The 72,089-nt window shown below is 27.3% G+C and overlaps 4 protein-coding genes across 12 annotated transcripts; 3 read left to right on the top strand and 1 right to left on the bottom strand.

Moving 5' to 3' along the window:
- Nucleotides 1–11,922: 11,922 nt before the first annotated feature.
- On the top strand, nt 11,923–33,825 carry LOC132923965 (synaptic vesicular amine transporter). 5 transcript variants are annotated; one of them, XM_060987981.1, is made up of 14 exons: nt 11,923–12,547; nt 15,930–15,989; nt 18,010–18,106; nt 20,070–20,203; nt 22,075–22,197; nt 24,004–24,222; nt 24,927–25,010; nt 25,207–25,389; nt 29,045–29,146; nt 29,221–29,395; nt 29,469–29,520; nt 29,607–29,790; nt 31,540–31,673; nt 32,962–33,825. In XM_060987981.1, the coding sequence occupies exons 4-14, from the start codon at nt 20,083–20,085 to the stop codon at nt 33,028–33,030; spliced, it is 1,446 nt and encodes a 481-aa protein (XP_060843964.1). In that variant the 5' UTR covers nt 11,923–12,547; nt 15,930–15,989; nt 18,010–18,106; nt 20,070–20,082; the 3' UTR covers nt 33,031–33,825. The 5 variants fall into 5 exon arrangements, with proteins under 5 accessions (XP_060843964.1, XP_060843963.1, XP_060843966.1 ...); XM_060987980.1 differs by lacking the exon at nt 15,930–15,989; XM_060987984.1 differs by lacking the exon at nt 15,930–15,989 and having other exon boundaries at nt 11,924–12,547; nt 22,075–22,188.
- A 2,387-nt stretch (nt 33,826–36,212) lies between these two features.
- LOC132927012 (beta-galactoside alpha-2,6-sialyltransferase 2) lies at nt 36,213–47,699 on the top strand. 2 transcript variants are annotated; one of them, XM_060991454.1, is made up of 6 exons: nt 36,213–36,486; nt 39,199–39,486; nt 42,396–42,721; nt 43,328–43,527; nt 43,624–43,798; nt 45,586–47,699. In XM_060991454.1, the coding sequence occupies exons 2-6, from the start codon at nt 39,227–39,229 to the stop codon at nt 45,834–45,836; spliced, it is 1,212 nt and encodes a 403-aa protein (XP_060847437.1). In that variant the 5' UTR covers nt 36,213–36,486; nt 39,199–39,226; the 3' UTR covers nt 45,837–47,699. The 2 variants fall into 2 exon arrangements, with proteins under 2 accessions (XP_060847437.1, XP_060847438.1); XM_060991455.1 differs by lacking the exon at nt 36,213–36,486 and adding an exon at nt 36,565–36,674.
- Nucleotides 47,700–52,211: 4,512 nt separating this feature from the next.
- LOC132923890 (protein hu-li tai shao) lies at nt 52,212–68,659 on the top strand. 4 transcript variants are annotated; one of them, XM_060987880.1, is made up of 18 exons: nt 52,228–52,787; nt 58,913–59,040; nt 59,120–59,297; nt 59,394–59,545; nt 60,154–60,368; nt 60,435–60,594; nt 60,790–60,888; nt 60,951–61,148; nt 61,674–61,810; nt 61,880–62,006; nt 63,265–63,375; nt 63,446–63,538; nt 63,612–63,798; nt 63,878–63,988; nt 64,057–64,128; nt 65,972–66,036; nt 66,116–66,255; nt 66,377–68,659. In XM_060987880.1, exons 2-17 carry the CDS (start codon nt 58,939–58,941, stop codon nt 66,242–66,244), a joined length of 2,136 nt encoding a protein of 711 aa, XP_060843863.1. In that variant the 5' UTR covers nt 52,228–52,787; nt 58,913–58,938; the 3' UTR covers nt 66,245–66,255; nt 66,377–68,659. The 4 variants fall into 4 exon arrangements, with proteins under 4 accessions (XP_060843860.1, XP_060843863.1, XP_060843862.1 ...); XM_060987879.1 differs by having other exon boundaries at nt 52,230–52,787; nt 66,116–66,251; XM_060987877.1 differs by lacking the exons at nt 65,972–66,036; nt 66,116–66,255; nt 66,377–68,659 and adding an exon at nt 64,767–64,996 and having other exon boundaries at nt 52,212–52,787.
- Nucleotides 68,660–70,027: 1,368 nt separating this feature from the next.
- Nucleotides 70,028–71,363, bottom strand: LOC132923892 (uncharacterized). Its single transcript, XM_060987881.1, has 5 exons — nt 71,088–71,363; nt 70,806–70,950; nt 70,519–70,629; nt 70,342–70,402; nt 70,028–70,153 (listed from the first exon to the last, which is right to left on the bottom strand). The coding sequence occupies exons 2-5, from the start codon at nt 70,947–70,949 to the stop codon at nt 70,092–70,094; spliced, it is 378 nt and encodes a 125-aa protein (XP_060843864.1). The 5' UTR covers nt 70,950; nt 71,088–71,363; the 3' UTR covers nt 70,028–70,091.
- Nucleotides 71,364–72,089: the final 726 nt, after the last annotated feature.

Below are 72,089 nucleotides of genomic sequence, written 5' to 3'. Positions count from 1 at the left end.
ATGAGTTTTTTGGTATTTTCAACTTTTAATAGCCCTCAAAACTTTATTGGCAAGTTATAAAATACATCAAATAATTATCTATTGTTATTCGTTGTAATTCTTAAGTAAATGTATATAATTTTACGTAAAAATTTAGAAATAAATGTTATTCAATTTAACACAACTTGGAACACTCACATTATTATTATTTTTTTCAGTGACGAAGAAAGTTGGATAAATAAATAAATTATATGTAGATAAAAAGAGGCTAATTTAACGATATAAGTATATAAGATGTATAATTTATTGAATTTGTTTTACATACTTAAGATACTTAAGATTATTTTTTAGAGGTATTTGAATGAAAAATTAACTTATAAATTGTGTAAAAGGTTATTAAAGTTTATTTTATTGATTTTATTAATACTTATATGTATTATTTTTATATTTCATCAAAATTGTTTTTAAAATCACTATTCGTATGACCAATCATTTAATATAGATTTTTATACAAAATTATAGTAAGCAATTCAAAGTTGAATTACCACCCGCGTACAATTTTGGACAAAAAAAAACAAAAAAAAAAGTAACCAAGAGTGAAATTAAAAAAAAATAAAAATTTATGAACAACTTTTAACACTAAGATTAGCATTATAAATATAAAACCTAAAAAGTTATACAAGTTTAAAGTTGAATACTATCACGAACAGTCGGGTAAGTATTAAATATGTTAATCACAAAATTTTCACACCACATGTTGCTGTGATTGATATTTATGCCTAAATAATAAAATAATACGGACTTACCAAAATATAACTACTTAGTACATTTCAATTTGATAAATTGAAGTATAAAATGTACTGAATCACATTTTATACAACGACATCATATTTTACTACTTATAAATTATTATATACCTAAAACATTTGTGTATAAGTATTGGCTATTGTAATAATTAAACCTAAGTGTATATAGGTAGGTACAGCATTTTTTCACGTAATTTAATTTATTTATTCTTTTATATATCAATAATTGATTTTATTCTTGATCACATTTTTTATTATTATGAAAGCATTACGTTGTTCAATCTAATTGCTTTCGTTTTTTCGATCTGATTGAATATGCGGGTTTTGAGGACTATTGTTATCCGTATAAATTGCAGTTTTTTTTATGCTGCTAATTTGTTTGAAGTGTAAAATTAATTTTTACACCTTTTGAAATAAATGATTTTATTTTTATGGTTTATATTAATAATAATAAATATTATTGTTGTCTTGAGCATTTAAAAGAATTATAATAGTTCACATAATTATTCAATTATATGTATATTGATAAATATTCATTTTTAACTGATTATAACGCGATTTTCGTAAAATCATAAATAAAGTAGATCTTTAGATTATTTTCTCAATTTAATTTGTTGTGTTATACAGGCATTTAAAATTTACTATAAATAAAGAAAAAATGGTTTAAGCCGAAATGTGATGTTTTTGAAATATCATATAATAGAAATTAATTTCATTCAAAAATAAAACTCCAACAATATTAAAAATCTGTACCGTTCTAGATCTTGATTCTGCTATTTTCTGAACTATTAACACTAATAAAACTTGGATTTGTTGACGATTTCAAAAATGTGCATGTGTATCTGTGTATTATATACTTATAGTTAGGTATAATTTTTTACAACTATTTTTGAACATATTATAATTAAATAAAAGAGTTGAAAAGTTATAGAGCCATCCACATTTATTTTACAATTGTGTAATTTGTGATACATTTAAAAAAAAATGTAATGGTTATCGATTATGGACATTCGTTTGATGAGTGAATAAAGTTAACGATCTAGAAATCTATCGCATCAGAATAATGGTTTAATATAATTGATTTTATTATTACTCTGACATGTTTTTATCATCATTTCTCTGTAGTCGTTAATACGAAAAATACACCGGGCATAACCATGGTTACTACACTAATGCATGTCCGACTATTACTACAGTGTATATATAACTATAGTTACTACAAAAATTCGAGTATAACAGTGTACCACAGAGTATATATTATATATATATATATATATATTATTGGTAGGTATTATTTTTTGTTTTATATAATAATAGGGGACGATTGTTGTCTTCGAAACTAAAAAAAAAATAATGATCTTTTTCCATCCATTCGTTTTATTATTTTTCTTTATCGGTATATTATGTCGTTCACATTCGCAGTTCTAATATTATATTTCTCGATTCTTATTCTTAATATATTATATATACCAACGTATGACCTAAAAAATGTATCGTTGGGCACAAATTGTTTTTAAATTCATCAATTCAATTATTTCGTTCTAGACATTTGTAATTACGCATATTGAGAAGATAAATTAGATATATATTACTCAAAGTCTTAATGATATGTTTATTTAGCTTTAACTAAATTCAATTTGGACACTGGGGACAGACCTTGTAGATACTCAATAAGAAAATTAACGACGTTTATGATAAATACGCCTATACGGCCATGTACAGAGTTGACAGTTATAAATTATATGCGACTATACAATTAGAGTGTTGATACTGTTCAGTAAAGTTACAGTATAAAATTATATATGTACTGCAGTATCTGTTTAATTTAAGTTTAGACGCTTCAAAACTTGTTATTTCCTAAAAGATTATCAGTAAATACATTATGTATAAATATTACAAATTAAAAACAATTGTATTAATATTTTTAACATTCGTCCGTTCCGAAATTAGAATTATGTATGTAATCTATTATATGAATTCTATTTAATGGCAGAGTATAAATATTCTTATGCATAAATTACCACTGAATTACCTATATAATATTATGTGGTTGATGTTGATTCATTTCGTTCATAAATAAATACGAGTAATAATCATAATTATATTTATAAATTTCATGTTTAACAGATACACTTAAAATAGAGGCGCTTGTAATAAATATAAAATAAACTAAATAAAAAATAAAATTAAAATATATCACATACAAATATATGCCGTTATATTATATTATGTATTACTAATAAGAATAAATAGTACCTAGTTATTATTTAAAAAAAATATCTTATTCCGCCCATACGATTTCAAAACCAATTTTTGTTTTACGCCGAGTCTACGATTATCTGTACCGGCAGTCAGCAAATAAATCTATTCTAAATTATTTCGTTTTCACTTATCTTTAGCGTTAATGCAATGTTCACTTGATATGATTGGATCGTTACCAATCACCGATACTCAATTTAGGAAACGTATACCCATATTGTGTCAACTAAATATTGAGGACTGAGGTACCTATCAATGCCTGAATAGGCTTTCCGTGGCACTATATGGTTTTTGGAGGAGAGTGGTGATATCACATATTATTATTAAAACGTCACATGCAAACCAATAATATGGTTTGTAATATAGATGACATGCAAGCTTGCTTTACTGCCGGGTCGCGCACCACCGAGTTTCGCGGTCAGGTTTTTTTTTCTGTTGATTGATGGGCGTCGGCCAAACTTTTCCGACGACAATCGCCGCCGCCACGGGACCTCCGCAGCACAGCGAGTGATTAATTGCGAAAACATAATTTATATGTGTGTGCGTGTGTGCGTGTGTACTTGCCAGGACATATTATATTGTTCACCCCGCGGGTATACGTGACTTTGGACGACAAAAATGGCTCCCTTCGGACTGGCGGCGGTGTATTGTTTTTTAAGCAGACAAACGATGCAAGGATTTTGTGGGTGTATACAGGGGTAGGTATGGCGAGTATGGTTGACGGGTGAAATACCAGGACAGAATATATATGTTATTATACGGTAAGCCCACCCTGCAAATGAGAGACGACAGCCGCCAGTAGAGGAGTACATATACGTATTACGTAAATATATATATATATTTATAACAACCTGTATTATATTATACGCGGGCTACATGCAAGGTTTTCGCGATATTCTGTTTTTGACATATATTAATAAACACGCACATGTATATACATACATATATATATATATATATGTGTGTGTGTGTGTGTGTGTTAAGTGTCATATGGGTACTCGTACATTTACCTGTTTCATTTTATAAAATAACGCCCGACCATATTAATGCATAGACTATAATAATATTATATTGATGACCGTCGTCGTATTGAATGGTGACAACTGACAAGTGACAACGGTTTGCGCACAATTTGGACACTTTACCTGAAATTGAATAAACACCGTATGCAAACACATTTATAAAAAGGATATAATATAATATGCACATTTGTGCGCAATTTGAAATAATAATTATTTGAAAAATATATTAAAACTACATTTGCGTAAATTTAATACTTCAAAACATCGTCGATTGTCGATTGGTGAGTAAATTATTTTTTATATTGCTTAGACAAATATGAACTATTTTAAAAATGTTGAATACCAAGTCTGACTGCAATAAGAAACAACGTTCTAATGGTGTAGCCAGGATTATTTTCAACAGAAAGGAACGAAGGCTTACAAAACTAAAAAATCTATTATTATCGAAATATAAAAAAAAATTCTACCTATATAATATTATAGTACAAATACCAAATACCGGATTAATAATAAGAAATATACTACAAATATTGTCGCTATAGAATTTATTAAAATTACGACACTACAGTCACAACTATCTTCTTGATATAAAAATGTAATTGAAAAAAATCAAAAATTAATATTTGAAACACTCCAGTTAAGGGGGGGGGGGGTAGTCCGAACCCAGAATCCACCCTTCAGTGTATCAGTGTACTATTGCAGCATTCGAATGGAACTTTTGGCTGAACTATTATCCAAATGATAAATTACATTGGATATACTTACATAGTTACATTAGCTAAACATATATTAGACATTATATATTATGCATTGTAACCCACATAATATAATAATATTAATATTTGATATATTGTATATTACAATATTATATTAAAATTCTACTAAGATTTTCTAAACTTATCCATATCATAATATGAAAATTCAATAAATCCTAAATAAATAATAGAAGACATAGAGGCAAATGAAACTTTTTATTTCTGCCCTGAGCTTGTAAATAATATAGTTGACTTTGTACATTATACTTTGACGGCACATCATCTCCCGGAGAAAATCCATAATAAGGCTGGAGATGATCAAAACTCGTTTAGCGGCTGTATAACATTATGTTTATTGTATGTGTAATATAATACAGTGTTTCGTTAACATCACTGTGGCTCAAAAACTATTGGTTTGTACCCTGTAGATGTACTAAATTTGAAGTATTTCATTTGAAATTTTTCAATTAAAATAATGAATTTTTTTTTTCATAAAATATTTCAATAAAATTATAAGATATGTGAAAAAAATGATATTTATAATATATTTATTTATACTAACAAATTAAAATATCATATCAACATTTATAATGTCACACAACATATCACCAAAAAAGAAATATTTCACTTCCCTCAAAAAAAAAAACATTAATATTAATAATTTATTAACATTTCATGATAAATAATATTATAAAAATGTTGTTTTTTTTTAATAAATAGATTTTAAAAATTACCAAAATTTGGAAATTTATTATTTTATATTTACAAATGCATTAAATATTAAAAACTTAAGGCATTTATATTTAAATACCTTTAACCAATTTCTACATTGAATAGCCATAAAATACTCCCACAGATGATTTGATCGTAATCCCCGTGGTGAACAGTGGTAGGATTTCCTTCATATTTTAATTTATTTCTAGAGCATGATACTAAACCGAGTGGTCATGAATTGTGATTCGCATTTACATTAACTGTTCGTGAAAAATAAGGAATTTTTTTAATCAAAATATCTTTTTTTAATATGTATACATTGAATCATGGTGTTTTAATTATAAATCTATTTATCATAATTTTCTATGGATAGGATTCGTTAATTAAAATTATTTTTCTATCATATTTAAGGTGGCTAGAACATTTTTTAAAAGAAGATTTTCGCCTATTTATTATGCCTTTTGAAGCCAAATGATGACATTAATATTTGTAATTGTGTATAAATGCATAAATTTTGTCCAATTATAGACAATGTGATATGTGAACGGTTCAAACATTCTTTTACCTATATCTTTAATTTTCGCATTGATATTTTTAAAATTGTGTGCGCAAATGGTCTATTCTATTTCAGGAAAAATATCCAAAATGCTCGAAAATAATTGAAGCTAATATCGAATCGCCACGACGTGACGAAAAACGAAGATGGACTTTATCTGGTTAGTTTAATAATTGACACGCAAATTGACTTTTCCTTGGAAATACGCGTTGTAATAAAAATAACGAGCGCAAAAACTCTGCGTAAATAGGTATATATATATATATATATATTTATATATGTGTGTGTGAACTTGTTTAGTTTTGTAACGATTGCACGTCCATCAATTAAATATATATAGGTATCACTGGATAAAAGGTTAACATATAGCCAAACCACACTAAACAAAAACTCAAACAACTCAACTCTCGCCCTCCTCTATTTCGGCCTATACTAAAATCTAACACAAGTCATAAAAATAAATTACTTATAGATAAATCAATCATTAAACAATTCATTGGTCATGTGGCATTTAAATTTGGGGCCCAGGTAAATCCACAAACGTAAGTTTAATTTGAGCGTATACCAGTCAATTGAACACAGGTGTCCCATGGTACATAACACATAATGCAGCCCTCCATAATGACTTATAATTTAAAAAATAAACGAACTGGCTAAAAGCCATTACGGAAGATTTCATTTTAAATTAATCAATCATAATAACTATTTCCTTAAAAAAAAAATGTCCTCACTCACATTCCCACAAAATTGTACACGTTATTTAAAAGGAAGTTGAGCTAGAGACCATTCGTATGTTTCATGTCATAGTTCTTAATTTTCTGTCATTTATGATACATATCGTTAATTTATGTTATGTATATTTAAAAAAAAAACGAACACAATATGAGCAGTGAACACAATCATAACAAAATATATATACATTATATATATATATATATAATATACTAAATACTATATTTATTTCAACAATTAATTATGGTTCGATGAAGACAGTATTAAGTACATAATATTATAAATAATGATCATATTATATTATTCAGCTGAAAAAGAAATTTAAAAAATAATTATATAATAATATATATTTTATATTATAATATAGTGCAATGGACTTGCAGTGTAAAGTGTATATATATATATATATATATATACAAATTAATCTATAAAGCAAACTCTTATTAAATAATGAATTAATTCAAATTCTGACTTTTGGAATTATTCAGTATGTATAGATAACTATACCCACAGACAATATTATCGGGTACTTAGATTGTGTGTAAGTACTATGTAATATGTATTATTTAAGAGCAACCTGTATTGATACAAACTTACTTTTTAAATGAGAATTCCGTGTTTTTCAATATGAATTCTAAAGCAGATGACAGTTTTAAAAATGTTAATGTATAAAAATTCAAACTTCAAGGAGTATTTGAACTATTAAGCTTTATATACTTTAAGTATAAAATAGTAGTCTGCAATGACAATAGATTTAAAAATATGGATTCTAAGATAATTAATAAACTATGTAATTGAATAATTCATATAATAATCATTTTCTGTATAGATTTTATAAATAATAATTACAGGACGAAATATCATATCATTTATTGTATATGTTACCTACATTATTTACTACAAAATTGCTATTAACCTTAGCACAATAGTACATACTTAATAAGATAAATATCTCCGAAATAACTAGGTACCTATTTTGAATTTTGATACAGAAACGACAAGTTTCAAATAAATTAGCTGCTCAAAAATTAACAACAAAAATGTGGTTCTCATCTGAAAAAAAGTCTAATTTGCAACAGACGTATTATACTGAAGAATTTAAATAAATGCATTATTACAGTCAGAAAGTAATGATCGAATGATTGGTGAATCACTCTGTATATGCTGAAGCTCTAATTTATTATTGCGTGTGTCAAGTCATGATTTGTGTGCATTCGGTAAAAACAGAATGGGGTGCGACAAACAATTACTATTAATGCGTTCCTGCAGTATTGTAATAATAATAATAATAATTGACAACAGATATTTTTTACATTCGATTGTTTTACGTGTATTTTAGGTTTTTATTTTTACCAATATATTATATTATTCGGGTTTTCCTGTCATAAATATCTTTAAAGAACAAACACTATTACGATTACCATAAACGTTATACGTTTTTTCATTATGTATTTGTTGGTTATTGGTTAATTACTTATTGATACCAGATACTTAATAGCAGTGAAGTAAATACAGATTAGTATTTTAGGGGTAGGTAAAGGGAACTATTTCCCTTGATGCACTTTTCTATGATATGCTTTTATTGTTATAATCATTTTAATTTTAATTTTAAATATAAATATAATATTTATAATTATAATAAATGTATTTAACTTTCGTTGTATAATATTATATTGTTATTATGGCTCTGCGGGCTAACTTTCTAATCATTCGAAATTATAATTCTTATTACATTGAATATTAATTTATATATATTTAATTATTTCTTCTTTCTACGTCACATAATGATTCCAATTCAATGCTTATTAAATTAAGCTAATGATTATTTATTTTTATTTAAACAATCTATAATTGTTGAATTTGTTTTTCCTCTTCAATCACATAAGGATGTTACTCGTATAAAATTAATTTTATTGGCGAGAAAATTGACATTTATAAGCTGTGAGAGGACAAATAAATTAGCACTTAGTGATGGAAGAGATGATAAGGAAATTTTGAATTATTTCCTCTCTTCGTATATTCTTACTATAGTGCAATTTGAATTATTAAACTATTTACCTATATGGCTATATATTATAATATCTATATAGGTACTGTGCAGTGTCCCCGAATTTGGCAAATAAGTGAAATTGTTATATGTTAATGTATACCGATCTAGGTACCGTTAATATATTGTAATTCGAATGGAGGCGCTTACAAATGGGCTAACAACAATCCCCTTAGTAACCGAAATCAAATTGATTCAGCTAAATGGGTCGCTATAATTTATAGACTGATTGTATTAGAATAAAATTACAGGTACGATGTTGAGCCAATTTAATTCACCACTTTAATATACTTCTCCTTTTTTCATGTATATAAACATTTAAGTAGTTTAAAATGTATCTAAATACTTTGAAATTTCATTGTATATAGTAAAAATAATACGCGTATAGTAGTGAAAAGTTTCAAATCTTTTTACTAATATAATTATATTATTTTAATTATAAAAAAATCTTTAATCGTTATTTTTCTAGTCAAAATATATATAATTATTTGTTAACATTTGTACTTGACATTTCTAAACTATTACTTTTCATATTATGCATAAAATATAAATTATAAACATTATCAAGCTAATGTAGCAGTTAAACTAATTACAGTGTATCACTTTAATTTTGGTTCATATTGTTATCAAAATAAATTAAAATAACTAATATTTACCAATTACTTTTATATTATTTCAAACAAAATTTGAATGTCAATTACTCACCAAACTCCAAAGCACAAATTGCAATTATACATGGTTCAATTGGTCCATTTATTACAGAAGATAATACAAAATATTAAGAAGGTAATTTATAATGAAATATTCATAACTTATTATATTTATATTTATCGTAAAGGTTAGGTTTAACGTTAAGGTTTATTGTGTTTTCTTTTTTGTTTATTATACCTTAACTCGGTATATATGCATCAATGCATCAATACTGAAGCAATACAAATAGTTAAAAATGTTGTCATTTTTATTATTAGTGTGAGATACAATTAACTTTTTGCTAATTTTAATAAAAATTATCAAAAACTCGACCTTTCAACTGTTTTTTTTTTTTGCTTTATGAAAATGTTTTTAATTTTATGTAAATTAGTTAGAAATTGTGTTGAATTTATGTTTTATGTTTTACTGGGATTAAATATCGTTACTCAAACCGAATTATAATATACTTTGTGTTTCACGTAGAACATTATTAATTTTCAACAATCATAAATGTGGAAAAGTTGTTGTGTACTCAACTCGTTAATTTTTATTTATAAATTTAATGTCTATTTTGTTCAATAAACATGATGGATTCTTAAGATTATTCAACCTCGAATGTTTTTGAAAAAAAAGTACTAGCTAATTTGGTCGTGATTCGTGAGCAGCATATTTTTCCTGTAGTTTTCTGTAATAATCACGGCGGCTCGCAGGTGGCAGTGGCGTCGACGGTCGGCGAGTTCCTATATAGTGTTCTTACACGTCATATACAATTCGCACGATTTTCTAAACTCCTTAGCCCATATTTTATTCTCTTATAAGTCTTAATAGGAATTGTGCTAGCCAAAAACTAGAGAGAGAAAAATCGTCAACTACACTTTTTTTTTTATCACGTGTCGATGTATAATAATATAATTGGACATATTATTCTGTAAAGTATTATTTCCTACCTATATAATAAAACACATTTTACGCGATGACGCACGGTCGCGAGTGAGTGTGTGATGAATAAAAGCGTACGTTGCCGTTCGTCGTATGTATAATATAATAATATATATGGTTTGGACGTCTGCGCGTTAGATTCTCGGTTCGAATGAAATATCGAATGTGTGAAACACGAATTCGTCTCTCGCACTATTCGCAATAAATCAATTGGTCGAACGACGCTTGATTATACGCTGCAGTAGGTATATATACATGTAGTATATTATATATATTTCTCTCTTCGACATTTGCAGGAGGATTTATTTAGCGGAGTAATTTTTTTTTCTCATCGACGATCCAACAATGTAAAAAAAAAAAAACTAAAACACTCTCGAAATTTGCTATATAAAAAAAAAAAAAAAAAAATCAGAAAAAGGAAAAATAAAAATTGAAAGGAAGTCGTAAAATTAGCTGTCATGGTGCGCCAATTGCTTTTTTTTTCTTTCCACCGTAGTAGTATATATACTTGTATATGCACTCTCAGAGGGTATGGGGGTGGGGGAATACAAAGTGCTTTCGATTCAGCCCTCCCTCTATACCGCTATATAGCTGCGACCAACGGTCCAAACGCATCACACCACCTCCAGCACGGACGGCCCAGAGAATAACCGACGACGTTGACAGGGGTAGAAGGGTCGGTGGTGGGTATAAAGTGGCTTATGAAACGGTCGAATAGAAGTGAAGTGCGAGCCGCGGAGGGATAAAATATAAGGTGCGGTCGGACTACAAGTGGTGCGTGGGCGACGAAGGGATGAGACACCGCCACTGCGTAGGCTGTGATGTTTATTTTGAACGTATACGTATATATATATATATATTATACGACCGGCCGACGGACTTTTGAACGGAAGTTTTTAATTAATTGTCTATTCAACAAGTTATATGTACAGAGAACTGTGGCAGTGGCGGCGGCGGCGGCGGCGGCGGGACTTGATGAAAATGGACTATGCCGGGCGGCGGGTGTATAATATATTATAATGGCTGCAAAGGGCGCCGCCACTCGGATGTATGAGGCGGCGGTGAGGGGCAAGAGTAAGACTGCACAAGGTGGACGACGGAGACGCGCGGTCGTGAGGGTTGAAAGGAAGAAAAGTGATGTGCGCCGAGAGCCGGGCAAGGTACTCACATCATACATTATATATATATATAAATGTGGGACAGGATGAGGGATGGCATAAGGATGAGGGATTGGCGGCGGCGGCGGCGGCGACGACTATACGCACTACTACGCTGTATATATGACTGTTATATGCCGACTGTTAATGGGCGGCCGCCGCTTTCGGCCGAGCGCCACGGTCGATGGGGGGGTGAGTGCGGGATCGGCCGGCGGGGTAAAGTGTTCGGCGCGCGCGGCGTTAAGTCGTCGCTATATTATACAACGGCGTATAGTCGTCGTACACACGGTGCCACACAGCTCTCTATGCCCTCTGTGCCCTCGACGATCGTCCGGCTCGGCTGCGTTTAAGCACGAAGTCAGACGTACGCGCACGGTCCCCGGGCTCTGTGCACCCGGCGGTCGACTATATACGCCGCTGGCAGCACGGCAACACACACACACACACCCCCGCAACGCCGCGTCGCGTAGTCACTGTGCTTTCACACCGGCTTCCGCGCGCACAACGCACGCACGTTACCACACCGTGCCATTCACGCTGCACGGGCGCGCGCGCGACAGGACCCGCCGATATTATATCACATCATAACAATATTGCGCGCACACGGCGCCAGAGTCCCCAAACCGTATATCCTCCTCCTCTTTTTTCAATTTTTCAAATATTTTTTTTCTTCGCGAGGGCATAATATACTACACACCCCCTGTGTGTGTGTGTGTGTGTGTGTGTGTGTGTGTGTGTGCGTGTGTGTGTGTGTGTAGCTGCACCACCAGTCGTGCGATATAATACGCGCCGCGCCGCACACCGCCGGGCGACTCCGTCAGAGACGCACGTCGTCGCTGTCGTCGCCGTCGTCAACCGCCAACCCCCCTCAGCCGTCGCCGCCGATAAACGGTGAGTATAACACAATTACCTATTTAATAATATTATTGTTATTGTTATTATTAATATTATTGTGGTACACTAACTGCGGTACACACAATAGCCGTATGCAAATTCTGTTTTATTATTGTTTATATTATTTATTTTTACGAGTCGCCGCCGCCGCCGCCGTTGTTATTGTTGTTATTATTGCCCTGTTGCGCTCTCATCCGACGTCGCGAGGACGACACTATTTTTTATTTAATATTATTTCTGTCTCGCGGTACACTTTAATAATAATATAATATTTTATCGTCGTATATACATAATAATATATTATTACGTTATGCGTACGACGATATTATATATACTTTTTGCGTGATGACGATAATAATATTATTTTTTTTTTTTTACACGCGCTTTAGCGAATTTTATTATAATATGATGATGATGATTACCATTATTGGTGTGTGTAATAATATCAAGTTTCGTAAAATGTTTTAATTTTACGATTTCGCGTGCGAGATTATCTCTCGTAAGTGTTATATAAATAACTATAACTATAAATGGTTAATATTTTTAAGGTACATACTACCAATTATATAGTGTAGTATTGTTATAAATATATAGGTGTAAGCGATATTGCAGGTGTAGCAGGTTTTACGCGAATTCGGTCCGTACATTTTTGCCGGCTTTATATACTATTATTATTATTATTATTATTATTATTATTATATGATTGACGGGTATTATGTCGAATTACTAAAGATAAATAATTCTTTACGACGAATTATTATTGTTTTATTAAAATATGCAAACTGGTGTTTGACGTAACGTGGAATAAAAACTGTTGGTTTTGCATCACGATTTGTCACCGTCAGTCGTTCGTTTCTCTTTTACGCGCATATTTAATATCGTTGTTACTATACCGTGGTTTGAAATCCTAAAACTAAGTACGATTTAATTTTCTCGCTATTTGTAGTGCAATATTTTACAGTATTTAAAGGTCACGCTCGATGATTTATTTGGGTGCTTTTAGATATTGAGCGGAGCGATTTGTATCGGTTTTACAATGATGTGTGTGTATTGTTTTTTTTTTTTTTTTTTGTAATTTCCTATAAAAACAAAAAATGCTTCAAAATTGAAATTTGAAGTTGGTTTCTGGTAATAATAATGTATAGGTACGGAAGTCAAAATTACAAAACTAATATTTTTCAACATACTCGGGAGAAAAATAAATAGTGCCAAAAAACGGGAATATTTTATACAACAAATCTATTTTGGAAAATATCAATTTTTTTTATATTTAAAATTCAATAACCTTAGATGTTTGATATTTATTCCAAACATTTGTACAAAAAATTTCGAAAATTAAAAAAATTTTCAACATCAGATAAATTATTACTACTTTTTTTTTTATTAAAACACTGAAATTTCCAATATATTTATACTATTTTTTAGCTTTTGTACTACTGAAGGCATTACACATTCATACCATTGTACAGTACGCTGTATTGGCTTATAAATTAATACTTCTTAATTATATAATGCATGTATATTAAAATACCTAATTAATATGATTTATCTACACCTATGTAGGCTATAAACAATGTTTTTGTCAAAAATTAGTTCCACCGTAATTTCCGTAGGTACTACTAAATTAATATTTAATTATAAATAAATTAAAAAATATCCTTAGAAATAGACATTGTCTCCGCTCATAATCTTTTTTCGTATGTACCTAATGAATTATAATTGTATTTAACACCATAGTCCATTATTACAGTAACCTACTCAATGATGAGGTGTACTCGAAATTTACTATAGGTACAGCATATAATGACTATTCAGGTTTTTTAATTTTAATTTGAACACAGCTGTTTTATAATTAAACTCGTTGGGTGACTTCGTGTAATATTATATTGATACGCCTAAACTTTAAATAAACCTAGTTCAAGTATATGAACAGGTGCACGAAACGTCGGTAAAACGACCAGGTAAGTCGGTACCCACAGCGACCCGTCACTGTGCACCGAATCAGTCGGTATTTTAATAATGATAGTGTTTTAATGAATTAAGTCGGTTTCGTACATTTTGAATACACTGCGTTGTATATAATAACATATTGACGAACACTAACGATAAAATGTTTTCATAATAAATATAATATCTGTTTACTATCTATTATAGTATTGTGGACATGTTGTGTACTGCTAATTCTAATGCATATAGATGTATACACAGTAATTATATTATGTTGAGCGTGATTTTTGTCATAAATATTCCACATTTTTTTCACCATAAGTCCACGAATATGGTATAAATTAAAATTTTTTTCTTTGAATAAATATGGTAGTTTTGAATGATGCTTGCTTAGTCGACAACAATGCAATATTTTAACGATACTTAAGATTTTGATTTCAATGAAAAAAACATAAATAATATACTCGTTCATTCTTCGCCTCTAGGGGTAGCCGTTTTGGGTAGATTACTGATTAGGGCGGGGCACGAGGGCGTGTGTTTTCAATTCAATTTGAAAACGACTGTATAATCGCATTTAAGAAACTATTCCCATCGGAGTTCAACTTACCATAGCGTTTAAGCCGTTTTCGTTCAGTAAGTTATAAGTTATACTTATATAATATATAGAGATACTTTAGATACTTATAAAATAATTGTTAGTAAAGACTTTCGAGATTTGTGTAGGTACATTATAATATACATATCTAAAATATATATAGATTCTTCATTTCCAAGGAAGTAGAAATGAATAAAAAAAAGTACATTTATCATGAGTTAAGTCTTGTATACATTTTGCGTTGGATTTTGGAAGTATATTATTTTAACATATTTTTGCATTAACTCAAAATTAAGTTTCAACAGATGTAACCACGCATGTTTATTGAATGTTTGTTTTTGATAGTATTGGACAGACGTTCTTTGCATAATTACATACACGTATATATCGAAAACATTTACGGGTGCAATAAATTTGAATCGACGAAGCTGTGACAGCAACATCGATTGTACGTGTCATATAATTATTATTTGATAATTGTTCCGAGCGTCCGTGATACAAAACATTAAAAACTAACGGTTTAAAAATGTAGGTAATGCTTTTGTTAACGATGATCATAAATATAAAAAAAAAATTATTAAATGGTAATATAATAATAATATACACCTTCTGAGTATTATCTTCTGTTAATAATGGCATCGACAGTATCATTTTTTGGCTGTTTAACGATAATTAAAAAGGATATTAATTTTAATGAATTAAGTACTTACACTTTAACTCCCATTCTAAAAAGTTTTGGTAATTAAATAAAAATATAATATCGTAAGTTATTCAGTGAATATTATTGTGCCGTAAACAACTTTTATAGATATTATTAATAATTATAAACAATTTTAGGTTCCGAATGAAACTATAAATGGAATGTATATCACAGTTTTCATGTCACCTTTACAAATGGTAAACATTATTCAAATGGAACTTCAAATAAATTATTTTATAATTTTAACAGTGTGAAGAAACACTTTATATATTTTATAATAATGTAAATAACGAAAAAACTAACCTAAACTGCAGGTATGGTTTTAACTAAGCTCTGTTCAGAATCGTTTTTTAACTGCAATGGTTTTTTATTTTGTTTTTTTTTTTCATATTAATTATAATAAATAATAATGTAACTGCTACCACTCGCTTAGCTAAATGATACAAGTCAATTTTTTTTATCATTTTGCAGCGTGTACCTTACCTATCAAAATATCACATAATTGTGTAGTTTCCGTAAACATATTAAATGACCTACAAGTATCATTCTTTAAACAGTGCGTATAATTATCATGCATATAGTTATCATGCTTTCTGCACAAAGTATTATATTATCATATTAATTTAAGTGTTTTATACATTATATAGTGTATATACTCAGCAGTTACACTTTACTAATAATATTAACGCTAACTATTCAACAGAATTCTTTTTATTTTGTTTGAATGAATAACTAGGTAAAAATAATATAGTATTTTCTATTAATTCCATAAAATTGGTTAGTCATTTAAATAAATAAATGCAAGTTTTTTACATATATTATTACAGTTATTATAATGACAGATATACCTACTATATGTAGTTTTATCATGTTTTAAAAAAATATATATATATTTTTTAGATAGTTATAATTGTTTTGAATATAAACTTATTACTATGTATTTATAACTTTTTTATATTTCAATAACAATAAAATACTGATTTAAAATATTCGCTAAGGACGAAATATAATATTAATTTTGAAATTATAAAGTGACATAATATTTTATATTTATATTATGTACCTATAGAATAATTTTATTAAATCACCTATAGAAAACTATATTTTTTTTTTATTTCTCCATCATACAACATAATGTATACCAAATGTTTATTATTATACCTACTTTAAAATATCTCTCAATTTGTTAACACGGAAGTTATTCGATTCATTTATTTTCTCAAAACCAAAATATAGTTTATCTAAATCTGCTTTAATGCACCTTCTGTCCTTCATCTATAGGTTATAAAATGTATCAAACAATATATAGCAATATTTAATTTATTTTATATACATATATACTTGTTTTTTACAGCATAAATTTTAAATTTTTTTATCTTGTTTGAAACTAATTATTTATTTATGTATTTTTCTTGTTCTGTAGTTGCAAAATAAAATATTTTTGACTGTTATTACAGTAATTATACTTATATAGTTATATCCGATAATATTATGGTTTATATTGATTTTTACGTGACTCCGTTCGACCATGAAACCACTTAACTTTTATCACAAAAATCCCTTTCATCGCATTGTCCTATGATGATTAATATCACAGCTCCTTTTAAGTTTTAACAATGCTCCATAAATGTTTGAAGATAATGTTTCATTGTTTTTATTCATCTGTGTGATAATTATGACAACTCTTATTATTATATTATGTGACAAAAACAATGATACTCGTTACTTTAACTACTAGTAATAATAGGTAGTTATTAGCCAAGCTTTAGAACTATTTCATCAAATCATTTGCCTAAGCTTAAAATTGATTTTTCACGACTGTTTATAGCTAGTTAACACCAGACAATGTAACCGTGCAGATATTCATATGTATCTAAAACATATACAATTATAAATTCCGATATTGAATTAATATATTAAATCTATTTTAGAATTATATATATTTTAATCAACGTTTAAATTAACACATAGTTTATATTAATAAATATTCAACGTTATTCAGCATCATTACAGGTACGGAATTCGTTAAAACCAAAATCATTATTGTAAATAATTTCCATAATTTTTAACTAACCATAGTCCATAAGTATAATATTTTTTTACTTAATTTTGCAACATAGAACTACAATATTTCAGGAGTATGTTTGAAGAGATGTATTTATTATTTAGGTATAATATAAACTATTTAATAATTTGTTTTAATTACTGTTGTTTTAGTTTAATGCTTTTGGGCAAACGTAATCATTAAATAGTATGCAGACTACAGAATCGTCTTCTAAAAAGTGAATTATTAGACCGGACAACTTCAGTTTAGGTTTGTTAATTGATTTTATTGATAGTCATATTATAGTATTAGCATTACAGTATACCTCACACTAAAAAAAAATGAAACATCCTATACTAAGTAATAAGTAATAATAAAATGGCTTTATTAGCAACAAAACTTAAGTTAGGGGTACAATTCTTAGGCCTATCATTTTCCACAAAAAAAAAAATTTAATTCACATATTTAAAAAATAAAATAAAAATTTTAATGTCACAAAAAAATTATATTTGATAAAGCTTGTTAATTATTGAAAATGAGTGTTGTGAACAATATAATTCAATGTAGCAGGTATTATAATCATGCAATTATTAAGTTATATTCAATAATATTATTAAAACATATTTAATCATTCATCGATATAATGTTTTTTACATATTCACGAGTGCAATAAGAATATTTTATGTAAATGCTTAATATTCAAAATAGAATTTGTTACTGCAGTGGTTGTTGCAACTTTATTAGTTAAATATTACTATATGGGTATCTAACTTAATTATTTAAAAGAAAATATCTTCATTAAAATAATGTACCAAAGGTACCTACAATATAATATTAAATTATTATTTTTTTATATAGTACAAAATTGTAACATTTTATAAAAACAATGCAAATAAGTAATTAAAAATTTTTTTAAGTAAGAAGGATAGAAATTTAAGAGTTAAAACTTTAAAACGGTTCTACTATGTTTTAGATATTTCTGGTCCCAGTGGATCTTTAATCCGGGCTTGATTAATAAAAGATTTTAACATTTATTTTATTAATATTTTCTTGTATAAAAACAATGTATATCTTACCTTTACTTTCATAATTTTAATCTCAACGAAATATACGCTATTTATAAACACTTCATTATTTTAGTGTAACGAATCATAATAATATAATATATTATATAGAGCAAAGAAAAACAGTACAGACAATATTTAAATATGTATTAAGCCCGAGGGCGCTCTTATTATTGCAGTATAACAGTACTTACCTACCAATTCATGGTGTATTTTACAGGAATTTTAATAAATAAAATATCTTTAATATATTCATAAGGCCGTAAATATAATTTTATAAATAACAGTTCTTAATAAGTATTTCTAAGAACAATAATTTTAAATAATAGGTACCTATACTGACAAACATGTATTGCCGAGAACGAAATTCATTTATAATTTATTGGTATTATTTTATCTATTTATTAAGTTTTTAATTTATTTTTCAATGTTGTTGCATTTTACTAGATGCGGTGAGCATATTTAAAACTATAAATGGTCATTACATTGATAAGTTTCTATCACAAGAAAAATAAATGTATAAAAAGCATTTTTTAACTTACTTTATTTTATATATTACCTATACAATCTATAAATAAAAAAATAAACATATTTGCAGTTATAATATATTATATGATTTTATATACACGAAAAACACATTTTAAATTAAATAGAATCTAAATTATACATGAATAATTTATAACAATGGTTACTATTGTCGAAATATTATTTTTGTAAGTACCTGTTAACTCGAGTTTATTTTATTCTAATTGCTTGTTCCGAGTCTGAAAATGTACCTTTCATCTTTGATTCTAAAGCGTTGGTTCTTAAATCTATTGTGTTTAGTTTCGTTTCAAATGTATTGTTAGGGTTTCAAACCGATGTAAAGCTTTATTATATATGTCTACTGACTGTGTTATTTTAACATTTAAGTTACTCAAATAGTTGAAATAGCACAATAGGAATGTATAAGATATTTTTAAATTAATGATATTATTCATCTTGTTTTAAATTCCATTATTGCTAATTATAAATTTAATATTACAGCCGATGTTATTATTATAAGCCTTTTATGAAGTGTGAGATGTACATTCAAATGTCCCTTATGCTATATACTATATTATTTAATATAAGTACATGTATTTTTATAGCGTACTGTTAGCGAAAAATTAAAATTCATCAATTTATAGATTTAGGTGCTATATGGTCTTGGTGAGAGGAATGTTTGAAGAATGGCTCAAACGATGTCGCGAATCCCGCCAACTCGTAGTGGTGATCGTAGCTATAGCTTTACTCCTGGACAATATGCTTCTTACTACTGTGGGTAAGTAATTCAATTGGTAAGATTCGTTATGTCCTAACTTTAATAATATTATAATGCTATAATGGTACAATATAATAATCAAGCACGTAGCAAAGCCATTATCTCCGAGACACTGAAACGACCATACTTTTTTTGTAGACAGACCTGCAGTTATTTTTTTAATGAAAACCGTAAAGTATTTTTGCGAAACTGTTTTACATGAATTTACGTATACAGCTATGATATGCGAATAAATAAATGTATTTGGTGCAATATTTGAATTTTATTTTTTTTTGCTAAAGTAATAGTCCAATGAGTCTCACTATCTCAGTGAGATTGGGTTCTTATAATGCATAAGATTTACGTAAATTATAATAAGTTTACCTTTATGCTATAAATATTAAACAAATATTATTTGTTAAGTACCTGATAATAATAATTATGTTCGAGCTATCAAAATATATTAATAAAATATATTGTTTAACTGTTTGCTAATGGCAAAATGCCAAAATATGTAATGGTAGATATTTTATTGAATTTACCTAATTCGAAAACGTATTATAATTAAAATTGTTGATTATTATTTATAATTATTCATCTCTATTGTACTATAATAAATAATAATTTTGTTAATCCTATACAATTATTATTGAACCAACGGTTAAAGTATTACAGGTATTGTCATATATCATATATGTATAGTCAATATATCACAATACCTGTATCCTAGTTTTTAATTCTTAATACTTTAACCGTTCTTGTTCTTTTTTGTATAAAATATCTGAATGAAATGTAATATTATCATTTATTGTTTTATAAAAGATTTTAGCCATATTTTATCAATCAAAATATATAGATTTAACGTCGTACAATATCACAATATTAAATTTAATTAATATTCTAATTAGAAAATATTTTTAATCGGTTATTAACCTTAAATGACATGACATACTCTGCATTAACCGTATATTATAAAATAGATTAACTATATCATATTTTAACTAACTAGTTATTAATATAAGAGTATCTACCAACCATATAGTTTACAGCAATGTTTCCAGTTCCCTTATAAGTAATATAAATTAATAATAGTATATTAACTAATAAGAAAATGTTGCTAATCGAAAATCTAACCACTCAATACTTATTAGTAGGGATTGGGATTTGTATGTAAATACATATTTTTACTAAAACATGATAAATTAAGTATTGCAAATGAAAAATTCATTTCACGTGATTTTCAGTAAGATAAAACATATTTTATTTTACATGTTTTTATATATTTCGTTATAAATACATATTTTAACATTATTTGTAAAATTTCTGGTTTTTTTTTACATATTTCGTAAATTTTGACAATTTTGGTGGTTTATATTTATATTTTGATAATAGTACTCGTAAAAATTGTAAGTGTATGCATATGGGAAATAAGTATTAGTTAAATATTAATAACTTGATTATAGTTTATCTTATTTGTTTCTGTTCGATAACCATACATATGATCTTAGATTATACTTTATATTCAACAATTATTAGACAAAATATGTTTACGAATTTTCAACAGTGTCAGTACTTAAGTTCGCATGATTGTGAAAATATCTTAATATCTTATATTTTTTAAATTAAATTGATTAGAAACTAAAAACAATTAATTGGATATTATTCAAAAATTATTTAGAATTTTATTTTAATTTTAAATTTTTCTTATTACATATTTTCTATTTTATGCTACATATTTTGGCCATTTTAACTACATATCTATGTACATATTTTTGGTATTTTATTACATATTAATCCCAGCCCTACTTATTAGTGTAAATAGGCCGAAGGTCCTTTACTGATAGTCCGATTCCTACTATAATCGCATTTCAATAATTAATCATTTTTTTTAGTCCCAATAATACCGGAATTTCTTTACGACATCCAGCACCCCGATCAACCACTAACTGCTACCATTTCATCAGTCCCGCCAAATGAATATCCAGTGCCACATGGAGCTATGACAGGTAATTCAAGTACGTTAGATTTTATTACCATATTTAATGTATAAATTGTTGCCGTTGTTCCCATACAATATGTAGTTACGCTAGCGTGTCGCGTTTGTACACGAATGAAAATAATAACGTGTACATTAATATACATTATACACTGATACACTTATATAGACATATAGAATTATATATATATACTATTACAGTATCACAATATTATACAATTTATGTAAGTATATTATGTCAATATATTGTAATGTAGGGTTTCTAACTAAGATTCACTACATCAACAAATTGATTGAAAGCAAGAGAACTTTAAATATATTACAACGATGTTTACACCATTGACATGCAGAGGCAAAATAATTAACATTTAACGCACGCGGATCACTCTGCGAAACTGTTTGCATTCCATGCACGTGTATAATGATCAATCATAATAACAATATCTGAAGCTGAGGATAATAATTATCGAGTTGTAAATTCGATATTAAATTAGTTTAAACCAAGTGACATACATGATACATAATACCTATGCTTATATGCAATTAATTTAATTTTACCTAAAATTCAACGTGTTTTCTTTTTTACATTAATAATAAAAATCACTTATCGACTAACAATTTGCAAATAAAAGATATTTTATTCTACCGAACATCGTTTTCTCGATACGATTGTAGGTAATATTTTCATACTTTATCTTAATAATGTGTAAACAATTTTTAATTGTTACCTTCAACGAATATGTAGTTCATCGTTAAATTTAATAGCGATCTATATATAAATATATTGGCCACAGGTGGCACACTTTATATTTTACTATTGTGGCGGGCGCACAAATAATAGTATAAGAAAAATAATGAGACATAAATAAATTTGGACGAGTTCACCGGCATACAAAAAGAAAATTTGTAATTATTGGTCTATAAACTATTATAAATTATGTTTTGGTGAGTCATTATTATTCGTGGTTCCCTTTGAACTACTTTTCATATTCAATACACATTCTAAATAATATTTTACGTCACTTCGGGAAAAGAATAAAAAAAATAATACATTAGATAATTAGGTAAATAAACAATAATTAATCAACTAACACGTTGTCGACATTTTTTGGAATGTTTCTTATTTAAAATTTACAACAATGCAACAGCTGATTATTAGTGTTTAATTATGCTTCCATTATTTAATTATAGTCGATATTTTATTACACTATCAAGAATTTAATTAAAAGATATAATAGCTACCGCTACCGCTATAATATATTTATTTTTAACAACACTCTTATAGTCTTATTAAACGTACATATTATCTTACTTATAATTTAAATGTAATATATAAAATTATGTACCTAACCTGGGCGGGGAAGAAAATACGAACTACCGAAGAAATGTCGACAAAATATTTCATCGATTCCCAAAATAAGTTCTAAAATAATTTTTATATCACTAAGCTGATTAGTGAGTTATTAAACATAATTTTACAGGGCATCATTACGTTTAAAATGTTCACTTTCATAAAGCATGTAATATTGATATGAAAAAGGTATCTACCTATTTGTATTATTTATTCGGGTATTTATTATCATATATTCTTAAAAAATACAATGACAATAATTTGTACTGTAGGTATTAATATTTTATAATATTTTTATCTATAAAAAGTGTCGAAGTAAAAAATAAATCAAACACAAAAGTACAATTCTATGATTTTTTTTTATATAATATATAAACAATATACTCTCGATAATTGTTCCAATGAATCTATATAAAGCCAAAACACGTGTGTGTGTGTGTATATAATTGTTGTTGTCTTATAATCAAACCTTAGCGAACGGGACAGTGCCGACCTGGGAACAACGAGAAGCGACTCTCAAAAAGGAAAGGCACGACGATCTGGTTCACGAAACGGTTGCAGTCGGTATGATGTTCGCATCCAAAGCAGTCGTGCAGCTAATGGTTAACCCCATTGTCGGACCTCTCACCCACAGAATTGGCTATAGCATACCGATGTTCACTGGATTTTTCATCATGTTCATATCGACCATAAGTAAATACCCCCATTTAGGGTCAGGTCGCGTTTGAGATTGTGTCTGACACATACCCATAGGCGCAAATAAGGAATTCAATCAACTTGAGCCCTATAATTTTTGTATAGAAAACCGGCGTAGATAGATAGCTTGCCCCCCATACCCAATCAATAAATTAAAAATAATTTTACAATTTTACAATAAACCTTTTGGAAGATGAGAACATATAATATAACTATAGCTTGTTATTGATTAATAAATTAGTAACTATTAATTAAAATATATATTATTAATTTCCCTATAAATTTAAGATTAAAAATAAAAATGACATCAATATTAATGTATTTTTGAATATTAAGTATCCCTAAACCAGTATTAAATCGCGGTTACAACGTTATTGTTTACACATAGTCTTCATTTTAAATTTTGGCATAGCAGATAAAAATAATTCGTTTACATACCATTTATTATTTACAACTAATAATTTGCACGTGGTAGAATTTATGTTACCAATTATTATGAGAACTATGAACATGTTTTAAACAATTTTTTTTTTAATAATTCGTGAACAATAACTGCTGGACATAGTGGAAATACATATAATAATATATTGGTTAGGCTAGCACCCAGTACCAACTCTCTGTCTTATTTGCGCCTATGCATAAATATATATTTAATATTTATATGATATAATACAGGTTTATTCTGTACTTACTTTTTTTAGTATTTGCTTTCGGACGGAGTTACGGGGTACTGTTTTTGGCTAGAGCGTTGCAAGGGATCGGATCGTCTTGTTCGACTGTTTCTGGTAAATTAATATCCGTGTACAGTGTACACATAACACACACAACGAAATAATATAATATTATTGTGCCAACAAAAAAAAAAATTTCTTGCTAATGATTTTTGTTTGACAGTTTTTACCCACCTACACTAAAACGCCCATTTACATGTTATAACAACATCTCTTATTTCTATTTTTTTATTTTTTTATTTTTTTGTAGGAATGGGAATGTTAGCTGAACGGTACCCTGACGATAAAGAACGAGGAAACGCAATGGGTATTGCACTGGGTGGATTGGCCTTGGGCGTGTTAATCGGTCCACCGTTTGGCGGAATTATGTACGAGTTTGTGGGGAAAACCGCTCCGTTTTTAATACTCTCGGCCTTGGCACTAGGAGACGGATGTACGAAAAATTGAATAATAAGTTTTAAAAAAAAATTAAAATTAAAATCATGTCTAAGGGTGATGATTTGCGGTTTATGATCTTAAACTATAAAGGTATCCGAGTAAGTAATTAAACCAAATAACACTTTGCATACGTTTGGTCGTAAATACATCACAGTTGGATTGAGCATTGTATGAGACCGCTGGAGACAGTATACCTAGTATAGGTGACTATTATAAGTATAGATTATAGTTAATAATAATTGTATTAATCATTTAATAAATGATGATTCTTTAATAGGTTAATATACCTATAATTTAATATTTAATGTTTCTTAATAAAATGCGTGGATGAAGTCGAGTATTGCCTACATCTATAATCAATACCAATTTAGTCTTATGAAAGTACGTGGCCTATTCAAACAAAAAAAATATGACAACATACAATATTACTTTATCAATTGTTATGAACTCAAAAATATAATTGTATCAGGAATCAGGATAAGGTAACACAACGTTTTATATTTAAACCAGATTATATTAAATATGATAATAATATTTAAAATGTTATTTTCAATTCGCCCTTCTATGGCTGGTTTTGAGATAAACGAGGAACTATGTGTTTTAAAATTATATGGATGGTATATTCCAGACATTTTTTTGGGACAGTAAAAGTGGTCCAAATTTATTATACGCAAAATCTTATTAATCGATTAGAAAGTGAATACCTACAGGCTACAAATGGTATTTTAGAGAAGTATTCAATAAACAATGAACCGCGAAAAAAGTGAAATGTCAAAGCATCTTTTTTTTAACAAAACGTTTGCTAATAGCGCTTAATACGAATCTCAATTGGACGCCACGGGGATTTTCGTGTGACACTAATACGCTATATTTTATATAATATTATATCTGAATAATATTATTTATTAATTGTATATCGTTATTTTTTTTTTCATATTTTCAAGATGGATGAATAGGTTTTTGAAATTCGATTCGATTTCAGTTTTTGGTACCACTAACCACAGTTTTCGGCTAAACCGATCTCCGTTCAGAATCGTTATTTGAGTAAAATAATACGTTTTCGCTATCCGCTATACAGCTGAAAATAATAATATTATGACTTTCACCGAGGTGAGTCAAGCGAGACGAGTGCCACATATCCAGTGTCTGTATAGGTACCTAGTATATTTTATCCCAGCTGTAACAACTTTTTTGTTGCCCTTAATTAGCATTTAAAAATATAACTGCAGGCGTCGCTCAAGTCAACCACCTAACTCGTATATGCCATAACCAGACATCGGTTAATTGATTTCTGCCATTTTCATTTTAATCGCATTTAATAAAAGCGCATAGCTCCGTGTATTTTCGTGTCATTGAGTTCCAACACATTTTTTACAACTCGCTGTAACGCAATAAATAATAACATGATCGAAGATGTACAATTTAAAAATGCCACATAGAGTATATTATGTTATAGTATTTTGTATTGTTAGCAGTGGTTAATATTTCATGTAATATTTATGTATAAACACGCCTTTACTAACCGAAAATCTCAAAAAAAACAAATTGGTCACGTACTTTATATACACCTGTTTATGAAATATGAACATTGAACACCCATATGTCTATTGTTTGTAGTAAGTTGCATACTGGGCCATAAACAAACATAATTAAAGTATTATGTATAATTATCTATAGATTATACATCTAGGTCAATATAATTTATCTACATGTTATACCAGCAAACAATAATATGTATAACGAATTTGTTACCAACACGGTTGTACATTATTTTATTAATAATTAATAAAGTTAATTGATATGCCTACCATATAATACCCATTTTATATAGTCAATGAAAATTTGTAAACGTGATTAACGCGATTATTTAAAAAATAAATATAGACGGGACTGTAGAATAATTAATAACTAATATTGATCTTAAAACGCATTTTATTTTTTTATTTTTGGAAAATCTAATTAATAATATGAAGAGGGCCAAATTATTTAAATTGAATTCCTCTATTTGTGCATTTTGAAAACATAATTGGTTTATCTTTCTTTTGAATAAACATTAATTACAAGTTATACTGAACAGATATATTTTTATTGAATAAATATTTATACAGAGATATTTGAAAATAAAATTAAGTCTAATAATAATATTTGTGTACGTCTCTTTCTATATAATTATAATACTAATACAAGAGTGCTGTTTGATGGGTGGCATATTGGGCGTATTTCGAGGACCCTATATTCCCCGAATTATAATATTTCCCCAGTGTACAATATTATAATTAATATAATATCATCAAATATTCAAATTATTATATTTTTGCGTGAATTCTTAAAAGCTTGGTATTTATTATAAAAATGGGCTAGCGTGGAAATAATTTTCTTGCTTTAAATTTTATCTACCATATTTAAAATCTAAAAAGATGTTGCTCTACGAAAATCTACAAAACGCTTATAATACGATTTTCACGAAATGTATTGTTATTGTACAGAAAAAATTAAATTAAAACACTTCTCAAATAGTCAACCAACAACAAAAATTATCATTGGAATCAAAAATTTCAGATACAAAATATATCCTAAATTTAAAATAACAATTAATTAATTTAATGATATACATACATACTTATGACTGATCTTATGGGTTTATATAGGTCTACTTAATATAGTAGGTATATTATTCAAAAATTATAAAAAAATCTAATTTTATAATATTCATATACACTATTAGACACCAATTATTATTACTGGCTTTAATATTTATTTTATTTATATAGTAGATACTAGATAGTATTATAGATTATATAGTTATTACTTTATAACTGCATGTATACAATTATAATATATTATACATTGGTACATTATTATTTGAACAACAAAACCAATCAAGATGTTTAATTATTTGTATCAAAGGATTATATTGAAAACTTAAATAGACTAAATAGATGTACTTAATATTTCACCGTTTGTGTAGGTATATCAAACATAGATTTCACGTAATAGCACTTAATTAACTTCACAACTGATGTATATTATAATTATATGTATATATATACATATATTTGTCTTGTTTTGTAGTTAATACTCTAAATCAAAATCACTATTTGTCTTAAGAAATATAATACCTACATTTTGATCTTCTACAAATAAATCAATATTTCTAAGCAATTAATTTTATTCGATGTCAAATAAAGATTAATAGTGCACTTCAATATAAATTTTAAATACTCACTAAAAAAAAATTATCAATAGGCAGTATTAAATAATATTAATTTTTATTTAATAAAAAATGACGTCAATATTGTCTTATGAAACTAATAAAATTTTGCTTAGAAATATTTTTTTTATTGTTTTTATTTAGATTTTTTATTTAATGGTACAATAGATATTTACATACCTAACAAAAATTTGTAATTTGGTATATCTAAATATAATTTAGAATATATATATAGGTACCTACTGTCTTTATTGGTCTTATATAATACTGGTTTGTATTCCATATTTGCACAATATTTATTTCATTATAATTATTTTTTTAAATTTCGTCTAGACATTGTATTTAATTGTTTAATAAAAATTGTTCCAAAAACTTATAAAATATATTATGAATCAAAAATTTAATTAAATACTCAAACGTCTTATTAATGGTTCTATAGTGCTGCAACTACTGCTTTTACAACCAGGAGTAGTCACAACTGATGCAGATCCTCCTTCCTTAAAATCTTTAGTCATGGATCCCTATATAATAATTGCTGCAGGTAATATTTAAAAACTTTTAGTCATTAAAAAAAAAAAATTGTTTTTCTTCACAATTGCTTTTATTTTTTGTAAGGCGCTATTACTTTTGCTAATACGGGAATCGCAATGCTTGAACCTTCTTTACCTATATGGATGATGGATACTATGGGTGCCGGAAGATGGAAACAAGGAGTAACATTTTTACCAGCGAGTATTTCTTATTTGATCGGAACGAATTTGTTTGGACCTCTCGGACACCGTATGGGAAGGTATTTATGGTGACGATGCGAGTTGATTGCGATAAATTAACCGTGACGATGTCTGTAATGACTGTATTTACAGATGGTTAGCTGCAATGATTGGATTAATCGTGATTGGGATTTGTTTGATGATAGTAAGATACAATTTAGAATCTCTAAAAAAAAATATTTTGTACGTATATATTTATTCTGAAACGGAATACATTATTATTCCGAACAGATACCAACGGCTAGAGACATAAATCACTTGATTGTACCGAACGCTGGTCTTGGTTTTGCTATTGGTATGGTGGATTCGTCAATGATGCCTGAGCTTGGCTATTTGGTTGATATACGTCATACAGCTGTATATGGTAGTGTTTATGCGATTGGGGACGTGGCGTTTTGTTTGGGCTATACAATCGGTAAGTATCGCAAAATAATTCAATCGCCTAGTTAAATAGGATTCATATTTTTAAGATTGTATGGCCAAATTACATTTGCATACATTATTATTGTATCGCCCTACGATTATCGACATACATTCCCCCTCCATACCCGTATATTATTTATAGAGCACTTCTTTGTCAACCTCATTCCAACATATTTTTAAAACTCGTATTACACCGAATATAATTTTTAAGGACTTTATTTTGCTAACCCTATACACTCGTCGTAATATATGAAATATATTAGTTTTAAGTTATTATTTTAACTGTTGAAACTAATTGTAAATAACAAAGTTTAAATAAATAAAAAAAAAGTTATTATTCTTATTTATCTATATCATATTAGTACCAAAAAATAATTAAAAAATTTCAAACGAGTTTATTTAAAACAGTGAGAGTTTTTCATAAATATCAATTATGAAAAACGTGTTTAAATTTAAAAAGGGCAAACACGTAATATAATCCTGTTGAAATACAATTTTGTATTTATAAATTATCTGTTTTATTACATGATAAATATTATAGATAGCTAGGTACCTACTTCCTAGTTCTTTAGTAAACAATCAGACTACAATTTCTCATAACATATTTCTTGGTAATATACCAATAAATAATAATCAATATACGGATGTAGACATCTAACAGGTTACCTGTTTTGAGATTACAACGTCAATACCATTTATGATTTTTTTTTTTATATATATATATAAACATTAAACATACATTAACAAATTTATTATAACGGTACCCACGCGATGTAGAATAAACATATTGTCGTCATAAAATATTTGAACTATATTTAATAACTTATAAATAATCTACAAAATACTATGTTAATAGAAAAAGAAAAATAATATTATATACAAAGTAAAACTAATATGACATTTTTTTTTAGTTTAACATTATTTAAACATAATATTAATATATATCTACTCATTTCGACTGGTTTTCAAATCATATCACATTTTTTGTTGTTATGATTATGTATACGTGTACTTATTTAATATTATGTAGAACTGTTTAAATTATTTTAAAAAATTTTTATTAATTTTTAAAATAAAATGTGTAAAGACAAATAAATAAAACGGGTGTCTTCCAGTGCTTGGTATAAAATATTAAATATTTTTCTGCAGGCATCCTATAAACACGAGTTTTTATAATTTTTTTTATAAGAATTTCCGTCTCTATAGAACACCGTAATTTACTGGGATTAAAACGGACATAATCGGCTGCCAGCCCTTGTTCATTGTTATGTCTTAATTCTTCTCCCTATTGTCCTTGTTCGTCGCTCCTCAGTTTTCAAACACAGCACATCCTTTGAATCCTCACGTTGTCTCAATAACTATGACCTCGATGTTTTCCTTCAATTATAATTTAGCGTTGGTGTTGACCAGATCTTACAGTATTCTTGATTCAATTTCTTCCGCATTGCAGATCATTACTACCTACAGCTAGTTTATTTAAGCTAGTAGTATGGTTTTTTTTTGTGTTCTAAAAATATAAAACTATTACCCACTATTTTTTCACAACTCTGTCTCAAATGTATTTTAATTTGATATATCTTGATAAAAATAAAACGCCTACGAGTAACAAGTTATATTATATATTATGTACTTGAATAAGATATATTTGTGTTTGTTTATTAATTATTATTAAGTTAAATGACAATATTTAAATTTGAAAAGTTTGTTCATGAGAATTGAAAATTCAATCTATTTTCACTAGGACCGGCTTTAAGCGGAACATTGGTGAACACAATTGGATTTGAATGGATGTTATTTGGAACGGCTATGTTGAATTTCTTGTATGCACCACTTCTCTACTTCCTGCGCAGCCCACCGACAAAAGAAGAAAAAAAAGTAAAGTGTTCTGAAATATTAGATGGTTAAATGAGCGAATAATATTCAATTTTTAGTTGTCAAAGAAAAAATATACATACTATGATTTTATGATAAACATATTCGTGCCAACTGTCAATGCTCTCATCGCAATAGGCTATTTCAAAAAATATATTTATGTACACAATATATTTTTAAGTAGATAAAACTTCAGAGAATATTGATTAAAAATGTATAATTATTTTTTATAGATATTGTTTAGTTTCTAAGTTATAAAAAATATGAAAGAAATAAATTTTATTTTCAACATAACTCTGTATACGAAAATAGAACTGATGAAATACAAAAGTACCTAATAACAATAATTGTTGAAAGTATTCGAAAAATATTAATATTGTAAAACATTTTATATACTTTGATAACACTTCTCCACATAACAAGACAAAATATTCGTAATTTGGAGATTTTTTAACGTGTAATATAAAATTTTTTATTTCAGAATTTATTATTGCTATGGAATTATTTCGAAATGAATAATAAATTATATTGTTATAGGTGTCATAATAGTAATATAATTTATAAAAGAGTAAAAAATCAATTTTTTTTTTAAATTATTTTTATTTAGTAATTATAAATACAAAAAAAATTTTTTTTTTCTAATAATCTTGGGTAAGTCAAACATTTTTTTATAAAACTTTATTAAAAATACTAAAAACAATAATATTATATCTTTAAAAACGCTTTTGACTAACAATATAACATATTATCTGTATGGCTTATTTGGGTTACCTACTAATTTTTCGACACTATTAGACATTTTTTTATAAATTAAGGTGTTTGAATGCTTTCAAGTAACAAAACACCGTTAGATACTCAATCATAAAAAAACTATCAATATCTTCTATTGGATATTTAGTAACTTTTACGTGTGCATTTTTGAATAGAAATATTATAAATGTAATATTTAAATTAGAATTTTTGTTAATACTTATATTAGACATTTAGACACCATTAATATACTTTATACCTAAATAGTATGTTATTATTACCTTTTATTTTTCAAAATACTAACACTCTAATATTTTTAAATATTTTAAATTATAATCATTTATGTTTAAACTTTAACAAAAAAAAAAAATCAAATATAAGAAAAATAATCATATTTTTAACACTAATATTACTTTTTAGGCGGCTTTCTTTTTTTTTCTTTTTTTACTATTAACCACATTTATATTTAACATGCCGCAGTCAGCAATAATATAGATACACGACGATTTACTAATTGCATGTTTCTTTCTATATTTTTCAGTCGTTGGTCACTGGAGAAAAATCATCGGTGCGTTATATAACCTATCAAAACGAAGCGGAAGAAGAATAACGTGCATTATTAGCTTCGTGATATATAACTAACGCTTGATAAATTACGCTTTTTCATTTTTTTTTCTCGGCAAACATACTTTAATTGAGATCATGGTGACGTTGTCAGCACGTCACCATAACAAATATTATACAATACAGAAACTATAATAAACAGTTAATTGTTATATAATAACTTATAATATAAAACACTTTAGATCGAACATTTACATTTCGGTGGTCTAATTCGAAAAGATATTAATCACAAAGTAATCACATTATACCTAGGCATATATAGCGGCTTTATTTATTTGATATTTATATATTATTATACCTATATTCATAATCGAAATGGGCCACCGATACAACTACGAGACCGTAACTGATCTTGTCCGTACTTGTATGCAAAAATACAGAAATACCAAAACAAATCATATGCAAAAACTTAACTACGTATAATCATATTACCTATTATCAACAATAATAACTAAAATAACCGACACGTGTATATTATTATCGCATTATACATCCGATGACGAAACATTCAAACACACAATATACAATCGACTTTGCAACTTATTGAACGTGGTTTAAAATACAATATATGAATATTTTCTTATACCTATATATTATTATATTATACTTAAATTATATTATTAAATCGTATTATTATGCATACGCATTTTATTGCTCATCATTTACATCATCATTGAGCATCAGAACATTTTGTTGATTAAGACTGTTTTATAATAATAAATAAATATATTAATCGTGTTTTCTTTATATATATAATAATAAAGTGTCAGACCAAACTAAATTTTGTTACTTGTATTTATTTATCACGCGCGGGAACGTACCTACACATACCTAATATACCTATATTGTAATGTAATATTATGTATAAGTGTTATACTATTTTTATTACGATCGCATCTAATTACTCGTTAATATTGTTTTCAGTGCAAAATCATTGAGAAAATATATACTCAGTTGGTTACGGACGTTACGGTATTGACGACGATGCGTTAAAGAGTATAATATGACATTAATATAATCGGACGAACCAGATTATAATCGTTATACTATAAGGCATTCCGATATAATATATTATTATCGATGACTTTCGGGCAAAACAAACTCAATCAGAAACTTAATTCAAATTTAAGGTAACCCGTCCCACCTATCCACTGGGCTCATCTTACTGTCTTTCACTCAAATAATTATAGAAGGAGTTGCAACTAATTTAGTAACACTTATTAATAAACAGCAGCTAGATGTACCTGTAATAAACCATGTAGGTATTCGTATATTATCCCCGTGCACTTTGTCGCCCGTACAAAATTTGTGTTAAATTCGGTTGCCTAATGCCAACATTTACCGATACGCGGTGTGAATAAATAAAATTTTTGGTTTTCTGATTTGGTGTATAGATGATATTTCCGACATATCAACTTTACACAGCTGTCCCGCTCAGCGTCATTTTTTTTCTTTACTTTTAACGGCAGCATTTTTTTAAATTATTTTTCTCTCTTTTTTTTTTGTCCTCTTGGTCTCCTGTCAGTTGGTTTCCACTCGATTGCCGCTTTTATTTTCGCCGAGTTCAGCATCCCTATCATATGCATATCTGAACCATTGGATTATCTGTTCATTCAAAAAATTGGTTATCCTCAGTACTCCTGTCATTTCCCCGAGCTTTTAGTTTATTTTTCTACACCAGTATCTCCGTTTATTGTCATGTAAAAATATGCTAAAATAATGTAAAATAATTCTCAGTATTTTGTTCTTTGAAGACATATCTATTTTCGGATTAATGGGATTAATGATGCGCAATCGAAAACGTGCTTTTGCTCCAATCGGTTTGTTAAAGTCTATACTTAAACTCCAATTATTTGTGAATTTTGTATAACTTACCAATCTGTACAATTCCAATGGTTTGTAAAATGAAATGTATATATATATATATAGCTATTAAAATATATTTTTGAACCATTAATACAAATTTACTTATTATTTGCGTTTTAAATTAATTCACTTTAATTTCCTCTTTAAATAATATATACAGCATCATTTATTTAAATTTACTGGCTATGACAAATAATATAATGCATATATGTTCATGAAATGTAATAGCCGTGTATGTAAATGCCTTTGAATATATCTTTAACTTTTCTTGCTCCAAAATGTAACTTATAAAAATATAAAATATTTATATATTAATATATATAATATATACATTTATCATATATCTATAATTTATCACTGACAGTCGACAGACTATGACAGTATTCTAAGAAAAATAGTTTTTATAGATATTTAAACTTATATAAAATATATATACATATATGATATAACTATGTAGATATATCATTATTACGTTAAAATAAACTCACGTAGAAATATGAATTGATTTACATAGCAAATATAAATTAATATTAAACAAATATTATACAAATTGAACATTACATTTTTACAGCACAAATAATAGATAACCATTTATTAATTTAAAAAAACTAAAAATATAAATATTGTATACTATGTTATGTATTTTATATATACATTTATTTATTGTTTATTTATAAGTAAATGTTTTCAATAAAAGTACCTTCCTTTATTTCGGTGTAAATAATAACAAAAATAAAATCAACTTTTTAAATTAATGTTGCCTCACAAACCACAGACTTTTTCTATAACAAAAAATATTGTTAAATAGTAGTAAAATATTTTGGTCATAAAAATGTAATATAGCAATACTATAACGTTTATGATTTTGAAGTTAAATATTTATGATATTCATAGGGGAAAAATAACGGGACGATAATGATGATATTATTATAATTATTTTGAAATGGCAGTATAATTATTACTAGTTATTTTTAAACGATTTTAGATTACCTATATACGTTTATCAATTGCGGTGTACCTTTTTGGCATTGTTGTTGTTGTATTATTGCAGTGGATGTGCATAGGTATAATATGTAAATTAAATATGAGATTGCTGTAGGTTGTGTTATATATTATTTTTTAATATACATGCATATTAATAGTAGCATCGTAACTGTAACATGAATAACTAATAAATTCATTTATTATTTCTTCTCCCCTTGTATGTATATATAACACACCACCGCGTATTATATGTGCTTGCAGGCCGCTTGCATGTAGTGTCAGATGCGCGTTTCGGATGGCGCAAGTACGGTTTATTGATCCTGCGTACTCTATGCGATGATGCTGTGCTATAACCTCACCACGGTGGAAAGCGTTTTTCGGCTTATCATACGCACCACTACCGCATCCGAGTACAGTGCTTTAACATAGTATACCGACGTGGAATTATTACTATTTTACATCGGAAAAATGTGCGAATTCCACGATATCATAATATTATAGTCACGTCGTCCGTACGTTATATAAATTAGCGATTAACTGCCAATTAATTCGCGTGTGATTTATATGTACATTGATGCGCATGGTACAGGAGGTAGGTGTAATTACACTATTAACACTTGCTGATAATAATATTACAATATCCACGAGATTATAATACAATTATGCGTATACGCGTGGTGCCGTGTGATAAATGTAATTAGAAAAAGTAATTGGAATTCTACGTTTACGAGTATTTTGTGTGTCTTGTAAAATCGTCGTCGTCGTAAGACAAATATTGTGGTACATACTTTTATAGTTTTATTTAAAATTTGTATAAATTTATCAGTAACAATTTATAGTTTTCAAACAATTCATTTCCGGTCTTGGCTTTACAACATGGTCTAATATCCTATATCATCATAGTTAAATTTAAGTAGGTAGCCAGATGACCAGGTAGATACTCAGTTGTATCGACATATGAATTTAATTATACTTTAGAACTATAATTGTTAAAATATAAATTTAACCACTGTTAAATAAAGTATGCTTTTGATTATTTAAAACAACATTTTTCTTTTTACATGTATTGAAGTATTACAATTTTGTTCGATATACATTTTTTTTCGTTAAACTTTTTTCAAATAGTAAAATAGTAAGATTTAACCAGAGGTTTAAAAAAACGTAAAATAGCAATTAAGAATTTAATTAATACCAAGGTAAATAATAAAATAAGTAAATAATTATGTGGTTAGAATATTTAGTAAGAAAAAATTAATATTATAATATGAAATTTGATTTTAATCTTTTACGAGCTTATATTATTATTTATTTCTAACAAATATAAAAAAATGTATGATAATTTTAAATCTACCGTTGTTACACGTCGTTATTTTTAAAAACTATATATTTATAATTACAAATTAGTAATTACCTTTTAAGTAATGTTTGTGGTACTTACCTGTTTAAAAAAATGAAAATATCAGCCAATATTATTTGTTATACGCAATCATAAACTACTAAATTAGATATCATAACAAAACTCATCATTCGTCGTGTGTTAAACTACTTATACTGTGAAACTGCGCGATAGGCTTTATTTGTTAGTTATATATACATACCTACAGGACCGGCTCAATGTGGTAGCAAAATAGGTAGCAGCCTAGGGCGGCACTAGTTTATAGAGGTGGCGAATTTCAAATGAACCAAAATGATTTAATTATTACATTATTAGTATACAGAAATGTATATTCATTGTTCAACAAATACAAAAAAAAAATACCTAACAATATTTCGTTTACCGCGGACGCGGTATATTAGAATTGCCTAGAGCTGCAAAAAACCTAAGGCCTGCATATAGGTATACCTAATTTGTCTATATTTACGTATATATATAATTATAATAGGTATGTGATAAATATTATTATACTTTTTACACATTGCCCAAAATACGGTATAATGTTTACATGAAATCTGAACATCTAATAGATGAGTTTAATCATCTATTGCGCATTGTACGAATTTACCAGTTTGTAAGATCCGTTTTTTCAAAATATAATAATTATAAGCTACACATTTTATACTGTAAACTTATTTTAAAGAAAAGTATTTATTTTGGAGAAAATAAATTATGGTATAGTTACTATTAATACGTAATATAAACGCTATAATATATATAACTAATTATTTATTTAATTATTATAATTATAATATTACGATGGTAATATAATCAATTATTTATTTAATATAGAAACAAAATGAAACAATAAACCACTTAATATCTATAACTCACTTTATTATTTTCAAAAGCACTCATATGACAATAGTTAACGACTAACAGGGATGGTTGCAGAGGTCCTCTCTGGCCCCTGTGCCCCCCCCCCTGGATACGCCACTGGCAGAGGAGACCAGGTAACTTCCTCCCAAAGTTCACATTTCACACAATATAAACAATTCCACATGTTTTTAAAGAAATATTTAATTTTATAATTTAATTATAGCTTTTTAAATAAAAGCATTTTTAAAAAAGCGGTCAAGTCTCAAGTACCTAGGTATCTTTTACTAAAGCTTTAAGCTATTATACTGTACAGTATGTAGTCCAGTTTTGCATTGCAATTTAGTAAGTCATAATAATGGATGTGTTTAAATTTAATAATCTAATTGAACGATAAATCACAATAAAAATACAATTCTAATGGCAATGATCCAACTTTTTATAATCATAGATACCAAACAACTGTTTTAATAACAATTTTAAAATTTAAAAAACTTATATCTCCCCTTCTTTAATTATTTTAATAAGTAATGGGAAACTTCGACTTTTTACCACCAAAAGTATACAAACTAGATTCAATTTTCTACCAGAAACCTCATCCATCAAAGCGGAACATGGGAGTATTATTATTTCTACTATTCTATTAGAAAGTGGTCAAGAAATACAAAAAATAAAAAATAAATATACATCATCTGTAAAACCAAACCGATACATTCATCTAACTTTTCAGAATCTAGTGTATATAAAAATAAGAGAAATTTAAAATTATAATGATACTTCATACTTATATTTATTCAGTTTTTTTTTATTTATTTGTTGTCTATCCATAAATTTACTACAACATTTCTAAATGATAATTTAACAGTAAGCGGAACTAATAGACTTAATAGTTTATAATAAAATATATAAAAATGTTCTAAATAAAATATATTTATGTTGAGTGCATTTAAATGAATGATCCTCTATCTCCGTTGATATTTACACTAGATCTATCCCTGGTCACTAATCATTCCTATCACTCTTATCTATATATTTTATTAATTATATTTTCAGATAATCGCACCACTAATATTCGATCAAAATGCGTTCAGTTGCACTTACGGTATGGTTTTTTTTAAACGTCGTACTTTTGGGCATGTGCGGATACATCTATCTACTTTGGCTACAATATTGGCGTCACATAAGCGTCAAAAACCAACAATCTCAAGAATTGACCTACACACAACAGCAGCCTTACGTCGAATATTATGACGAAGGCGATTTCACAACCGCTCATCAAAGAAACGGAAATCCATTAATGCGAATTAGTGAAGCTCTTCTAGATAAGTCGGAAAAAATCAGGCAGGTAACATACATGTTATAAGAAATGTTATGGTATACGCATAGAAGCGAATTTAGAAGTTGGAACTATTTCGCAGATCTGACATAAGAATAATTGTTTGGGAAATATACTGATATATAAAATCATTTCCCTCAACAGTAATTGGCGAAACTAGGTATAAAATATTAGGAGGGCTGCAGCCTCACAAATAAATACCTAATTTAATTTACTTACTTCCATGCTTTCCAAAAAAACTAGGAGGAACGTCTGAGTTATTTTCATTTATAATAGTAACAACTATACAAGCAGTATGACTAGATACTGTTTTGGTATATTAAAAATACTAGGTAACTAAATAAATTTTTTTGGACATATTTAATTACCAAAATAAAACTAAAATATTGTGACCACTGCCGCTGGTTGCTGCCACATTCCCGTATAATATTTATTAAATAAAAATATTATTGTTAAATTACATATTGATCATATTGCAAAATAAACTTTAATATTTTATACAATTTACTTTTGAATAATTCTGTTACAATAATTCTCTACGTCATATTGCATAAGATGTTTCTCACTATCTTATGCTTAAATTATTATTAAATCTTAAATAATCAAAACAATTTGGAAGGGCTAAAATACATTTCGAGTGTGCTAAGCACCCCCCCCCCCTAAGTCTTCGCTAGTTGCTCCAATGCTCACCGCACAAAAAAAATCCGAAATATTGTGAGTTCATTTAAATTTGCAGGCTTAGCCTCGATCAGAGTGGTCATGCATGGTTCGGGTAATATAAAACGCCTATATGTTTATAGTTTATACTACACATATATTTATGGTATGTTTGTATAGCAATTATATAAACTAATAAACATACACTTGAATGACAGAAAATATATCATATTATGATGATTATAGTGTCCGAGAAAGCAATAAAGCAAAAACTGTAGGTATACCTATTTATATTATATTTATATTATTTATTTAAATCGATTTTACTTAAAAATAAACTGTACGTGCAGTAGGCGATAATTTGAAATGTAATCTAAATTTATTAAACGAATTACGAAAACGGTAAATGGTAATTAATTTTAATATGTTTTCATTTAAATACATTAAAGTGTTTAAATTTAAATTATATTTTTTAATTAAAAGGGTGCAGCAGGAATAACCTAACGAAATTAACCATTCTGAATGAACATAAATACATAATATATATCTATAAACATGGTCTTCCAGTATATACATTATACAAACTGCCAAATGTAGTAATAGACGTAAAGCGCCAATACGTAATTTTAGAAAAATAAATTTCAAACTTTTACCAAATAGAATTGTTTTAAATTTTTAATGACTTTTATTTTAAACACATGTAATTCAAACTCCCATTTTAAATTTATAACAAATTTTCTTGTCGGCGTTCAACTGTGGCACAGTATAGTAATATTATTACAATTAAATACATTATTATAACAATAGTATTGGTAGTTATTTCAGAACATTTCTGAATAAACTATTAAACAACCAAAAATATTTTTTTAATACGAATACCTATACTACATAAATTCAATTTCAAAATTACTTTATAATAACTGCAATTTAATTTTTAAACTATATTGGATTGGTTTTATATAAAATGGGAAACTACAAACTTAATACTCAATATTCGTAACTCTGAACAAAATATAAGTTAGAAGTACCTATATTGAACTTCTACAACACATTTTTAATATTATTTAGTTAGAGCGATATACTTTTAACATTATACGTATTATAATTTGCTAAGTCTTAAAATAATAAAATCTCAAGTTAACAATTTTAGAAATTTGTAATTATGTTCAATTTTTTATAATTTAATATTTAACATACTCATAGCTTAAAAATTAAAATATTGTAAAAACCAGCGAGAGAACACAGATGTTTTTACCTTTAACTTTTAAGTTTGACAATAGATAGATCAAATCAGTCTAATATTTTAAAGTTAACAACACAGAATTGGCTCAATTGAACGCAATTTGCTATATTATATATGTATTATATGTTTTTTAAGATAAAAACAACAAATGTGGATGTGGCGTCTATTAAAAATTTCGAAATTTAAAATTTGAATAAATATTTCAAAACTGCAAAATAATTTTAAAAATATACCACCATCAATATATATTTATATTATAAGTCATAATATAATTTTAAATGTCTAAATTTATAAGAATCATTATTTTTGTAACTACAAAAAAATAACAAACCTGAATTTAACGAAATCGTGATATTACCGTTTTTAATTAACTTTTCGGTAGTTATTTTCCATACACGTATATAAAAAACATCGTAAAATTACGTCGTTTTATTACTTTTTTATTTTTTTAATTTCTATTTGAAAATGGATAGATATTAGGTAAATCCAGGTGTCGATTGAAGAATCTTCTAATAAAATGTTCATGAAAAATTAATGTTTTACTGAGAGCGATTTAAATTAAATTTATCTAGATACGAAAATTTGAGATTTCTTGGATAACCATTAGATTACTAGTACCATAGTTATTTGAATGAGATTATAAATAAATAATATTTTATCTAAATGATTATCATTTGTTTAAATCTTAATCTAATTATATAAACAGTGGTCATTAAAGTATTAAGCAGCTAAACCCATTATTTTTGTTTGTGTTACATTTGTTAAACAATAACTCAAACTATACCTACAAACAATAGGTAACTATAATATAGATTAAGTAGGTATGTATAAAATATACTCTAGACAATATACATTTTTTTTATATATTTTTAAACATCGCGTGTGTAAGTAATTAAACGTTTGTTGTATTCATAGACTGAGTATACAGGTCTATGGTTGTATTATATAATATAATGTATATCGTGCATGTATATCCGTATAAATTACTGACTTAATGTGTATATATTATTACAGGTTATTTAATTTCAAAAATAAAATTATTGCCCGTCTAAGGCAGGTAATAATGAAGGAGAGTAGCAATTACGGGTCCGTTAAAAACGAGAACCCTTACAATGTTCCGTATAGACCGCAAGCGCCGAATAACGTCAAAAGCGACTGGACGTGCAATATGGCTTCTAGCGTGGAGAAATTTAGAACATTAGAAAAAAATGATATTGATCATTTGTTGACCAAAAATATTCCGGATGTACCGCTATTTGACGATAACGAAGTATTCGGCACTTGTGCAATCATATCCAATGCGGCTACACTTCGCAATTCAAATCTTGGATACTTTATAGGTGAAAAATGCAACACATTTTCTATTGAGCAATTACACATAATTTAGATATAGAATATAACAGATAGGTTGTCGGATTTGTTTAGTCATTAATAATTTATATTCACACTCGTCCGCGTGAATGAATAATAATCGAGTGTACCTATCGAAATTGCGTAATGAATACCAATAAAGATAACAACAATATCCTATGAATGAAAACATCCATTCGAAGGCAATACTAGAATAAAATCATGGGCTAATATTTTATATAATAAACACTCTTCTTGTCTTCTAAAAAATACTTTTAAAATTAAACTTAAACTGAGAGACTATAAATAAACTTCTAAAAAAGTTAATTAAAGCGTATTTCAAATTCTTATTTGAAAAAACTTAATGATCAATATTTTTTTTTTTTTTAACTTGAATATTAAAATTATTTAAAAACTAACTAAAGTACCATAATAACAACACTAATTATATAATACCAATAATATAGTTTATTTTTTTTTTATCTTTCAAAATAGCTTTTCAAATAATCATATAATAATATAAAATAATATGCATAGTAAAATAAAACATATAATAAATAAAAAAAATATGAAAAAGTTTAATTTTCATGATTTAGACCAACATGACTTGGTGTTGCGGTTCAATAACGCTCCGACAAAAGGATATGAAAAAGATGTCGGCTCAAAGACAACAATACGTATTTTAAACTCACAAGTTGTCACTAAACCACAATTTCAATTTGTATCATCACCATTATACAAACGGCTCAAACTTTTGATGTGGGATCCATCAAATTACACATCTTCGATTGACGAAGTAATTAATCATACATTAACGAAACTATATAATATTATGTTTAGTTAGTTTAATCAACTGGTTCTTTGATTTTAATTTTTGTTTGTTTACTTTTAGTGGATTAAGAGTCCCGAACATAACTTTATAAACAATTACATATCATTTAGAAAATCTAATCCGAGGTCAAACTTTCATATTGTTCATCCTCAATATCTATGGCGTCTATGGGATTACATACAAGATCATACTACAGCTCATATAAGACGCAATCCTCCATCCTCGGGATTTTTAGGTAAATATTATAAATTCATAAATATATTATATATGACATATGTTTTATACAATTAATTCACTCATATAATAGACATATTTTAAAAAAGTTAACTATATAATATAATGCAGAACTAAAAAATGTATTATAATCCAACTTTTTATTTTTGCTTTACTATGAAATACGAATGAAATAATGTTAAGAAATAGGTACTTTATGTATTTTTGATATATTTAAAGAAATATTTATTAATTAATTTCCTGATATGATTTGTAATTTCCCTTTTGGCTCCTGTTTAGACTTTATATATTTCTACCAAATATGACAAGTTAATAATATATTTAAATAAATAATGAATAGGTAAATATTTAAAATACATACTTAGGTAAAATATTTTTTTAAAGTATTTTAAATGAATATTCAAATATTAAAAAAAAAATGATTTTCTGAATATATGTTCTATAATAAGTACATTTTCTAATATGTATATTCCAAAAATATTTCTCAAACATTTACAAAATACATCGAAATCTTTAGTTCATTTAAATCATACAAACATCTATAAAATATCATAAAACCCAACCAAATAATAATGACATTATAAAATGTAGATCTAATATTTTTTTTGCCACAGTGTTTGATGCATAGAGTAATTAAAGTAAGTAATTTTTTTTAAGTAATTACTCTATGATGTGATGATGAACATTAAATAGTTAAAAATATTCAACGGTTCATGTAATAAAAAAGTATTAGATAAAAGTATATCATTAAGTAGGCAACCTATACTTACAAAAATAGTTATCTGCGCTTAACAAAATAATAATAACTTAAAATAAACTAAATAATCTTTTAATTATGTATTCTTTTAGAAAAAAAAGACTTTGAGTTTCAACCAGAATCATTTATATGGTTATTAGCATGATAACAAACAAATATGAACAAACTAAATCTGCTGTTAACAGTTCTAAACACTCAGGCTGATATTTGGGTAGAGACTTAGGTATATCCAATGTATACTTTTTATAATATCTGAGACGTGTGGAGAGCAAATCCTCTCTACACCATTTCACCGTATATATATGATGTAATGATGATACCTGCACTTCTACGATAACAGGGTCTTATCCAGACTCCGAACGACGATGAAAACTTCAAAAAATGTATAATATCAAAAATCATTATCAAATTCACTCCTCATCATGTGTCACACGACGTGTTAGACATTATCATCATTATTATAGCTGTATAATAATTTAATATACATTTTACAATTAAAAATTTCATGGGTTTATATAATTTTGGCTAGTTAAGAAATTTAATTTTTTTATATGGCCCTTGAATAAAAAAAGTTTGGAGACCCCTGGTCTAAATATCTAATATAAAGTGTGCAGTACGAAATAATATATATTTTAACCTCTGATGTATCGTGTAGACTATACGTTTCAAATAATTGGTTTATTATAAAAACACAATAGTCTGTAATTAAATACCACATGTTAACACTCCGACACATTCGTTAAATATATATATATATACATACCTGAAAAGATATGATAGGTATATTTAGATGTGATTTCGGTATAAATTCGTCAAATCCTCCAGTTATACTCTATATATACGTATAATATATAGTAATAAACACGTCCGAACCTTTACGCTAATTACCGATATAATGCTGCAAACGTACACGGTGGCGTATTATATTATAGGTACACCTACGCACGTCCTACCTATATATGAAATATATACATATATATATTATATAACTATAGATGGATATAATACTATGTTATTTTCGATTTTAATAGGATTAGCAATGCTGTTGCCGCGATGCACGGTCGTCAACATGTTCGAGTTCATACCGTCCGAAAGAATGACACACCGATGTCATTACTATCACGAAAAAGTCGACGTGACGTGTACATTTGGGATTTGGCATCCGCTGGCGGCCGAAAAACTGCTGATGCTGACGGCGAACACTATGCCCGATCAGACGGTATTCCACACAGGGTTCCTCTCCATCCCCGGTTATAAGTCTCCGATATGTACTTCGCTATAGTGACTACGGAGACAATATCGTTGCGCACCGTTATTACGATCATTTTATACTATTTTTTATAAATTCGCGTATATACATATATATAGTCATAATAGTCATATATAATATAGGTACACATAACACATGGTATGACATTGCCATCATATATATATATATATGATAATAACCACAGTACGCATAATTATCATTACGTAACGAAGATATTATAATATATTTACTGTATTGATTCAGCGTACATAGTTATGTTGTCCGTATTATAGAGCATTCGTGTTTTGTTAATACGATTTGTATTATGACGTACAATATCCTTAAGTCTTAACTGATCTAACTTCGAACTTATATTATCTCTGAACAATATTTACTAGTAGATTAGGTAAATAATACAACACAAAGTCTGACGTTGTAATTTTGTAATTGTTTTATTATTATTGTAAAGAAACGAAATATTACCTTATAGTTTGTATAGGATTGATACATAATATATTATTAGATACTACCGTGAAAATGGCATCAACATTTTTCTGTATTTCGTCCGGTGTTTATATTATTAAAACAATGATAATGATTAATCTGTTTTGAAAAAAAGAAATGCATAGTATTTTATTATATACACATATACAACTGTTAATTATATATTGTTGGGATTACTAAATATAATACCACAGTAATGGTGTATGCTATAATATTATATTATTATTTCATCGACATTAAATTATTATACTGTTGTCGTTTTCAAGAGCCATCCGAATTCCGATCTCAATGTTTGAGTGAAACAATAACTTCTACACATAATGAGTAATGACAATCACACGACCGTGTACGGTTATAATAATATAGAAATAATTTCGTAATATTTTATTCAAAATTACATTTTAATGTGTATGATGGTCAAACAGATTACTCGAAGTGCGCGTGACCTATGGTAGTAAATAGTAATATATTATGTATACAGTCCGAGAACTATTATTCACTATACGATCTATCGAATATAACTATACAGACGTATATTATAAATATTATTATGAGAAAAACATAAACAAGATAACATAATTTTTTGTTGTTATTAATATATGCTATACAACTATACAAGCATCTTTTATCTATACGCACAAGTTCACTTTTTTTATAAAAATATTATTCTAATTTACAATATCGAAGTAAAACATTTGATTATAATAAAGTATTTATTATTTCATTCGATTATACAATTTATTTATAAGATTAATTAAGTTAAATTTTAAAATAACGTGACTTATAACTATCATTAGAATATGGTTAGTAAGTACCCAACACGACTTTTATACTATTTTAAGTAAACATTAAAAACAGACCTAAAAAAATTACTAAGTGTGGCTATGTACATAAATCAAAAAATATGTAACAGTTAGTACATATTATTTAATAATTTATTCATAATTTAAACTTTAAGTAGATATTTTGAGTAAATTCAATAGTAAATTTTACTGTCTTTAAGCCACATGGTATAAATCCTATACATATTACATACCTGTATGGCTGTATTATACATTTTTCTCAAAAACTATTTATAAGTTTTAAAAACTCTGTACAGTTTAGGCGTGTAGAAATCTAATCAAATACCATTTGTGTCTTATAATGTCTTGTCAATATTTTCTAATCAACATAAAAAATAATTAATTATTTTAAATATGTTTTGGAAACTCATTACGACAAACTATAAAGAACATCAAAAAAACCTGTGTATAAGGTGTAAGTTAGTATAACAGAATAACTTCATCTTTCATTTAGGTCATTCAATATTAATTTTTGTCAGCTCATATTTCTTATTGTATATAACATTTTACCGTGTGTATTTTAAAAATAAAATAATTTTTTTTTTTAGAATTAGTGTGTCTTAAAATCGTAAATTTTTATACGTCTAAATAAATATAAGAGTGTAATATGTACGTCCTTAAAGTACCGTATCGAGAAAAAAATGTATGCCATCGAGTTGAAATTATTTTATGGATTACTGTTAAAAATCTGCATTTAAATGCATTGATATGTTACAATTTCATGGAGATACTTAGGGTAATACGGGACTTTTGGAACATACTATATGGAAACATACTATATAATTCATGGTCATTGGTGTGATAAATTGTATATATTGTTTTAATTTAACGAAAACAAAATAATATTAAATTATTTAAATCTATAAACTATTTACTTTCTGCCGCTTCCTTCATAGTTGTTAAACAGTAATAAAAATAACAAGTGGCATGTTGCCAGAGGAGCTGATGTCATCGTATGAATGTATCGTTGTAATGAATAGGAGAGGCGAATGCGAACACGTACACTATATAGTTATATACTTTAGTCTTACTAGTCTTAGGTATATGTTTAGTCTTTCTACATTATTTACGTTGAACATTTTTAGTATATCGTTGTTTTAATAACTGTTTTTATTCTAAGATGCTGATAAAGATTTATTAAACTTCTACATTATTTATATTGATTTATATTAACGGTTATATTATAGTTTTAAAAGGTATATCTAAACTTGTATAACAATACTTGGATATAATATATACTCGTAAAGTATAGTTTATGCATATACTGCACGCATCACATACCTACGATGATGTCATTCCTATATATTACACTTCATTAGATTCAATGCTCAGTAATCAGTTTATATAAAATCGTTTAGTTGAATAGCATAGCCACATTGCCACAATAGCCACATAGATACTTTTTAATATTTTGGCAATAATAAGATTTAGACAATAATTTATTGTTAATTGTAACAAATTATTGTAACAATTAATAATAATTTCCATTTTTTCGTTGAATAATGTATCTGGCACTGGCACGTACTTGATATTGTGCCATAAAAACATGATTTGGTATAACAACGAATAAACCTACGAATAGGTTTAAAATTTGAATCCCCATATTGAAAAAAGGATATTATATAGGCAGTAGAAACTAAAATATAATAGTTGTTGTAGACAATTGTTAATAGTGTCATAGCGTTTTTAACAATTTTGGATAGTAGCGTTTGCTAGAATAATGGATTGGAAGTTGGAGCACTTGGAACAGTTGGAACAATATAATTATTTTAATTACGAATATGAACATATAATAATAATATTGTTAACTTTTTTGACTTAATACGTTCATAATGAAAGAATTGTTAAATAATATTGTATAATATTATATATATAATATATATTCGTCTATAGTGGTAATCAAATATGTCAACACACACGAATGAAGGGATTTCCTTAAACATGTATTGATTATTGGAGGTATTTATAGACCTATAATACCTATACTCATCAGCGCCATTATGGTTCACTCTAGTTTTTAGTGTAATTCAACTCCGGAAATAATGAACAATATGTCTAGGTATAAACACATATACGATATACTATATTATACACATTTATACAGTGTAAAATGTAAATAAGGGGAAACACGTTATGGGTATGCCGGGTATGAAACATCAACATAATATTAACACTACTCGTTATATAGACTATAGAGGACCGACGATGGACATTTATTTTAAAAAAAGTCGTTGTGATATTGTAATTTTATATCATATGATTTATAAGAAATAAAAGTTAGGTAAATACTACACACAGGCTAAAAATCATCTATTATAATATATTGTATTAAAAAATTGTAAAATATTTTATTATTTTTTTTTAATTTTATTAACATAAACCGGCTGCCTGCACAGTAGCTATTGGTTAGTATCGACAATATTAAACATAACATAAATATACTACTTTATGATACGTTATGCAGAATTATAATAATATCTTGTTGAGTGCATAGTTTGGTGGCAATGAAAGTATTATTTTGTTATTATTTATACCTATAAATTATAATAATAATACATTAATATAGAAAAATGTAGTAGGATATTAGATCATAAATTTAATTTTCATGATGACGTAATGCAAATTTGTAGTAATAAGAGTATGTGCTTTTATTTCTATTAACAACCTACGTAGGTATATTAAATAATATTAGCATCTATAGCCTAGCTAAGTAACAAATTTGTATTCATAAAACCGGCATAGAATAACTTAGGTAGTGAATATAATAACTAATTTTGAATAATATTTGAATTTTTTATGGAGGAAGTCTAGAACTATTGATTTTTTAATGATGTATGTACCTACTTTTTTACGAAATAGTAAAAATATTCAATTTCACATTTCTATAAATTATAAAAGTAATTAATAATTACACATATCCTTTAGAAAAGACTTTTTTTAGTTTTCTAACAGTCTACCAAGAAAATCATTGCTAACAAAACACTAGAAAAAAATATTATAATATTTTATAGCTATATATTAAAAAAATATTAATTTAAAATATTAAAATATTAATTATTAATATTTAAAAATATATATTAATATCATTAATATATATCATTAATAAATTATTAATATCATTAATATATTAATATTTAAATATAATATTAATTATTAATTTTGCAAATGGTCGCAAAAGTATCTCATATATTAACTTTATAAGTTGTTATAAAAACTTAAATTTTCGTTACTATTAAATTTCTATTAATCATCATCAAATTTAAATTGATACGAAAAATAAATATAATATATTTTATAGTTATTTTCTTTAATTTTATAGAGCTGTAAATGTAAAAGCTGTTATATCCGAATCACAATACATATATATTACATATTTTAATAGCCGCGATAAAGGTCATTACCGTTTTCAGTGGTAGATTCATAAGTGAGGGCGGTGACTTAAATCGACTGTAAGAGATGTATAAAATATAATGGAAATTATAATAATATATAGGTTTGTATAATAAATATTTGTATATCACTTCTACTCTTTAGACTCGAGTCTAGTGTCTAGAGGGACACGTTTAGTAGGCATTAAAATTGCATTAGACATAATAGTATAAGTGCCTAATCCCTAACACATCTAAATTCATAGTAAAATATGTTTAATTAATACCTACTCGATAAGCTATAGGTATAATTTACAAGAAAAATGTACAGTAACATAGAGACATAAATCATATTATTATAAATATTGGCTATTGCAGTTTCATTTATTATTGCGATATAGTTACGATTTTGTAAATATATTTGAAACCTTATTAATATTGAAAAAGACAATGTTTTATCATGATAGCATGAGAATAAGACTTCGCGAAAAACAAAACCACAATTCGTCCGTAATCGACCGCTGTACGAGTTGACCGTTATACCTATTAATTAACTAATGGCAATAAGACATTGATGTATTTAATGGCTGTTGGTTTGATATACGATTCAATGAATCAATGACAGGGCCATTAATCGTGTAAAAGGGATTCATTAAAATGTGTTCAGTGATTGTTTATGCATTCCGGCACTACTATGATATTACGTCTATTACGTGTACAGTATACGTAGGTACGTAACGTATAGGTATCTATTTGTTGGTGTAGATACTGTTTTCTGTTAGATATATATATATATTATAGACAACTACTACTACTACTTCTTATATGTTTACCGGGAGGCGGCAGAGATCGACACGTCTACTACACAGTCAATTATTATTATCGAACGGGTAGCTACGATGTATCATAATATCGGGTTATTATGGGCGATTGGCACCTTTGGGCGTAGGTAGCAGGTTTATACTTATTTATCACCCACTCGATATCGTAACCGCGATCGGCATGACATTCTACGAAATAATGAGACCCGACAGAGAACGTCTCGGAAACGGAAACGGGAATCGCGTGTCGCGTGCATAATGTTTTTTCACGAGTTTTTGCGATCGCAAACGCTGCGAGGTGGTCGCATACGTACACGGCCGTTACGCGCGCGTGTACATTATGTATATCCGCACGCGAGTGCGGCGGCGGACACAACGCGTAGTGTCACAGATCGTGTAAAAAACAATATACATTTTTCATACGATCCGTGCAAGTATTATCGGACGACGCCCGGCCGCTCGGGCGGCGGCGGCGGCGGCGTCGCCGGGCTAACGATAATAATGGTGCTGTGGACGAGAGCGTCACAATAGCGATATTATGTCCGCGGAGGCGTTCCGCCCGTCCACCGAAGGCGATGTGCCGCAGTGTTGCCACACGCGCGTAAAAACGCGGCCGGCCACGATCCGCTGGGACGCCGCCTGGCTCCCACACGCCCGCCGAACGGTTCGGATATCGGAACCGCCGCCGCCGCCGCCGACGACGACGACGACGATCGCAGCTCTCTCCGCCGATCGGCGCACGCACGCACACACGCGACACACGATGGAAACACTCGCGCGCACGCGCGGGCGTATCTCCGGTCGAACGAACGGGCGGCGGCGGCGGCGGCGGATTCCATTTGTTTTTGCGGTTCGTGTTTTGGAGTCATTAACTCGGTCGTCGTCTCGTGCGAGTGCGCGAGTGTAAGTGTGTGTACGAGCGCGCGCGCGTGTGTGTGTGTACTTTACCGTTGCGGAGACCGTCTGTCCGTGTTGGTGTGCGTGTTGGTGTGCGTGCGCGCGCGGTGAGTGTTCGAGAGCGTACGTATTGTGCGTGCGAGTGTGCGTGCGCGCGCGCGTGTGTGTGTGTGTGTGTGTGTGTTGCGCGTACGGCCAGTCGACGCCGCCTCCGACAGTCCGACGTCAGTGTGCCGCCGCCGCAGTAGTAAATCGTTGTCCTTCCCCCCGCGGAACCGCACACTTTGCTTTCGCGATACGTTATTTTGTTCCGGCCGTTTTGTCCGCGCCACTACACCGGCTCCGAACGCTGATGATAATATGTCCTCCTGAGACCGAACCCACGGCATACGACGTACCTATCTAACACGGCGATATTCACCAGCGTCGCGCAACACTTTTCGCGGACAAGCGGCGGTGTGAAGCACAGTCGTCGATCGATCCGGATCTCACCACCTCCCCACCCTCCCCTCAGACACGGGGAAGCGCTGTTCCTGCACGTCGTACCAAACGGTAAGCGCACTGTTCCAATAACAGGAAGTGATAATATGTGATATAATGATAATTAACGTTTTAAGCGGCGAACCGGACGAACGAAACCCGCCCGGAAACGCGTCGTCGGACTAGGCGGCCGGGGGACGGTGGGGCGCGCGCGAATGTCCGCGCCGCCGTCAGCATCCGCGCTCTCTCGGTTCGTCCGTTTTTTTTTTTTTCAATTTAACAATTTAAATTTTTCGTTTTCGCATCCTCCTCCACTCCGACCGTTACCACCGGTCAGTCCACCGGCGTTTGTGAATGTGTGTAAAAAAAAATTCGTTGGCACAGCGTACCTGCGCGTGCGCGCGAAGAATTTTCGGTTTTTTTTTCTCGCAATAATTTTTTGGCCCGGTCCGGCGTCAGCGCGTTGTGTCCGCGCGTCCCCCGCACGTCACGGCTTCTGATTTACGAACACGTTTCTATCTCGTCCTCTTACGGCGGTTTTATAATAATATACGTACTCACCCACAACGGCCGTGGCTGGGTGTGTCCGTACAACTACTAGTTATTATGATCGTATTATAATTTTTTAAACGACTCGCCTGTAAATATTTTACTAAAAAAAAATCTCGACATTCGCGAATATTGTGATGTTCATTGCATCGGTCAACGAGGGTATGTGCATGACTTGATATACTTATACGGGGTTGCATGAAAAATTGATAAATTTAATAACCCATCACGAGCCACTCGGTTGTGTTTAAGGGACCATAAGCTCGTTATTGATTCGTTTAATGTTTAGTGATTAATCATGCAACCCAGAATTACTGTCTTTATTATTATCATTTCGGCAATTCCTGTTTCTGTACAATTGTTATCTGCTGACATCCATCTTACAGTATTCTTGTTTCATCAATTTCTTGTATGCCTATATTATATAATTTTTTTCCTACTCCAAATGTTGTTTTAGGTCGATCCCTGTCTTTTTGACCATCACTTGTACAAGGTTGTTGATCGATCACCCTGCTGACGCTGAAAAAATATTTGTCATCTAGGTTCAGGCGTCGCTGTGTGATCAGTCATCACATGCTGTAACCACTTGTTTGCTTATTGTCTGTTTTATTTATACGAGATATTATGTTAAAAACCGAATAAATTATACATCTTCCTCTTTGTTCTTTTACCTACCTATCATTAAATTATTGCAGTATTTTCTTTTTTACTTTGCATAATTTACTTAGGCAATTACCCTAATTGTTTTAATGTTTAATTACATAAGTGTAAATTAATGGTTATATGGCCGTTAATATTCGCACATAGGTATTACATTATTACATAGATACACATTAAATGTATTATTAATCGCTATTAGTTTAAATAACAATAATATTATCTAATGATGTAGACAATTACCAATAACTCCTTGTACATATTAAAACAATTAAAATACATACACATTTAAAATGGGTACATGCTTTGATTCTTTTTTTTTAATATTAAAATATTCTCTATTCTTTGGTGTGAGAATATACATCAGGAACATTCCTTCTATAAATCTTAATCTATTTGTTGTTTAACAATGAATATAATTGCTGTATGTAGGTATCATAACATTTAGGTACTTATGTATGTAAACGTCATCCTAAACATCTAATTATAATAATATGCTTATTATAACATGCCCATCATTTTTATCTAAATATGTTTAAACATGGTAGGCAGCAGCTAAATAATTAATTACAATAATTATGTAGACATATAGTAGTGTAGTTGATAGGAAGCTTAACATAACACATTTAGATTAGGATATAATGATTAGCTCTATATTTTTTTAAAACTGTTATCGTGTTAACATAAATTTATATTAATTGTATTAAGTAATGGTGTCTGTGTAAAAAAAAAATAAATACCTAATATAGATAAGTATTCAGAATGAAATAAAGATTATGAATAAGTGATTTTAACGTGTACCTAATCATACATATTTTTTTTTAATAATATGAGGTCAAAGTTTATTTAACCATTGGTAGTAAAAATAAAATTTAACTTAATATTACGTACGTAATGTTTTTATTGACTGACTGTCAGTTATTATTTAAAAACTTAGTAAGTGAACAATAATTAAACAATTTATTTGTACATTTCTATTTTTCTACTCTTACTTAATATGTCTATGTTCATTTAATATTATTTTAAATTATTAACCAATGTGTGATTAAAATTGTTTAAAATGTTTATTATGATTAATAACACTAGCCACTAGGACAAAAATTTCTCGAACAAATTATCAATTAATGATAGATATGTAATAACCCGTGTAATAATCAGACTCCATTTAAAAATCTACTTTAAAAGTTTGTTTAAAACATTTATCAACAATAATTAATCTTTATTTAAAAATATTAGTAAGTAATGTGTTATGTATCATATTTTATCCATTGGTCAGTTATGTTTTTATTGCCATGGTTACTAATAACTTATAAAAAATAAAGTATTTTTTGTCTACAGCAAGATTCATGGCTATGTCGTCTGTCATGTTGCTAGAATGGCTACGGTGATTGTGGTATCATTCACTAACCATAATTTACCAGGAAATTTTCAAAGTTAAGACCAACTCAACTTTAAGGCACGACATGACAGACTACATTGCTGTGAACCCGGCTTTATATCCTTAGAAGTATCTGCTATGGAACTACATAGAACCATTACCATTAATATTTTTTATTGATAAAAATATAATTTTTGTCTTCAAAAATCATTAGTTACAATTTAATATTGATAACTATTACCAGAACTAAAGTACTAAATGGGTTAACAATTCTAATTAAAAGAAAAATTGTTATTTAAAAAATTTAATAATTTCTAAAAAGTTTATCATTAAAATATAATAGTATAAACATATATAATTCTAATGTTATAGACACTATATTATCTACTAACTTTATGAATTAACTATATTCTTTAATTTTATATTCACCTACCAACATGTCTTAATATATTAGCATTTTAGGAATGACAATTTTAACATATTTTTTATTATTTTATAGTTTTTACTTGTGAATTAATTAGATATATATATTATTTGAGTAGTTTAGTAACAAGTTGTTTCCTCTTTAGAATTCTAACCAACTTTTATTTAGGGAGGTAGACAATAATAATGAGAATTGTATGATTATACATTATTAAGGTCAAAGTGTAATAATACTAATAATGATATATAGCATGTCCTAATGATCATTTATTTCATTGAACATTATCATTCATTAATATATTATAAAAACAAACACAATAGGTCACTCTCTATTTTATGATTCATCTACTATTTACTAGTTAGTTATTAGTAAAAAACTGAATTTAAAAAAATTAAAATTCTATAATATGACCCGATTTGTGTATTGTCCATTAAATGATAAATAATCTTGGATTTTAAATAAATGTAAGACATATTCTAATAAACCTATTCATTATAGGTTTATGAATGTTGGTATAAACATTTAAATTTATAAAAAATATTATAGAACAAACTAGGTAAACAAATACAGTAGTAACCCTTTACATAAATCCTAAACCAAGACAACAAGACATAATAATTTATGTTAAGTATTGCTGACAAAGTGATAATATTCCTTAGTTTACAACATTAATAAATCTTAATACCTATAATAGCAAACATTTTTTTATTATTTTCAATATAAAAAACATATTATAATTAAATATTTAACTCTGCTAACTGTATTAAATATGTTTTTTTGATTCTGAACGGAGTGATGAATGTATTGATTTTACAATGATGTGTGTGGTTTTTTTTCTTTATTTTTGTGTCTGTCATCACTTTTTGGAGTAGTAATAATGCTTCGATTTTTTACTTCAGCCCCTCTTTGAATAGAAAAATTCATCTAGTTAGTACTTTGGGGGGGGGGGGGGGTCAATAGTAAAAATGTCCAGTAGTTTTCAAAAGCGTCGTTAAAAACCCCGAAAAAATAACGGAAAAACGGGAATTTTTACGCATAACCACTTTTCGACAAAATCGATTTTTTAATTTTGCTGTAACTCAAAAACAAATCATTGTAAATACTTGAAATTTTCACCAAATGTTTATATTATGGTTATCTATTTACGATTAAATTTTCAAAATATTTTTACCTTTTTTAAGCTACTTATAGACAATTGAAATTTTCGACTTTTTAAAGTTTTTTTTCTTAAAATGCCAATAAAAAAAATTTGGCTATCCAAAACATCTTTAAAATTTAATACAAGGTTTATTATAAGTTGTACCTATCGTAGTAAAAAAAAAATCAAAAATCGTTAGTCACAATTTTTGTTTATAACTATTTAAAGTTCAAATGTTTATGAAATATATTAAAATCGAGAAAATTTTCAAGGAATTTTGAAGTTGAAAATTCATAAAATTTTTGTGATTTATACTTAAGGTTCAAAAATCCAATACAAGGTTATCCATAAGTTTTCCTACAAGTATCTGTAAAAAAAAATTCCAGCGTCAATATAGAAAACATTTTATGAGTGTATGAAATTTAATTTTTTACGAAATCGCATAAAATAACGATATATTACAATTTAAATATAGGTAATAATATAATATATCCAACTAATTATCATTGACTGACAAATCATCTCCGATCAGAATCATTTTTCGTATACAATGATACCCGTCATTGCAATCAAATTTAACACATCCATTATGGTGATCAGTGACCTACTCTCCATCTCTGCTATACAGCAGAGCGATACCCACTTGCCCACTTTTTTTTTAATTCTGATAGAATAAATAATATTTTTTTGCTAGATAGTTCATAATTTGGAATTCCTTGATCATCATAAGCCTAAAGATAACCCATTTATAATATACCTACTTATTTTTAAGAATGTATCAGTAGGTACATAGTGTTAAATAAATAGTATTGGATACATTGTAATTTATTCAATTGTTTATATAAAAACTAAATTTAATTTTAATCCATCCATTGCATAACATATATATATATTATATAATGTAATTCACTAAGCATATTCACCTTTTTTCTTCTTCAATAACGCCAATTATTCTAAATCTTGAGATTTTTTTATTATTTAAGGAGTGTTTTATAGGGATACAAACTTCCGCTTTTCAAATGACAATCCCATTTTAAATAGTTAATTATTTAGCAGATAATTTTTTTTTTAAATGTTAACGTTTCAAAATCAAAACTGGAACTAGTAGTTCACAAATTATTGAACCAATATATTATGTATTGAGAATAATGGGTTTAGAAGATATGACATCTCTGGCAATTAGAATATTTTAGTAGTTTATAATTTATATTAATCCTATTTTATATTTTTGTAGAACTATTATTCTTATTAAAAATATTTTAATAACATAGATATTCATTCAATTTTTGAAGTGGATTCATCAATATTTTCCTCATAGAATACTCGGTAGTACGAACAATTTCAATTATTTGATAATATAATCATTAAGTATATTTAAAAATTCTATGAATAAAAATTTAAGTATTATTAAATTGATAATTGGGGAACATGATTGGTGAATCACTTTGCATTTATTTTTTTTTTTAAATATTCTAAAACATTGTGAATCCTACCTTAACAACTCATCTTAATATTGAACATTTTTATAGCTAGATTTTAATCATTTTTATCGTAATAATTATCTAAGTATATTTTCTTACAATTACATTTTATAATATTATATTTTTCACCTTATTATAAGTACCTTGATAGTGTTTTTTATCTATCATAGAAATTGGCCATCTCATTTGGTAACTGATTTTGTTTTTAATAATAATACATAAGTGTATCATTTTTGTTGATATATTTTGATATTATTCATTCTTTCATTTACCTCCGTATCTCCTCTAAAAAGTATACACAATTTTGGTGATCTATAAAGTTTAGTATTTAAAGGTTTTACTGTTATTAAAATTAGTATAAGATACTAGAGTCAGTTTAGTTATATATCTTTTTACATTTAAAATAGTTTAATAAATAAAATCACTATAAAACTGTATGTATTTTTATACATGTACACTATTATAATATATAAATGATTAATTATAATAAAATATAAAAATAATTAAGGATTAATTTCAATTATGTTTGAATATAATTATACTCATTACCTATATCTTTTGTTTTAATAGGTTAAGTAATTTTTAAAACTAAAAATATGGCTGACGTAGAAGCTGAACCACCACAAAGCAATGGTTATGCAATTGCCAATGATGATGATGATGAACGTGGAAAAATGAGACCAGCAGATATTGATGCCGTAAGTAAAAACAAAAAATATTGTCAGTTTAATTAAAATTATGTTAAATATTTAATGTATGATTGTTTGTTTAATATAGGATGTAAGAGAAATGGAACGGCGGAAAAGAGTAGAAATGATTATGAATTCTCGTTTGTTCCGCGAAGAACTAGAAAGAATAATTGAAGTTCAAATGAAAGATGGTGGTTCTGTTCCTGCTGGACTTTTACAACAAATTTCAGAAATGATGGGAGGGCGTCAATCAGGAGGTTCTAAATGTTAGTATGCTGCATATTTTATTAAAAAAAAAAAATTTCCACAAAAAACTAATAGGTATTATTGTTGCTTATACTAAAATTTAATTATGGTTGTAGCTTCAAATTGCGTGGTTCCAATTAATGATATTCGTGGAGTAGAAAGCATGGGATATGCCAAAGGTGAAAAAATTATCAGATGTAAATTAGCAGCAGTATTCAGATTAATGGATTTATATGGCTGGACCCAAGGAATCTATAACCAAGTTTCTGTAATTATAAGTTTTTTTACTATTGCTATTTAAATTTAGTAACTTTTAATTAAGAAGGCATTATACCCACATGTGTTGTCTCTGTCTTACTAACATATATCATAGCAAATTTGCATTCAGCAGAACATATTTTGTGATATTAACTTTAATATTAAAGTTAATTTACTTATCATCAAATTTAAAGATAGAATATTATTTAAAAATGCCATATGCTTTTATTGATATTATGATTTTAAAGTGAGTTATAGCTATGTAAAATATTCATAATAACTCATTATAAAACCATAATATCAATAAAAGCATATGACATTTTCTAAATAATATTCTTACCTTTAAATTTGATAATAGGTAAAGTACTCTAATACTAAAGCTAACATCACAAAATGTGTTTGTCTGAACACAAATTTGGTATGATGTACATTAGTAAGACAAAGAAAATACATGCAGGTATAGCGTCCTCTTGAATCATAATTGAAGTAACAAAAAGGAATTAAATTAAATATTTTTATATTAAAAAATTTGAATAAATTTTATTTAGGTTTAAAAAAATATATATTCCTTTTTAGCTATTTATTATTGCATTTAAAATAATAATAATTTATTTTTAGGCTCGATTAAATCAAGAAGAAGAACATTTTTTAGTTAGCCCATATGGTTTATTATGTAATGAAGTGACAGCTTCTAGTTTAATTAAAGTGGACATGCAAGGAAATGTTATGGAACCTGGGACTACTAATTATGGAGTAAACATAACAGCATTTCAACTTCATGCTGCTATTTATGCAGCAAGGCCTGATTTGAAAGCTATCATCGATGTACAAGTGTATGTTACTGTTTTGTATTATTGATAAATTCCATAAAATAATTTCTAATTAATTATTATTTGCAGAGGACCTGTTTTGGCTGTATCATCATTACGTTGTGGCTTATTGCACATAAGTAAAGAAAGTGCATTGATTGGAGATGTCTCACATTATGCATATCCAGGATCAACTGCAGATCCAGATGAAAAAGACAAAATTGCAAGAAGCTTAGGACCTATTAACAAGGTATTAGAAGCTTGAAATTTTATTTTTATTGTATCTATCCATATTTTTATATTTACACAACTATGTTTTTACTTTTGTTTGCATTATTATTTATTACCAAAAAGTTCTTTATTTAATAGGCTTGTGAAGTTAACTGTAAATTTACAATGTTAACATATGAAATTTGTTTCTTTAAATTCAATATTTGTTGTTTAGGTTATATTTTTTACTAACCATGGTGCAGTTTGTTGTGGTGAATCAATAGAAGAAGCATTTTACAATGCGTATAATATTGTTACAGCTTGTGAAACACAGGTATATTTAATAGCTAAGTTAGGTATTTTATTATTATTTTTAAATTCCTTGTTCTATTTCAGCTTAAAGTATTACCTGTGGGATTAGATAACATTATGACAATGACTGACGAACAGTGCAAATTCATTTACGATGCTGCCAGGACTCCACCAGAAGGTACATTACCTTCTCCATTACCTGCAGGAGGAGCTGTTGCAGATAAACGCTGGAGAGTTGGAGGTCTCCAATTTGAAGCACTTATGAGAATGCTAGACAATGCAGTATGTCCTCAAATAAATAATTAAACCTTATTAAATTATGATTAAGTTCTATATTGAGGTTGATGAACTCATGGCACTTACTTATCTAGATCGAAGTCGCTTGACTAACTATGTTTTCTATCCAAAATTGTTTTAGGAATGATGTTTTTGTATTATTTTGATGTGGTTTGACTTATAGTTCAAATACAAATATAACTACACCAAATTCAATCTCAAATAATATTTGATCAAAATATAAGAATTGTCAAATTTTTAAATTTTTAATTTTGAAACAATGAAGTAATGTTTTTCTATTGTTGTTTCTCTTAAATTTTGACTTATTATTATTTTAATATTTGGCCATAACTGACAATCGAGATTTCAAAGAGTAATAATCAAATTTAATTTGTAGTGTTAAAATTTTGACTAGTAAAATTATATAAAAGTTAGATACACAGAATATAATGCCTGGATAATGAATTATTGTAAATCCATTTTTGTTCATAAGATATGTATAGTTTTATTAATTTCAAATTTATTTCTTAGGGATTCCGCACTGGTTATATATATCGGCAACCACTTATCAAAGGTGAACCTCCCCGTCCTCGTAATGATGTCGAGGTACCACCAGCAGTTTCTTCTCTTGGATATTTATTAGAAGAAGAAGAGCTATATAAAAATGGGCAAGTTAAATTTTGTATTTATTTGCAGTATATAATAATATAATATTGTAATTTATTTATTTTAATTAGGCAATGGAAAAAATATTATGATGGCCGCAAATCAACTGATAGAACCAAATGGTTAAATTCGCCAAATGTGTACCAAAAAGTGGAAGTTCTTGAAACTGGAACATCAGATCCTAAAAAAATCACTAAGGTAGACATCAAAAATTAATTTTTATGAGTTCGGTTAACCGCGATTTTATTGAATAATATTTTATTTGATTTTGATCATTATAATTTACGAAATTAATCCAAAGTAATATTTTACTTATTATTTATACATTTATTTATATTATTTTAATGTCAAATGTTAACACTTCGAACAAAAGTAGTGTTGTGTCTTAACATTTTTATATTGTTATTAGACTAAGTAAGAGAGTATATTTTATTATTTTTGTCTTTATAACTATATAACTATATATTACTACACTTAAATTTTGGGCTTATCAAAAGTTAATAACACTTAGTTTAAGTGCTTTAACAAATTCTGTAATCATTTTCGCTTTTGCTATTTATTTATACTATTGTAATTGAATAATAGAAATATATTTATATAATTTTGAATATGTAAAATCAAATTATTTAATTATGCCAATAAACTGAACATTTATTTATGTTTCAAGATTTAATAGTTTGGGTTTTTCATATGGTATTTATTAAGAATAGATTATAAATTAAACTGTACCTTATATTGTTAATAAGATTATCTATTGTGTTACACACACCAAAGCATTCTTGTTGAAAAAAAAATAAAAAATATGTTTTAGTTTACAAGATATGTATTGTTTAATATCAATAGTAATTCATTAGCAGTTTTTTTTTTTTTTTTTTTTTATCTAATTTTGTTTTTTCTTCGTCTCTGATGTACTTATAAACTAACTCAAAATTTCAATTGAACATCGGATTATGTTGTATTGAAATTGTCGTGTAAAATTTTTGTAGTAGTCATTATTAATTATAAAATATTTTCTTTTCTCTTCTGATTCATGATAGTATGGTATTATATAGGTATCAGAGTAAATGTAATTGTGTATATCATTCAATATGCTTATACATAATATATAACCATCGATAAATTACTGTCTTGTATTATTTAAATTAATAATTGAATGAGTAAATAGTAACTTAAAAATAAATTAATGCTTGAATTAAATTGTGTTTTTCATGCATACCTCTGAAAAATAATATACTGCTTTACACCTTAACTTAGTTTCTGTAACAATTTGTATGCAAATTATTTTATTTTAGGAGAATAATTACAATCCATTTGATTTTGTTTGAAATATAATAACATTTATTTACAAATAATACATGTCTAAAATAAATATTATCAATAATAATAATAATAATAATACTTAAAACTAATGTTAATTGTAATACTTAAATTTTAAAAAATAGTAATAATTTTTTAGTGGGTATCTGAAGCTTCTCCAAATTCAAGTACGCCTTTTAAAATTGAAGGACCTCTACAATTTGTTCCAAAAAATACTAATCCAAAAGAATTCAAAAAACTACAGCAACAAGTAAATATAATTATTTTATTTGTATAAATAAATAAATCTTACTTATTACAACTTTTTTTTAAATCTCAAGATTAAAGAAAACCGAAGAGCTGATAAAATTACTTCAGGGCCCCAGTCCCAAATTTTAGATGGTGTTTCTTGGGAGGAAGCAAAAAAATTACAAGTATTGATTAAATTGAATATACATTAAGTAAAATTAAATTAAATACTTGTAACTAATATTGTTTATAATTTAGGATGCTAATTTAAACACAAACAGTGATCAAGTTATTTTGGTTGGTGCTGCATCCAAAGGAATAATACAACGTAATTTTCAACATAATGCAACTGTTTATAAAACACCTTATGCAAAGAATCCATTTGATGCTGTCACCGATGAAGAAATAGAATATTATAAAAATGCAGTTGAAAGGAGTACAATTGGTTAATATTTTATTTAATTGGATATGTTGTAGTGTATAAATTAATATGTTATTTATTTATATTTTTTTATAACTCATAGATAAGGATCAAATAATGGATATTAAAGAACAAATGGATAGTGTTCACTTATCACCAGCAAGACAAACTGAAGCATTTATTATTAGTGAAACTGAAGATGATAGTAGAGCAGGTAATATAAAAATAAAAAATAAATATAATTCAAAATATCAATCCATTTTGTTGAAAATAATTTTTCAGAAGCCAGAGTGTTGCAAGTAGAAAGAAAATCGGTGCTGAAACCTGACCAAGCTGAATTTGTTCTAAGTGAAGGTATATTAATTAATTTTACAACATAATTAGATAATTATTATTAAAAATTATTAAGTTTATATTAGCTTAATATTTAGCTTCACAATAGAATATCCAGTAAAAAGTAATCCACTTTACAAAAATGGCTTTAAAAATGATAGATGGGTTTAGTTAATAGATTTTTTTTCTTATGTATTCCAAATTTTTCATTTTTAATTGTCACTTCGTCAGATTTATAAATCACCTTTTACAAATGATTATGATATTGTGCAATAATTGACCATATGTAAGTGTGTTTCTTTCGCTATCTATATTTATCAAATTTGTTACTAAACACTTCTATAATCTCATTTATTTGAAATTATTTAAGTGTTTTAATATGTTTGAAATAATGTATTAAAACAAACAATTATATATTAAGTTTATTTACTAAAAAAGTTTTTAGTACTCAGTATGTAGGCTATCTTACTTTGGACATATTTTATCAGATATTTTTATGTAGCATAGAAGTTTATGATAATGAATAATATTTTTCAAACTACTAAACCAAAATGATATAAAATATTATCAAAACTAATTTTTATTATTTTCAAAATATATGTGCTACTTGTTAGTTTATGTATTAAGTTTTAATTTCAATTTATGTATTCAATAATTAGTACAAGACAAGTATGACATAAGTAATTGTACAGAAACTTCTATTAAACCTATGTGGATTACATTACCATCTACTGCTAATAAGATAAACGTTCAAGAAATTTGTGAAAAAAGTGCAAATAATGAACACTTTACAAGTAAATGCAAATTAAATTCCTCTGTGTCAAATTCTTATAAATGTTTGGATATTGATATGATACTAATATTTGATAATTGATATTGTTAAATTAAAATAACTGCATTTTGGAAACCTGTTGTGATTTTCCACTTATTTTAATTAATGTTATTGAATCATGAATAATCAGTTTTAAAATTAATTTTTTCCTTTGAATTTACTAGTATGTATTTATAAAAAAAACTCGTAATATTTTATTGTTAATTTAAATCTTATAGTTTTTTTTATTATTATTATAATTTTAAATTAATTATTTTTATGTAATTTTTATATTAATCAATTTTTTGGTAATTGAAATTTTCTTTTATAATTATTTAATATACTTTGTAGATAAGAACAATTTGACAATTTGGATATTAAAATTAGTTAATTTTATCATATTGTATTTTTGTTTCATATTTTATAAAAGCAATAAATAATCATTAAACAAAAAATAATATTAGGTTTACAGTGTAATCAATAAGATAATTATCATACATAATGTATTTTGACTTGATTAATATTAGTTATTGAAGTTTTAATCAAGATTGAAATACTCTGCCAGATGATCCTGTAGTTTGGTTATACATCTGATGTTTGATTAAGTCATTTGCAGAATTTGGATACAGAAAGGTTGTCTTTTGATCTTATTAAGCTATTCTTATTTCTTGCAAGTATGTTCTATAGCAGTCATTTTTAGATTACTTTGTATTTCTTTGGCATATTGTAGGAGAAAATTATATTTTTTGTTTACAGAATTTTAGTGTTATAACTTGTATGGTTTTTGTTATAATATACGCAATGCATAATATTGTACTTAAAAAAGCAAGGCACCTACTAAACTCAAAAATTAGAAACCAAAATTACTTAAATGTGAAAAAAATCAATTTGCATGCTAATGTTGCAGTCAGGAAAGTCGTACCAAACATCTTTATTTTATGTATTTCCTCTGATTGTTACCATTAGTAATTAAATAAATATAACATTCTATGTGAATTACTAAAAATAAGTTAGGAAATGTTTTCTGTTGAATTATGATTATATAATTTATAGGAGAAAATACATACAATGGAGACCAATCAGATGCTCATCAAAGCACATTTTCAAGTAGTAAAGAGGTAATATAAATATTTTCATTTTATTTCTGTGAAAAAAATATCAAAGAAATAACAACAATTTTGTTCAAATATATTACAGGGGTCACCCACTAAAGAAATGTCCACCGAGGATTCTTCACACAAGGACAAGAAAAAGAAGAAGAAGGGAATTAGAACACCATCGTTCCTTAAAAAGAAGAAAGAAAAGAAGAAGAGTATTCCAGCTTAATAACTATGTAGGCATGTTGTTTGTAGTATATAATTTACATTAGCATTAAGGCACTTACAATATAAGGTTTTGAATGAATTTAAGTTATAAATATGTTTTATAAATCAAATTTAATTTAATTTTCTATTTTAGAATACGCAGACAAACGCTTTGGCAAACACAGCTTTGGTCAACCAGCACTACAAATAGTCTGTAGCTCATTTAGTCATTCAATCATCTTTTAATCATTTTGGACTCGACAGACTAAACCATTACAATTTTGACACCAGTGTCTATTCATTTTCGTTAAGTTAATAGATATTTATTTAATCAAGTGCATTAGATTGATGCAATTAGTAACTAGTAAATAAGATTAATCCTATTTATTTTTAATGTCATACATAGATTTGGCCCTATTCAACAAATTAATCTATTATTACGATAAATATATTTTTATTTATTTTTTTTTTTCGCTTTTGAAATTATTGTTACCAAATTTGAAACTTTTTTTACATTTATTTCTATATTTATAAAAAAAAAATATAGATAAGCTTGAGAGTAATATGATAATATTCTGGAAATACAATGTACCAATAACACAATGACATGTATTCAATTTTAATTTCAAGCCACATACACTACGTCCTGTAACTAAAATTGTATTTTTAACATCTTAAACCGTGTATTTTTTTTTCTTTTAAGTATAATAGGTCTTCAGTATTAATGTATGTCCAATTTATGAATGACTGTGGGAACAGATTACTGAGTTATTATTAGTTAATATGTTACATAAAATTGTAATACAATTTTGATCAGTTAATTTTAAAATTAATAATTAAATTACGGGTCTAACTAAGATCAATAGGTGTCAAATTCGACAAAAAAAAAAAAATCAGTTCTTTTTTTAAGTGAGTATGTATTTGAATGCTATATACATATTTCCTAAAAGCATATTATCGTAATTATTGCATCTTGTACTTTTTGTACATTTCTAACCACAACATTTTTAAATATTTATCATTCTCTTCAGCTTAAAAAATTCTAAAATGTATGGTTTTTTTTTTACTAGAATTGTTATTTAAAAGATAAACTATGCATTTAAATTTATTTTTGTAACGTGGCTGCTAATACGGTATCTGAAACTCGTATATATATAAATAAATAATTATTTGTTTGTGATAAAATATATATATATATATATATTAAAACTACTTTATACCGTTCATGTGATCATGAAATTTACGTTGTGCATAAAATAAACTAAGAAAAATGTTGGTGCGAGTAGATTAGACAATATTATGCACTTAAATTTAGTTTTATCTTATCAAATTGTCTGTTGCCATTCATCCTTGTCTGTTTGTATCCAAATTGTACTCTAAAAGGGTAATACTAAATCATATATATTTATATGAACATTCAGACCATCTATTTAATTTATTGTAATGTACATCACTTAGATTGTAATTTTATGACCATTGGCATCAATTGCCATTTTTTATGTTTGTAGACATTTATTTGCTATTATTTTTAAATAACAGCCAAATTGTAAAAACTGCCCTAATTAACAAATTATAATCGTGAGAAATTAATTATACTTTTTTATACCTATTTATTTGTTATAAAGATTTTTAATTATTATTTTTATTTACAAAATATATAAATATATATTCTCGGTAGTGTTATGTAAAAATCATATTAATCATAGATATATTAAAATGTTATTTATAACGTTTATTTCATTATCTGTTTCAATAAAAAGGTCTTTGAATAATTACAATCGGAATATACATTTATATATTTATATACACTCGTGTAAATGCCACATAAAATATTTTATTTTATTATTTTCGTTACTTTTTTGCACAAAAATTAAAATCATAAACATTTGTCTGTAATAATTGTTTTGTGAGGCTTAGAGAATTTTGTAACTATAAAATATTTATTTAATATTTAAAGAATGTATTACGATTGTGTTAAAATGTGCAGCAAATCTATTGATAAATGAACTAGGTAGCTTAAACTTTCTATGTTGTGAACATTTATAAATGTATACAATAAAATTTTTATGTCTATGCCTGCCACAAACGCCTGATGTGTATCTATCGCAATAACACAATTAGCCAAGTTTGTTTTATATTTTTTATTTTTATTTCCTTTGCATATTGATTTCACGATAATTATTAAATCTCCATACTTTAATTGATTTTATTTATAATTATCGCTTTATTGTCAATATTCATAACATTTGTAACACAAATTCATCATATTAATTTTAAGCTTTAAAAAAATTTTGTTTAATTTAAAGAATTTTATATAATTATTATAAATATTTATTTTGTTTTTGTGTTCCTTTTTTGGTTTTTATTTTGATTTCAAATTTTTAAAATATTTTCGAAACCTAAGCTGTATCATCAATATATTGCTTTGTATCAGTAATTGTTGTTATATATTTTTTTTTTTTTTTTTTAATACTATTAATAGTACTTGAACATAATAAGTTTATCCTTTCCTGTACCAATACATAAAACCTTTTGTAAAAGACCAACCAAACATCAGTTTATAAATGTTTATTGCCATCATATAATACAGTCAAGTTATTAACTCTATCCTGTATGTGGTTAAAAATATGACCTATATTTTTTGTGTTTTTTACATTTAATGTAACTTATATAAAGGTTTTGGAATATTTGTTAAGCAATTTGAATTGAATTAATTTATTCCACCCCTGCTTATTAATTATTATTAACAAGCCAAAATAAGAAAACACTCAGAGTTACCAATTAAGGTAAAAGATATGCTTTGTAATACAAAAAAACTGTTCTGCTGTACGAGTTGGTAAAAATATAATATTGGATTACTTAATACTCAAACATGGCAATCGACTTTAACATTTTCTCCAACAAAACAGCTTCAGACTTTTAACGTCAGGAGTAAAGGTATCGATTTGCATCGGTTGAGGGCTGATAGCTAGATCCCCAATTACCATTATTCATATGTATATTTTTTTTATTCATTCATTCATTCGAAAAAAAACAGGGTATGTGATGGGACACGGTATTACACCGATTGATAACTGATAAGTTATCGAAAAACTGTTAACTCGCAAATATGGTAATCGACTTTTATCACATTCTTAGTGACCAATTTTTAGACACCCAATCACCTTTCTCTACCGAATTTCCTGTGAAATGATTTTCACTCAACTATCTCGAATGCGGCTTCTACACACCGGAATCGAGTTTATACACTACAAATAACACATTATATGGACTATAATTTTGTGTAGACACATTTGTACATAATACAAGTTATTATTAAGATTTAAGATTAATGGCCGATTTCTTTAATCATATTTTATATCCAATGAAAGCTTTTTGATGGTATCTTCAAATATTAAATTATACAATTCACAATTGATATGAATATTAATTGTATAATTACCTCTATCTTTGTAATTAATTAAATACTAAATATCTTAAATTTATAATGTCTACTTTAATAAAAAACCTAAAAACTAAAAAGTGACTATTTATAGTATATTAGTCATTTTAAATTTAAGTATTTACTATTTAGTATACAATGATGTATAATTGAATCTATATTTAACCCACTCAAAATAGTGACCCACTCAACACCTAATGCACAGCAAAACAATACACTCGTCTACCACTTTTTTTGTAATTTGCCAGATGTTACTTATCAAAACTAATAAATAAAATTTGTGGATTTAAAAATGTTAAATAACCCAGATAAATCACTAACGTAGACCACCTATTGGTGTGATTTTTTTTTAGATTATCAAGGTTTTTGTGTAAGTTTGTTTATTAATATATTATACAATTAAACAATGTATTTTACCAATTACATGTTATGTACTCTTATATGACTGTATACATTTTCCCCATATCTTTTCATTTTCTTCCTTAAGTTCTGAAAAAAATGAATAAGAAATTATAATATCTATATTCTATGTATGTTTCAAATTTAAAAATATATCCTTTATAGCAAAATTTAAATACTTACTGAAAACAAAATTAATGCTATTATTAGGTGTAATAAGAGCAATAATAAATACCTAGTATAAAAATATGTAATTAATAGTAATGTTAGTAACTTACTTCTTAAGTTTTCTTCTTGAAGACTCTTGAAATAACGTTCTATGTTTGAGTTTGAAAAGTCCTATAAAGGAATACGTAAGAATAATATAAGAAAACTAATTAGATAGTCACTAATGTTATAAAACAAATTAATAATACATAAAAAATATTATTAATTATAAATATAAAAAAACAAACCGAATTTGAATTTTTTATACTGCATTTTGAAGACATAGATTCAGATAGTTGTTGAATGGCCATTCCTCTGCCTCCACATTTATTTCTTTGTGGTTCAGATATTATTTTTGACTATTCAATCAATCATAAAAAATAAGATTATTATTTTAAAATCAATAAAACATTAAATTATACAATAGTTACACAAATCTTAATCTTTTATTTTAAAATTATATTAATAGGTAGTTTTATTTGTTTTATTTTTTTTTTACTGTAAATAAATACTAATTTGTATTTTGTGCATTTACATTTGAAATCGGTGAACAACCAGACGCTACAGAATCGTTCTTTCGGCCAGAATCATTGTTTGGTCGATGTTGGGAATGATATATTGATATTTCATTACCTCTTAACTTGGTAGTATGAGCATTTTTATTTATATTTGACGACATTCTAAAAAAAAAAACTATTTTATTATAATATAATAATATTATAATTTTATTATCTATAATATTTTGATAGATTTAAACAAATTATAAACAGTTTATTTTATATTAAAATTAATATCTATATACAAAGTACATACTCACCTATTTGACCAATTATTATAACAAAATATGTTATATTAAATTACCTATAACCAATTGTAAACAAAATATAAAATCAAAAACGAAACAATAATGCCTAAATTAGTTTGAAAAATTCATAATCAAAATGTTTAAATTTATTTAACGTAGATATTTTATCGATTCTATAATAATAATTAAGTCGGAGGTTTGAATAAATCACAAACAATATTCAATTAAAAAATAAATATTAAAAAAACCACAGAAATTACTATGAATTTATGATAGGTACCTACCTGTTACCTACTGTAAAAAAACTAAATAGTATAACTGTGTAACCTCAAATATAGATAATAATCTGTTTATCACCGTGACCGAAATCAGTGTGACAACAGTTTTGGAAGTAAAATTTTGTCTGGTCCGTGAAAAAAATTAAGATACCTACCTAATACATTCCTGCCTGATCGTCGACTGGGCGCCAATACTGGAATTCATACGTACGATAATTATCTTCAATCGTGTTCATACCTAAACATAATTGTAATTATTTTATTATCTTGTCTCACCTCGAATGGTACGCATATGGTGAATTAGTAAATATTAATTATTATTTATAATCCAATGATTAGTATAGCCAGTATAGGTATTAGATTTCTATCGAAGAACAGTTGATGAAAAGGGAAATCCGTCACATTAAGCCAGAAGGGGCGCGGTTAAGTCTAGCAGGATCAATGATCGCAGCAGTAAAATAAGTACCTGATTTTTTTTTTTTACTAGCACGTCCTCATCATTGTATAACGTCACGTTTTGGAACAGAAAGTGTTCTAAAAGTCCAATGGATATAAACGTGATTTTAGGTACCTAGGTAATATTTCAAATTAAACAAAGTAGCTATATTATAACATTTATAACCTTATATAAAGGTATAATAATAATAATAATAATACTAGAGCAGCAAACATGGTGTAACGTGTAACCCATATAATATAATATAATAATACAATATATAGAATATAGAAATTCGAA

The sequence above is a fragment of the Rhopalosiphum padi genome, chromosome 3 (genome assembly GCF_020882245.1).
Source record: "Rhopalosiphum padi isolate XX-2018 chromosome 3, ASM2088224v1, whole genome shotgun sequence".
Classification (NCBI taxonomy): domain Eukaryota; kingdom Metazoa; phylum Arthropoda; class Insecta; order Hemiptera; family Aphididae; genus Rhopalosiphum; species Rhopalosiphum padi.
The sequence above is the reverse complement of the archived record's forward strand: the minus strand, read 5'-3'. Positions and strand labels throughout refer to the sequence as shown.

Coding starts and splice junctions, on each gene's coding strand:
- LOC132923965 (XM_060987983.1), top strand. CDS start 20,083: ATGGTCTTGGTGAGAGGAATGTTTGAAGAATGGCTCAAACGATGTCGC. Junction 29,147..29,220: donor CTATATAATAATTGCTGCAG/GTAATATTTAAA, acceptor ATTTTTTGTAAG/GCGCTATTACTTTTGCTAAT. Junction 29,791..31,539: donor TTGTTTGGGCTATACAATCG/GTAAGTATCGCA, acceptor TATTTTCACTAG/GACCGGCTTTAAGCGGAACA.
- LOC132927012 (XM_060991454.1), top strand. CDS start 39,227: ATGCGTTCAGTTGCACTTACGGTATGGTTTTTTTTAAACGTCGTACTT. Junction 43,528..43,623: donor ACACATCTTCGATTGACGAA/GTAATTAATCAT, acceptor GTTTACTTTTAG/TGGATTAAGAGTCCCGAACA. Junction 43,799..45,585: donor TCCATCCTCGGGATTTTTAG/GTAAATATTATA, acceptor CGATTTTAATAG/GATTAGCAATGCTGTTGCCG.
- LOC132923890 (XM_060987877.1), top strand. CDS start 58,939: ATGGCTGACGTAGAAGCTGAACCACCACAAAGCAATGGTTATGCAATT. Junction 59,298..59,393: donor TCAATCAGGAGGTTCTAAAT/GTTAGTATGCTG, acceptor TTATGGTTGTAG/CTTCAAATTGCGTGGTTCCA. Junction 63,799..63,877: donor AGTTGAAAGGAGTACAATTG/GTTAATATTTTA, acceptor TATAACTCATAG/ATAAGGATCAAATAATGGAT.
- LOC132923892 (XM_060987881.1), bottom strand. CDS start 70,949: ATGTCGTCAAATATAAATAAAAATGCTCATACTACCAAGTTAAGAGGT. Junction 70,403..70,518: donor GTATAAAAAATTCAAATTCG/GTTTGTTTTTTT, acceptor ATTCCTTTATAG/GACTTTTCAAACTCAAACAT. Junction 70,154..70,341: donor TCAAGAAGAAAACTTAAGAA/GTAAGTTACTAA, acceptor CATTTTTTTCAG/AACTTAAGGAAGAAAATGAA.